The 72,089-nt window shown below is 39.4% G+C and overlaps 3 protein-coding genes and 1 pseudogene across 3 annotated transcripts in view; 2 read left to right on the plus strand and 2 right to left on the minus strand.

Annotated features, from left to right (window-relative positions):
• The window catches only part of LOC122751467 (phospholipid-transporting ATPase ABCA3-like), a 196,592-nt gene extending 194,420 nt beyond the window's left edge, over positions 1 to 2,172 (minus strand). Inside the window, exon 1 of the mRNA XM_043998534.1 lies at positions 2,140 to 2,172. Within this exon, the coding sequence (XP_043854469.1) occupies positions 2,140 to 2,172 (33 nt within the window). The remainder of the gene's footprint in view (positions 1 to 2,139) is intronic.
• Positions 2,173 to 2,374: 202 nt separating this feature from the next.
• Positions 2,375 to 2,770, plus strand: LOC122751475 (annotated as a pseudogene).
• Positions 2,771 to 30,942: 28,172 nt separating this feature from the next.
• On the plus strand, positions 30,943 to 42,863 carry CRYM (crystallin mu). The gene is made up of 8 exons (XM_043975798.1): positions 30,943 to 31,302; positions 31,961 to 32,114; positions 33,559 to 33,621; positions 35,636 to 35,737; positions 36,632 to 36,815; positions 39,041 to 39,162; positions 40,491 to 40,575; positions 42,537 to 42,863. The coding sequence occupies exons 1-8, from the start codon at positions 31,133 to 31,135 to the stop codon at positions 42,599 to 42,601; spliced, it is 945 nt and encodes a 314-aa protein (XP_043831733.1). The 5' UTR covers positions 30,943 to 31,132; the 3' UTR covers positions 42,602 to 42,863.
• Positions 42,864 to 67,430: 24,567 nt separating this feature from the next.
• Positions 67,431 to 72,089, minus strand: part of ANKS4B (ankyrin repeat and sterile alpha motif domain containing 4B) — a 14,661-nt gene continuing 10,002 nt past the window's right edge. Inside the window, exon 2 of the mRNA XM_043977697.1 lies at positions 67,431 to 68,899. Within this exon, the coding sequence (XP_043833632.1) occupies positions 67,813 to 68,899 (1,087 nt within the window). The 3' untranslated portion in view covers positions 67,431 to 67,812. The remainder of the gene's footprint in view (positions 68,900 to 72,089) is intronic.

Genomic DNA, 72,089 nt, shown 5'->3' on the forward strand with positions numbered 1-72,089 from the left:
GTTTGTCCTTCATTCTTGATGAGAACCATGACATCAGGAGTGATATCATAACTTGCAGTAAACTAGATTTTAGTGAGGGAGGGCTGTGCAGTCACTAGCCTCACTCTCTCCTCCATAGCCATATAGTCCAGTGGCAAGATTATAGATAGATAGATAGATAGAGTGATAGATAGAGATAGAAATGATAGAGATAGAGATATATATACATATACACACACATACAAACACACATATATATGTGTGTGTGTCTGTATATATATCATCAGTGGCAAGATATAGATATAGAGATATATATCAGGTGATGGCCCCAGATGTTTTAAGGCAATTGGAGTTAAGTGACTTGCCCAGGGTCACACAACCAGTAAGTATCTGAGGTCATATTTGAATTAAGGTCCTCCCAACTTCACGGCCAATGCTCTATCTACTGCACCACCTAGCTTCCCCAACTACATGTAACTAAACCACCCCAAAACCCATAATTATATTGAAAGACTAAAAAAAGTCTTTGACAAAAATTTAATAATCAAGATTTTAAATAAAACATTTAAAACAAAAATAGATATTTTTTTCTTAATGTGACAAACAATAACTGTATTAAGCTAAGAGCCAACATAATATGCTGTGGAGAAATAGAAGTATGACTCTTCTAAAAACATGTACAAAACAAGAGTACCTCACATTATTGGACATGCTATCAATTTCATTTAAAAAGAAAAAATATATTATTGAGATTAACATTAAAAATTAGGAGGTTAGGTCACCATGATCAGTAAGGTAGTGGATTAGCTACTCTCAGCAAACTTCTTCAATTTTCCAAAGATTTATGACCCAGAGATAGAGTAGTTTCAGCAAAATCCTCAGCGTAAGGAAATATATATATAAGCAGGGAAAGCATCTCTCAGGATATATGAATTAATCCTCAGAAAATTAATACTTAAAGGACTTTACTCAGTGTCCTCCCTCCCCACCCCTTCCTCAAATTCCATGTTTCCAAGACAACAAGCAGAAGCTAAGAAAAGGGCTTATGTCAGGGCCTGGTCCTAGTTGGGGAATCCTAATATTGTAGAGATTCTATCTAAACATCCCTGCCCTTCTCCTACTCCACAAGTAACAGCAGATGCTGCCTCTGCCCAGCAATGTGAAAGAATAGAAGAAAGCAGGAAGAGGAAGAAAAAACACTGAAAATGGGTTTACAAGGCATGATGCTCCAGGTATAAGGGAAGAAGGATTGGAAACCTAACTGAGACCAGCTTAAAACCCCAAAGATTATTCATGGCAGGGACTTGATATTGTTTGCCACATATTCCCCATCTAAAGAGGCTGAGACAGCCTTAGTGGTTTAGGGATACCAGTAGGGGAAGTACCAGAGATTGACAAATGGAAAAAATGCATTTAAAAGGGTATCAAGAAATAAGCATCAATCTAGGTCAACAGATATACCATGAAAGAAAATCCTAAAAATCAGAAGGAAAACATGAACAACCAAAAAGAGAAACCAAAATACTAAGCAAATTTCACATCCACATTACCTAATATTTGATAGAATCCTGTGGGTCCTTTCTACTACCCTGCCTCCAAGAGATCATGGAACAATACCAAGTACCCTGAAACTGGTTTAAAAGAAAAAATAAATAAATACGACATTAGTAATGAATTTAAGTCAACAGTTAGTGTACTCAATTATGAAAATAGAGTGCTCAACACAGAATTTTTTTAATTTTTATAAAATTTTGAGTTCCAAATTTTTCTCCTTCCTGCCCTTCCCTCCTCCCTCCCGAAGCCAACAAGCAATCTGATATAGGCAATATATGTACAATCACATTAAGCATATTTCCACATTAGTCATGTTGTAAAAGAAGAATCAGAACAAAAGGGAAAAACCTCAAAAAAAGAAAAAAACAACAACAAAAGTAAAAATAGTATGGTTCAATCTGCATTCAGATTCTACAATTCTTTTTCTGGATGTGGAGAGCATTTTCCATCATGAGTCCTTTGGAATTGTCTTGGATCACTGTATTGCTGAGAAGAGCTAAGTCTACCACAGCTGATCATCACACAATATTGCTGTTACTGTGTATAATGTTCTCCTGGTTCTGTTCACTTCACTCATCATTAGTTGGCCTGCTCATCATTGCTTACCACAACTACATATACCATAACTTGTTCAGCCATTCCCCAATTGATGGGCATCCCCTCAATTTCCAATTCTTTGACACCACAAAGGAAACCGCTAGAAATATTTTTATACATGTGGAAATGGGTGGGAGTGAAACCAAACGCCTGGAGAATCTATAAAAAGAAGGAGTGGCGGCTGCTGGCGGGTGAGGAGACAGGAAGTCCCAGGCTCAGGAGCGAGAAACATCAAACTTGGAACATGAGGAATATGTTTGCTAACCTCTTCAAGGGGCTGTTTGGCAAAAAAGAAATGCGGATTCTAATGGTTGGTCTGGATGCCACAGGAAAGACAACTATTTTGTAAAACCTGAAGCTGGGTGAAGTAGTAACTACTATTCTCACTATAGGTTTCAACGTAGAAACTGTAGAATACAAAAACATTAGCTTCATGGTCTGGGATGTAGGTGGCCAAGATAAGATCTGACCCCTATGGCGCCATTACTTCCAGAACACACAAGGACTGATTTTTGTGGTTGACAGTAATGACAGAGAACAAGTGAATGAGAACGGAGAAGAACTGATGAGAATGTTGGCAGAGGATGAGCTTAGAGAGACAAGGACCGGTCAGCCCCAAGCAATTCACCTGCCTGAGTAGGGGAACTGGGTGGGGAATCAGTCAGTTCTCAGTAAATTTGTAGGCATCAGCTGTAAAGATTATTTCCCAGCTTTCTGCTTTCTTTCTAATCTTGGTTGTAAAAGACCTATTTTAGAAAAAGAAATTGAATAGGCCATAAATGAGCTTCTTAAGGAAAAAACACCAGGACCAAATGGATTTACAAGTGAATTCTATCAAATAATTAAAGACCAACTAATTCCAATATTAAATGAATTATTTGGACTAATAGGCAAAAAAGGGGTCATACCAAACTCCTTTAATGAAACCAATATGATACTGATACCTAAAGCAGGAAGAGTAAAAATAGAGAAAGAAAAATTATAGGCTAATTTCATTAATTAATATGGATATGATAACTACAAATTTACTAAGAACTCACTGATCCCCAACTACTCTCCATTCCCAGGCCAATGAATTGCCTGGGGCTAACCAATCTTTGTCAATTCCAGACTCTTGATTGATATATGGATCTCCCCCAAGAAAACTATCCCCTTCCAATGATTTCCCACATTACTCCTTGGACTTTATGTTATTATGTAAAAGGGTTCACCTACATTAAGTAGTTTCTATTTAGAGTTAAGTAGCGTCTATACTTAACTCAGGAACAGTTCTATAGTGTCTTTTGTCAAAGATTCATTTACATTAAGGTTCTAGGGGCAGCTAGGTGGTGCAGTGGATTAAAGCACCGGCCCTGGAGTCAGGAGTACCTGAGTTCAAATCCGGCCTCAGACACAACACTTACTAGCTGTGTGACTCTGGGCAAGTCACTTAATCCCAATTGCCTCACTAAAAAAACAAAAAACATTAAGTAGTTCTACATGACTCTGGAACAGTCTTTTGGTTCCCTTTTGTTCTGTTACTCCATAAAAACCCTGTCCTGGTTCCCATCTTTGGGTATCCCTAGCTTCTTGCTTTGCAATACCACAAGCTATAGTTCCTCTGCTCCAATTAAAGACCTTATTTCTCCTATATTGATTGTTTGCTTAATTTACAGGTTAACAGATACAAAAATCCTAAATAAAATGCTAGCTAAAAGATTACAAAATATATCACAAAGATTATGATCAAGATGGATTTATACCATAAATGCAGAGATGGTTTAACATAAAAAAACTAACCTAATCAATAATAAAAGTAACAAAAATCATATCATTAAATCAAGAGATTCAGAAAAAGCTTTTGATAAAATACAAAACTCGTTTCTATTAAAAACACTTGAAATTATAGGCAGAAATGGATTTTCCTTAAATTGATTAAAATAAAACCATTTTCCTAAAACCATCAAGAAAGATTTATTTGTAATATGGGGATAAACTAGAAGCTTTCCCACTAAGATCAGGTTTGAAATAAGGATGCCCACTATCACCAATATTATTCAATATTACATTGAAAATCCTAGCAATAAGCTTTTGAGGCTCGGAAGGATTCACATTATCCCATGGTTCTGGATTGTTCCATCTGTCAACAATAACTTCAGGTTTGGAAAGGGAATACATGGACATGTAGGCTTCTCCACATCCAGCAATACCCACAAATGTGATCAAAGGAATAAGTTCTTTCTTTTTCTTCACTAGTTTTAAGACCTCCAAGATGATCATGATTTCAACTTTGGAGGTGGCAAGCAGTCTTTCGCCAGCAGAGAGGACTAGGAAATACTTGGGCGACTGAAGCTGAGAACTTGTTAAGCAAAAGTGGGAACCTGTTGAAGAGCTACAGGCTGTCAAAAACACGACCAAATGAAGAGTACTTCCAAAACACACTCAATCTAGTAGAAACATCTCTGCACAAACTAGGCTACTGAAACCAGTGTGCAGAAGTGCTTCTGCTACATTTTTAGGAGCTCCCTGCATTTTGGGGCAAGCTGAGAGATATCCATCCCCACATTCCAAAAATAAAAATTTCATATTTGATGACTTGTAAAGTTGAATTTTTTGTCATGTATTTGTAATTCATTATTCTTTAAGTTTTTTTGCATGCATTTGTACATGTGTATTTTGTGGGCAAAAGTATTAGGTAAGATTTTGAGTTCCAAATTTTTCTCCCTCCTCTGCAAGATGGCAGACAAATCATATAGGTTATACATTTGCAATCATGCTAAACATATTTCCATATTACTCATATATGGTTTGTTAAGATAAATTGTCTACTATAATAGTGATGCTGTTTTAATTTTTTCCCCCAAATGTTAGATACATATTTCTAATAGAGCTGTTATTTAATTTATTTTGGGGATCATTGATATCATTGTATATGGGCATACAGGTTCAATTCCAGACGACTATAATAAAGATATCTTTAAGTGAGTCATAACTTTTTTGGTTTTCCAGTGCATATAAAATGTTATACTATACTATTAAAAAACAATTAAAAAATAAAAATTAAAAAAAAGGCAGCTAGGTGCCGCAGTGGATAAAGCACCAACCTTAGATTTGGGAGTACCTGAGTTCAAATCTGGTCTCAGACACTTGACACTTACTAGCTGTGTGACCCTGGGCAAGTCACTTAACCCTCATTTCCCGGACCCCCCCCCCAAAGAAAATCCTAGCAATGGCAAAAAAGAAGAAAAAAACAAGGAATCAGAATGGACAATGAGTTAATAAAACTATCTCTTTTTGCAGATGATAAATGATATACTTGGAAGCTCAACCACAAAAAAAAATTAGTTAAAACAATTAGTAATTTTAGCAAAGTTAACAGGATAGAAAATAAACCCACATAAATCATCAGCATTCCTACATATCACTAACAAAACCCTGCAAGAAGAGTTAATAAGAGAAACCCCATTTAAAATAACTTTAGACAGTATAAAATACCTGGGAATATACCTGCCAAAAGGAACTATATAAACAAAAAAAAAATTTAACTTTTTATAGAAATAAAATCAGATTTAAATAATTGGAGAAATATTAATTGTTCGTAGATGGGCAGAACCAATATAATAAAAATGGCAATTTTACTTAAATTAATTCACATATTCAATGCCTTACTAATTAAATTACTAAAAAATATATTTTACTGAGTTAGAAAAAATAACAAAATTCATTTGGAAGAACAAAAGGATCAAATATCAAAGGAACTGATGAAAAAATATAAAGGAAGGAGGCTTAGTAGTAACAGATCTTAAACTATATTATAAGGCAGTAATTATCAGAACTATCTGATACTGGCTAAGAAACAGGTAGACCAGTGGAACTGAGTAGACATACAATTGACAGCAGCAAATGACTACAGTAACCTTGTATTTGACAAGTATAAACACTTTTATTTGGAGGATGTGAGGAACATGACTCCTCAGTGGCAATGACATGTCAAAGGTGGATTTATTGTCATTCTCTTGAGAATGGGCCACCCAGTGTACAGCTGGTGGGTGACCAAAAATGGAGCCTTGAAGGCCCCTTTTATCCCCTAATCCCTAATGAGAAATGGCCCCTCCCTTTTTCAAGGGTTACAATCTACAGGGTGAAAACTAGCTAGTCGACCAAGTATCCCCACCCCTCTGCTTGACTTTTCCCATGGGAAAAATTTTTCTATCTTGATTTAGCCCTCATCTGTGAATACACTCTCCCAGACTAGTCTAAATTAGCTTTTGAATTAATCCTTATTGAGAGGAGACAACCCCCCATTTCCTCACAGGGGATAAGAATTTATTATTTGGCAAAAATTGCTGGGAAAGCTGGAAAGCAGTCTGGCAGAAATTGGGCATAGACCAATATCTTACACCATTTACCAAGATACAGTCAAAATAGATACATGATGTAGATATAAAGAGAGATATTACAAAAATAACAAATAACAAATTAACAAATAACAAATTCTACATAAGTCAAAATAAATGCCCATGAAGATAGAATACACAGAAATATTTAATTATAGGTCTTCCAGAACATGACAAATCAAAAACCTGAATACCATAAAGAAGGAAATAATATAAATCCATTAGCCAAAACTTCTGAATATGAAAAAGCACTGAGTAAGAGAATCCACATCACCAGAAAACACAGCACATTTTGAAGTGATCAACAAGATGGAGGACTAGACCTTTTTTTTCTGATTCTCATGACCTCTCAAACCTCTCCAAAACAGAAATTGTAGCTGACTCCATGGTTGAAGACACCCACAATTCAATAAAATGTTAAAAAAAAATTTTTTTTAAAACATGAAATGATGTATACCCTGAACTAGCTCAGTACAACTCCTTCATCTTACACCACTAGGAGCACTGCTGCAATAGCCAATCCAAGGATCCTACATGTAGGCAAACAACAAAACCCTGAAAGAATATAATACTATACTTACAACAGAAGAGCATAACTTGAAAAAAATTAGACATGGTGAAAAATATAAGCCTAACTATACAATCTTAAATGTTAATTGATTAAACAATCCAATAAAATGAAAAAAGTGATGGACTGGATAAAGAAAACAAAACTCTATTATGATGCTTACAAGAAACTTCTGGGGTGCTCTGGGCCCATAACATAAGTTTGCCCAAATATATGTCAATAGAGGCAGCTAGGTGGTGTAGTGGATAAAGCATCAGCCCTGGATTCGGGAGGACCTGAGTTCAAATCCGGCCTCAGACACTTGACACTTACTAGCTGTGTGACCCTGGGCAAGTTACTTACCCCTCACTGCCCCGCCCCCCAAAATCCAACAACAACAACAACCAAATATATGTCAATAAAGTTGATAAATAAAATTAAATGGATGAATATTTGCAAATATATAAATTGCCCAGATTAAAAGGAGAGGAAATAGAATAATTAAATATCTCAGAAGAAGAAATCATGCTCCCACTTGAGGTGTGACTATCAAAAAAAAAAGTCCATGTCCCAAGACCCAAGTTATATCTACATAACTACACATCATGAGCCAACCAAAGATACTGGGGAAAACAAGCCCCTTAATAGGTTGAAATGTCATAAATAATGTCATAAAAATGAGGGTATAACAATTAAAATTATGGTAGACTAAGGCACAAGGTTCCAAGCATTCATTCATAAAGCCTGAGTTTACCAATAATTAGGATCTCAGCTCTCCCAACAAAGATAAGACGTTGAATGAAGGAGGCAACTCTTGGAACTCAAAATCTTACAAAAATTAATCTTGAAAACTGTCTTTACATGTAATTGGAAAAAGAAAATGGGGGAGAAAAAAGAAATGACAAGCAGGATGATTTCAGAAAAGCCTGGAAAGACTTACATGAACTGATGCATAGCGAAGTGAAAAGAACAAGGAGAATGTTGTACACAATAAGAGAAATATTGCTCTATCAAGAACTGTGAATGACTTAGCTATTCTCTGCAATACAATGATCCAAGACAATCCCAAAGGACTAATGATGAAGCATACTATCTACCTCCAGAGAAAGAACTGATACTGATTGAACACAGACTAAAGCATGCTATTTTTACTTTCTTTCATTTTTTTCTTTTGAGTCTTCCTATACAAAATGAATAACATGGAAATGTTTTACATAATTGCATGTGTATAATCTATATCTAATTGGTTACCAACTCAGGGAGGGGGGACTGGAGGGTAGAAGAGAGGAATAGAATTTGGAACTCAGAACTTTAAATAAAAATGTTTATTATTAAAAAGAAGAAGGGGGCAGCTAGGTGGCAGCAGTGGATAAAACATTGGCCCTGGAATCAGGAGGACCTGAGTTCAAATCCAGCCTCAGACACCTGACACTAACTGTGTCACCCCAGCCAAGTCACTTAACCCTCATTGCCCCACAAAATAAAATTTTAAAAATTTTAAAAGAAGAAATTCAAGTTATCAACATTGCATGAAAAATGCTCTAAATCATTAATAATTAGAAAAAATGTTTTAAAGTAACTCTTAATATTTCACCTTAAATCCATCAGATTGGCATGGCTGACACAAAAGGAAAATTTAAAATGTTGGTGGGACTGTAGGAAAATAGGCATACTGATCCTGTTAGTGAAGCTGTGAATTGGTAAAATTAATCTGGGAAAGAATCAAGAAGAAAAATGTCACTAAACTGCATACACCCTTTGATCCAGCTATACCACTGGTAGGCTCACACCCTGAATGGGATTTTTAAAAAATTCCACGAGGAAAAGGCTCCATATGTGCAAAAAAAAAAAAATTATAAGGGCTCCTTTTGTAATAGCAGAAAACTAAAGACTAAAGGGGAAGGAGGAATCTATTGGAGAATGACTAAATTATGGTATATGTGTACAATGGAATATTATTCTATCATACAAAAATGACAAAAGATGAAGTGGACCATTTCAAAGAAAACATGAAAGACCTATATGAACTGATGCCCAGTGAAGTGAGTAGAAGCAGAAAAGTAAATTATACAATAACCTTATAGAGTAAAACTTTGAAAGCCTTGAGGACTCCGATACAAGGGCAAACCATGGACTGAAGAAAATCCAAAATGAAGTATGCTACCTGCCTCCTGACAGGGAGTTGAGGGACCCATGCAGAATAACCCATATATTTTGATCTGGGCCAGTTGCATGAATTTGCTTACCTTGACTATACACATTCGTTAAAAGGGGATTTTTGGTGTTGTTGCTGAATCGAAGAGGGGGTGGGGAAGGAAGGACATTTAAAATACTTGTTAATTCCAAAATTTAAATTAAATTAAAATTTTAAAATATGGGAAAATGTGTGGGCCTGGGGCTGGAAAGAAGTGTGGGGCAAGTGGGGGGGGGGGAAGATGGTACGGGTAGGGTCGGCATCACCTGGCCACTCCCTGATGGCAGTGTGGTGAAGGCTGTAGTCTTCCCGTCCCAACCTTGGGCCTCTCAGCTCCCAGGGAAAACCCCCAGCTTCCCACAGCCTCCTCACCCTTGAAGCAAAATTAGGGGCAAGAAGTGAGCATGCGCAAGACGCCCAGACAAGCAACACCTCCCAACCGCTGCTCAGCGAGTCACGTGACCAAAAGTGGCGCGGTCGCGCTTGATGCACATGGGTGGTGCCCGCTAGTCTGTTTCCAATCTTCTCTCCTAGCCGATGAAACCCAATCCGTCCAGTACAAGTAGTTTTTGCATGTCTCACTACAGTATTGGGATCGGTGAGGAGCCCACTGGTGATCTGGGGATGCAAAATCAAAGGGAAAGCAGCCCCTGACCTCAATGAGTTTTGTATTCTACCTGGGGCTTGTTGGGAGTTCGGAAAAACAAGAACTTCAAATCACCCCTGGGTGAAAAAGAAGTCAATAATGGAGAATGAAGAGCTTCCTCTTGTTTCCTCCCTACCCCAAATTCTGCTAATAATAATAATAATAACTCTTCAGCTTTCCAGTCTGTGTCCTTCTCAAGCCTAGTTTCCTGTTCTCAAATTTCCAATTCAATTCAAATAGTTGTGAAGTGATTACAGGAGAAAAACACTGGGTTGGACATAGTTTATAGGAAGAGGAAAAAAATGAAGTTAGGTCACTGCCCTCAACACATATATGCTAAGGAAACCAATGAGGCTGTTCTTAATCATAGGATTTAGAGATGGAAGGGATCTTAAAGGTTCCATCTAGAAATCTAGATCTAGTGATCTCTAGATTGTGGAGAAAGCAAGGGTGTTCCAGAAAAATAAAAACATCTGCTTCATTGACTACACTAAAGCCTTTTTTTCCCCCCACAGGGCAATGAGGGTTAAGTGACTTGCCCAGGGTCACACAGCTAGTAAGTATCAAGTGTCTGAGGCTGGATTTGAACTCACATACTCCTGAATCGAGGGCCGGTGCTTTATCCACTTCGCCACCTAGCTGCCCCCACTAAAGCCTTTTGATTGTGAGAATCACAACACAATGTAGCAAGCCCTCAAAAAGATGGGAGGACCAGATCATCTTACTTGTCTCCTGAGGGACTTGTCTTCTAGTCAAGAGCAACAATTAGAACTGAACATGGAACACTGACTGATCTGATATTGGAAAAGGAGTATGACAAGGCTGTATATCATCACCTTATTAATTTTTTAAAGTAATAAACATTTTTATTTATAGTTTTGAGTTCCAATTTTTATCTCTCCTCCATCCCCTGCCCCCTCCTTGAGGTGGTAAGTAATCAAATATAGGTTATAGATGTGCAATTATGTATAACATTACTATATTAGTCATTTTGTATAAAAAGCTTGAATAAAAGAAAGAAATGAAAGAAATAGCCCTGAACCTGAAAAATAAAAATTAATAAAAGAAAATAAAAAATTCTCATAATACTATGCACCCTTCTGCACAGATAAGTATAATAAATGATAGGGAATGAATGAGGTAAAGGAAAACTCCAAGAATACTAGGAATATTTGAGAAACAGAGAACACTGACACCTGGGCAGGGAAGTTCGAGAGGTGGGTCATAAAAGGCTTCATGGAAGAGATGACATATGAGTTAAACCTTGAAGGAAGATAAGGATTCTGAGAGTTGGAGATGGAGAAGGAGTGAAGTCGTGTTATGGAGAAAGGCCTATGTAGATGTATGGAGGCAGGAGATGGGAGGTAGGGAAGGCCATTTTGGTTAGAAGGAATATAATAATAATAATAGCAATAACAATATTAGTTAGCATTTATATTGTGTTTACTATGTGCCAGGCACTGTGCTTTTTCAAATATGATGTCATTTGGCCCTTACAATAATTCTGTGAGGGAGATACTATTGTTATCCTCATTTTACAGGTAAGGAAACTCAGGCAAACAGTAGTGACTTGCCCAAGACCACACAGCTGGAAAGTATCTGAATGTCTATTAATCCTTTCCTTTAAAAAAGAAATATAATAACAATATGGTGTAATGCAAATAACTTTCAACTGGCTACCACAAGACCTGCATTCAAATTCTGGCTCTGATACTCATATTAATAATTTAATCTCTCTGAGTTCATTTTGCTCATCTATAAAATTACACTCTAATCTACCTCACAATTGTAAAGAAAAAAGTACTTTTTAAACCTTAAAATACTATCAAAATGTAAATTATATGCACTCTATACTCCAACCAAAGCTGGGCTATTCACTTGATTCATCTATTTTGTCTAGTGTTTTCTTGGTTCCCTACTTCTGCACCTTGGGCACCAATATAATTGCTATCTACTCTATGATTCATTCATTCCCCACTAAAAATTATCTTTCTTTCTCTTCTCCCTTGAATTTCTTAGGCCACACCTTTCGATCTCTCCTATGTATTTAATCATTTTCTAGGGCAGCTAGTTGGTGCAGTGGTTAAACACTAGCCTTGGATTCAGGAGGACCTGAGTTCAAATCCAGCCTCAGACACTTGACACTTACTAGCTGTGTTACCCTGGGCAAGTCACTTAACCCTCATTGCCCTGCCAAAAAGAAAAAGCAAAGAAACAAATTATTTTCTAATCTATTTTATATTAGCTCATTTATATTATCTCATACCCATACTAAGCTGTGAACTCCTTGAAAGGCTGTCATTTTTTTAAAATATTTGTATGCTCCAATAATAGGTAATTAATAAATGTGTATTGAATTAAATTACATCAAGAATCAAAGTAGTGACTAGATCATAGGATTTCAATCTAGCAGCAACCCTAGAGGCCATAAAGTCCAACCCTCTCGTTTTTATAGATGAGGAGCATCTGATACACAGAGAGGTTAAGCAACTTTACCCAGTGTGATAAGGTGATTCACATATTTTTGATTAAGAAAGTAAACTTCCCTTTGGCAACTGTGATATAGCCTCTGGAATACAGGTAGCTCTAGCGTTTTTTATTAACTAGTAGAGATCTTCATAATGATTACCACCAGGACCTTGGAGGGCATGAGGACCAAGAATAAAATTGTACATTTCATCCTCCAAATGCAAATTGGTGGCACTGGAAGTCTTCAATAGTGGGAAGATGTAAAGGAATAATCTATTCTTGCCTCATTCCTGTAAGTGGGTTTGAGATGATCCTCACTGTCTCCAGGATAACAGCTATCCCTGGCCAAATAAAGTTAAAGAAATCTTCCAAAAATTAAACAAAGCTGAGTCATTAATTAGTGTCCCTATAATTAGCAATAGGTAAACAACTACGTATAATTAAGATATATTTAGGGTAAATTAGAAATCATCTCAAAGGGAATTCACTAAGATTAAGGAAGACCAGAAAAATCTTCTTGTAGAAGGTGGGATTTGAACTGGGACTTGAAGGAAGCCAAGGGTATTCCAAAAGGCAGAGAAGAGGAGAGTGAGAGCATTCTAGACATGGGAGACTATCCGTGAGTAAAAAGACACAGAGTTGGGGGCGGCTAGGTGGCGCAGTGGATAAAGCACCGGCCCTGGATTCAGGAGTACCTGAGTTCAAATCCGGCCTCAGACACTTGACACTTACCAGCTGTGTGACCCTGGGCAAGTCACTTAACCCCCATTGCCCCGTGTAAAAAAAAAAAAAAAAAGACACAGAGTTGGGAGACAGAGTATCTTGTGCAAGTCACGAAAAGGAGACCAGTGTTACTGGATTGTAAAGAGGAGTAAAGTATAAGGATACTGGGAAGGTATTACGGTTGTGAACAGATTTAAAAGCTAAAAAGAGGATTTTATAATTGATCCTAAAAGTAGCAGGGATACACCGATGTTTACTTAGTGGATCTGTGCTTTAGGAAAATCACTTAGGCAGATAAGTGGAAGAAAGATTTGAGGCAGGGAGACTGCCCCAAAAGTTATGGTAATAGTACAGGTATGAGGTCATAAAAGCCTATAGCATGGTGATGGCAGTGTCAGAGGAAAGAAGGGAGGGTATACAAGAGATGTTTCAAAGGTAGAAATGACAGAACTTGTCAACAGATGGGACATGGATGGTGAAAAAGAGCGGGAAGTTAAGGATGAAACCTAGCTTGTAAGCTTGGGTAACTGGGAGGATGGTGTTATCCACAACTGTAATAGAAAAGTTAGGAAAAAGGGAGTTTTGGGGGTGGGGGGTAGGAAGATAATGAGTTCAGTTTTGGACAAAGATTAAATATATCTATGGGTGATCCAATTCTGAATGTCCATTAAGCAGTAGGAGATGTGAGTGGAGATCAGGAGAAAGAGATTACCACTGGATAAATAGATCTATGAATCATGTGCATAGAAATGATTGTTGAATCCACAGGAATTGATGAGATCACCAAGTGCATTGGACAGAGCGTTGGCATGAAGACCTAGAGAGGAACAAGTAACCAGCTGAAAAGGGTGATTGGCAATGTAAAAGGCTAGGCATTAAGAAGGATAGAGTGAAAGAAGATAGAAATTTAGAGTAAATAGCAAGGGGAGGGAATAGGATGGAGGGTAATACAGTTAGCAATAGTAATTGTGAAAGAAATGATGAGCAGGATGTTATCAGAAGGACTTATGAAAAATGCAAACCATTTACAGAGAAAGAACTGATAGTATCTGAATACAGATTGAAGTATGAAAAAAGGATGAGAATGAAGAAAAGGCTATTAGATTTGGCAATTGAGAAATGATTTGGTAGCTTTGAAGAGAGCAGTCTCAGTTTAATGACAAGATTCAAAGAATTAGGAAAAGAGTAAGAAGGAAAGGAATCAGAGGCACTGATTGTAGGTATCTTTCTGAAGGAGTTTATCCATGAAAGGAGAGATTATAGGATGATAACTAGCAGGGATGGATGGATCAAGTGATGATTTTTTAAGGATAGGGGAGAAATGGAGGTTCTTGTAGACAGCAAGGAAGGAGCCAGTAAACTGGGACAAACTGAAGATTATTGAGAGAGCGGGTATGATAGAGGGGGCAAGCAATCTATTAGAGAAGATAGGATAAAATGGCATCATGACTGCATGTAAAAGGAATGGCCTTGGAAAAGAGAAGACCATTTCTTCATATGAGACAAGGGTGAAAGGAGAAATAGTAGCATTATTGGCAAGATGAGGAGGCAAATGACTTAAGTGTAGAGTTCAACTGGTTCCCAAATGCATCTTTCTGATAGAGAAGTGAGGAAAGTATAACCATTGCAGTTTTGACAGCCTTAGAAAGAAATGAGAGGCAGAAGGATTGGAGGTCATGATAAGGACAAAGAACAGGGTTAGGGGTCTTAAGGCAGAGTGAAAGATGGAAGATTAGGATAAAGGAATTTCAGAGTTCATTCTATTTCCTAGAATAAAGGAAAGAATTAGAGTGAAGAGAAAGTCTGTGAGCCAGGTACTAAACTTGTTCATATCTAATAATATGGGAGGGAGGGCAGGAATAAGCATTTCCATAGAGCCTATTATGTGCCAGACACTGTGCTCAGCACTTCACAGCTATTATCTCATTTGATCTTCACAACAACCCTGGAAGGTAGATGCTGTTATTATCCTGATTTTAAAGTTGAGGACATTAAAGCAAACAGAGGGTTAAGTGACTTGCCTGGGATCACAAAGATAATAAGTGCCTGAGACCAGATTTGAATTCAGGTCTTTCTGACTCTAGAGCCAGCATTTTATCCAGCATAGCTACCTCTGAAGAAGAAGGAAATAGGGTGTCCTGGAGGGTGGCAAATAATAGCTACCATAATCTTAAATGAGTGATAAATATGAATTGAAAGAATCTCAAAGCGGGAGAAGTTACTGAATGTGGTGGTAAAGAGACTGGAAATGGCACTGAGGAGTAGGGGCATTCCAAGGTCCCACCAGTGAGTCAAGGGAGTATGAGTAAAGGTGCAACTAGTCCTGGAAAAGGTGGCCAAGGACCCTGTGTCATCAGGCAGGAGCATTGTTTGTAGATCTGTTTTTATAAGTCTAATGAATCTTTCTTTATTCTAAGACAACATGGCAAGTTTGAAGAAAAAATTCTTCCACTTTGAGGAAAAAATTCTCCAAGTAAGATAGAAAATATCCAGAAGTATTTCTATTTTTTGTGGTAATGCTCAATTTTTGTGTGTGTTCTCAGTTTTGTTAGCTTAGAACTGAGAATACAAAAGAAAAAGATAAGCTATGTAGTAGGTCCCAATAATTGGTTTCACTTCTGGTTTTATTGATAGTTTTGTTCATTTCATCTTGTTCATTTGCTATTTTCTTGAAATGAATTTATGCCCTCTTTTTAGTTAAGTTGCCTAAAGATTTATAAGTTTTTGTTAGTCTTTTAAAAAGTAACAGCTTTTATTTTTGTTTATCATATCTATAGTCTATTTAGTTTCCAATTGATCTAGTTCTTTAATTTTCAATATCTCTTTGTTGTTTTTTTTAGTGTTTGTTTATCTGTTGGGTTTCTAATTTTTGAACTTTATGTTCAGTTCATGAATTCCCTCCTTTTATATTGTGTTACTGTGTGTTTTTAGGGCTATAATGTTTTCTTTGAAGATGACTATAGCTATATCCCAGACATTTTGATACATTGTTTTTTCATTGTTCTTGTCTTTCACTTGATTCTATTATTTCATTTCTGCTCCTTGAACTTAATAGAGTATCAATGCACCCAGAGTACCCCAAGCCTAAGGTCACTTTTTACACTCTATCAAAATAATATAATCAAAGTTGCCCAGCTCTTTGTATATCCATAATGTTTAACTAAAACATATGTCCTGATGACCCAGTTCTGTGGACTGTTCATCCAGCTAAATACCATAGACTAGAAGTAGACATTCTTTATTTGATCGGTTTTTCTGCTGAGTATATTTTGGTCAAACTCTTTTGAATGATTATGAATCATGTTTTGGATAGTCTGTAGTGTTCTAGGTCATGATGCAACTAGAACAATGGCAGCCACATACAGGAGCACCTGGAACATCTGAAGCATTGTGAGACAGTGCTTTTAAAGAGTACTACATTTGGAGTCATAGGATCTGGGTTCAATTACCAACTCTGTTGTTTACTACCTATGTGCCCTGGGTCAGTCTCTCTACTTTGTGGTTCTTCTCTAGACGGTCTCTAAGGCCACTTACAATTTATGATCTTATGAAGCTTCACCACCTAGAGGGAATCCTTCTACCATTTAGATTCTGCACCGGATATTTTCCATGGCAGTGGCAGACACCATTAGGGAGCATACATCTTCCTTCCTGTTTTATTCCTCACTTGATATTAATAACCAGAGGACTGAAAAACAATTATCTCGGGGCAGCTAGGTGGCGCAGTGGATAGAGCACTGGCCCTGGTCAAGTCACTTAACCCCAATTGCCTCACCCCCAAAAAACAAAACAAAAAAACCAATTATCTCTATTATTGCTTCTTTCAAGGAATCTTGTACTATTTTGATATATATTTGGGAGACATCTGGCTGTAGGAAAACCTTTAAGGTACTTACTCTACCAACTGAAAGGCTATTGTTATGTTTATACATACATATACATACACACATACATGTATGTATAATCAACAAGCAATAAGCACAGTGGGATTTTTGTACTCTATATTTCTTTGATCATTCGTATGATTGTAAAGATGTTATTGCCTATAGAATATCATTTGCAAAAGTCAACCTATTCCCTTCTTGATCCTTCATCAAAGATCCCCTCAGTGTATATGCAAGTAATTTTTGCAGAAATGAGTAGGTAGTCTTACAGATTAGTAATTACTGATGTCTCCTTGATCTACCTTCTTTTGGTAATTATAAGATCCCTGATCTCTTGAATCCAGGGCCAGTGCTTTATCCACTATGCTGCCTAGCTGCCCTGGTTGATAGCTTTTTATAAGAGTTTGGCAGAGAAAGTGAAGAAAGAAAGCTTGAGGCTTGGTAGGGTCAAATGAGAGTCTTTTAAAGATAAGGAGAACTTGGGTATGGTTGAAGGCAATGAGCTACTAGTAAATCAGGAGGAATTATGGGAGAAGGAGAGAAAGAGAAAACGAGAGGGGAAATGATAATGAAGGTAGAGATAGTGATTGTGAATGTGGAGTTAATCTGTCAGAGGAGACAAAGGGGGTAAGATCAAAGGTACAAACAAGTAAAGGCATTAAACTTGGAAAGAGGATCTACTCTTCCATCAAAGCATTGGGTAATGGACAAGAGAATGGGAAATAATATCAAGGGATTTTGAGACATTTAGTAGGAGAAAAAAAGGAGCTCACAGCAAATAGCCTCTTTTTCTCAACAAAAAAGTCTGATTCTCAATGTTTTATCAGCAATAGTGCTCATAGTTTTCCACCATCTTCCTTCATAAGATTTAAAAAATACCTTTTATTGAGCTTTTTGTCTTTAAATCACAATCATTTCAAGGAAAAAAAAAAACGCAGAGTATGTCAGGGTGTTATATTCTGCCTCAGCAATCTGCTGCTAATCTGCCTTGAAGGAAGCATGTTCCCCTGTAATATTTTTTAAATGAATCTATATTTTAAATCAATGTTGCCCTTGGCTGCCATGTTTCTCCATTAGGTAAACAGACTAAGTGTTTTATGTAGTTCTTTTGGTCTCCTCTTTTTTTGTGATTAATACTAATGAAAGTATAAGATAGTTTATTTAAATTGCTAGAGTTGCCTCACTTGCACACTGTAACTTCTCATTTTTATTGTTAATTCTAACTTGGTTTTTATTTTAGCCTTTGCCTTAACATTAGTGGTTTGTCTGTATATAGATAGCTGCTTCAGAAATGATTCCTGTATAAAGAATCAGTCATTTACTGTCGAAATATAATTGTAAGGGTAGGATCAATCCAAATACTGGCCATAACCACTAAAAAGAAATGACAAAATGTTGAATACCAGGATTTTAACCAGATGGGAATACATGTTAATTGAACCCTAGGTTTGAACAGGTCTTGGATGCCCCTTGAATCAATCTATTAATTATGGGCATTAGACTAAGTGTGAGAAGTCCTTTATCAATTTAAATGTCTTTGAAAACCTCTTTGTTGAGTACTCATGTAAGTATAAATATGGTATAGCTTCTATGCTAGGCTTCAAGGTAAATCTTTGAATCTGCCTTTGCTTATCACATCCATGTAATCTTTGGCTCTTGATGAAGACCTTGCCTCCTGGCACTGCTGTCCTGGGGATGATGTTGGGATACTGATGAAAATCCAAATCCTCTGATCCTCCATAGTTCACAGGCAGAGGCAAAGGCACTCACTTGCCAATCCTCAACTTCCAATGAAAAGGCTTCAATCACTAAGCGAATATCCTTAAATCTTTAATTCTACTGAGGTGTATGGTTTTATCCCACAGGGCATAATCAAATCCTTCAACCAATCCAAATAGATTTCCTGTGCAACTTTATTACAGTTCATCCAAATAATTTGCAAACATTTATTATGAGCATCAAGATGACCCTAATGTCCCATGAAATGTTTCTTGTTGCCTTTGGATACAAGATAAAATCAACTTAAGCAACTCCTTTATTTACCTCTCTGAAAAAGAACTTGTGAGCCCTCCTTCCATAGCCTGAAAATATGTATAAAAAGAAACATAAGAATTGTTAAGATTCAGATCTACCAACAAAATGTCCACTGATTGGGTCACCAAACAAGAATCTTATGTTTAAAGTACCAACAACTAAGTTGATGTTGGTAGGTGGTCTAAAAACTGAGACTCCTGTTTCTCTTCTACATTGTCACTTTCGCTGCAGAAACAGGAGGGGGCAGCAGAAGACAGAGGACCATTTTCTATTTTTTCCCTGTTTTATGGGTTGCCATGGCCAGGTAGGATGATCTTCTGAAAACTGACATAGCCTATTTTCAGGAGCATATTTGAGAACTTTCTTACATGGTAGGAGCTTGCCCAGGTTTGCATTCAACTGACCAGTGTTGAAGAACCCAGGGTCACCTCCATTTCATTCCTTGGTGGCAAAAGCAAGACTTTGTGGAGGATATACTTTCTCATCTTTATTATATAAAGAGGCATCATCGAAGAATAGAGAGAGAGCACCAGCCTTGGGTGGAGTTAGGAAGACCTGAGTTCAACTCCAACTATTATCACATTCTGGATGTGTGACCCTAGGCAAGAACCAATCATCTCTCAGTGTCTCAGGCAATTCTTTTAAGACTGTTGCAGACTGTCTCTGATCTCCATTGGTAATGGGACTTTCTCAGCTTTAGGGGCTACTATACTAACAAATTCATAGGTCCAGTCCAAAAAAATTAGACTAATCTACATACAGCTTGGGGATATCCTTGATGAAAATGTGAGAAGAAAGGCAGGCTTTTGCAAAAAAAAAAAAAATCCCTATAGCAGGCACACAACTGGAAGACGCAGAGAATATAAGATCCTGTTGCTTGTTCATTACAAAATAACATTTGACTCTGGAGAGCAAGACTCATTTTTTTGTTTTGTTGGGGTTTTTTTTGGGGGGGGTGTAATGAGGGTTAAGTGACTTGCCCAGGATCACACAGCTAGTAAGTGTCAAGTGTCTAAAGCTGGACTTGACCTCAGATCCTCCTGAATCTAGGACTGGTGCTTTATCCACTGTGCCACCTAGCTGCCCAAGACTCAGCTTTTAAAGCTTTTTAAAAGAGATTTTCATGCAGAAAGCCAGCTCAAACTGATGATTGTTATTAGTGTGAGCCTTTATACCTCAGAAATGCTACAAATCAGGGCTTGATTAGTCATTTTGCTGATTGTCTAGACTTATGTTATTATTACTTAAGAAAATGGTGGAGAAGTAATAAAGTGTATTGTGCATACATTTTCCCTCCAAAGAGTCGGTTGTTAAATTACTCGAATGCATATGTTAATAATAATAATGATAATTAACACTCATATAGCAGTCACTATGTGCCATGCACTGTACTGATTTCTTTACAATGATTATTTCATTTGATCCTCACAACTCTTTTGAGGAAGGTGCTATTATTAGCCCCATTTTACAGCTGAGGAAACTGAGGCACACAGAGGTTAAGTGACTTGCCCAGAGTCACACAGCTGCTACATGTCTCAAGCCAAATTTGAATTCAAGTCTTTCAGACTCCAGGCCTGATCCACTGCAGAACCTAATTGCCCTGTCAAGATCATACAAGATCATTTTAAAAATTCAAATGTTTCAGAGAGGTCAAGATGGATAAGAACTAAGAGAAAGCCATCAGAGTTTGCAATTCATTAACTCTAGAGAGAGTAGTTTCAGGTGAATGATGAAGTCAGAAATTAGTTTTGTAAAGAAAGAGGCAATGAGTATAGACAGCTTTTTCTACAAATTAGGCTTTGAAAGGGAGGAAGATATAATAAGAAAGTCTGATGGATTCAAATGAAAGGTTTTGTTTTTGTTTTTAAGTAAGAGTCAAAGGAAAAGAAAGAGGCAATGAGTATAGACAGCTTTTTCTACAAGTTTGGCTTTGAAAGGAGGAAGATATAATAAGAAAGTCTGATGGATTCAAATGAAAGTTTTTTTTTTTTAAGTATGGGGACATCTGGGCATGTTTATGAAGAATCCAGAATAATAAGTCTTTTCTCAAGTCTAGAAGACCGAAGACCGAGATCTCAAGCCCTCCAACTCTGCTCTCACATAAGCAGGGACAATTGAATAATCAGTCTCCACCCATGAGGACAGTCTTGTGGTGCAAATGAACTTTAAGATGATGGTTACTTTATAAGTAATATTAATAAAGCCAATGGATAAGTTGGGAGTGGAGCAGTGGCAGGGGCAGCCAGACAGTATAGTGGATAGAGTGCCAGACTCAGATTCAGCAAGATTCATCTTCTCGAGTTCAAATCTGAGTTCAAGCCCTGTTTGCCTCAGTTTTCTCATCTGTAAAGTGAACTGGGGAAGGAAATGGAAAACCACTCCAGTAGCTTTGCCTAAAAAAAACAACCCAAATGGGATCACAAAGAGTTAGACATGACTGAAAAACAACTGAGCAACAACAATGGATAAGGAGTGGCTAAACATTAGGGAGAGGAGATGCTCCAAGTAGCAATTTTCAGGGACAATGAAACAGGTAATGTGTATTGTCATTTGTAAGGAGTAGTAGTACCTCTTCCTCTGAGATTAGTGCAAAAGAGGAGGAAATAGGAGATTATTGGTAGAGTGGTAGAGCTGGAGGAGTATGTAGAAAATGGGGCCTGAGTATAAAGCAAGACATGTCTAGCTATACAAGTAAGGAGTCTTTGAGGTACTCACACTCCAAACACAGACCAGGAAACCTCTGCCCCAGGACTCACTCCCATGTTAAATAGATGATCTCTACCAGGGCAGGTGAATCAAGATATGTTTTTCCTGTGCTAGTGACCATTGCTATTCCAGGGAAATTTCTGGTCCTTCCTGATGGTCAAGGTAGGGAATTGTAGATATATGGAACCTAGCTAAGGTCAGGAAAGGGTAGGGCAGATGGCAAAGAAAGAAAGGTAATAGGAACAAGATGAGAGGCTGAGCTTTCCTGAGTGAGGGCATAGAAAGCCAAGAATTAAATTGGATAAGTCCACATCAAACTGCTAGAAAGAATCTGGGTTATCACCTCATTGCTGAAGCCAAAAGGGAAAAAGCACAGCAACTGCCATAGAACCTGAGACCTAGAAATGGGGGTTAATACTCCAAAATCCTCCTAGTGTTTTAAGGATGAGCACTTGATTGATAACCCGTAGCCTAGCCGTTACTACTATAGGGAAAAGGAGCCTATTTCACTGGCCACTGTGTTCTTCCCCCACCCCACCCTACAACTTTACTACCAAACTTCTCAAATGAGTGGTGGTAGTGTTTTTCCAACCCCTGTGGGGTTTGTTTGTTTGTTTGTTTGTTTGGGGGCAATGGGAGTTAAGTGACTTGCCCAGGGTCACACAGCTAATAAATGTCAAGTGTCTGAGGCCAGATTTGAACTCAGGTCCTCCTGAATCCAAGGCCAGTGCTTTATCCACTGTGCCACCTAGCTGCCCCTCTAACCCCTGTGCTTTTGCACAGGCCAGCCCCTAATCCTAAATACTTCTCTACTTCAGTTCTTAGAGCTCCTGGTTCCTTTCAGAGCTTAGCTCAAATTCTATCTCTTTCAAGAGGCTTTTCTTTATTCTCCCAATTGTTAGTGTCCCACCACCACCATTACCATCATTTTGTATTTGTTTTGAATATATCCTGCATTTACTTATTTGTGAATTTGTATGTGTCCACAGAAAAAAGTAAGAATGTTGATATTTGCATCCCTAGCACCTAGCTCAGTACCTAGAATATAGCAAGAGTTTTAAAAATGCTATTGATTACCTTATTAGAAGTAATTATTAAATACCTCTTTTATGATCAGAATTCAAGCAGAAAGGGACATTAAAAAGACCATGGGCGGGGAGGGACAGCTAGGTGGCACAGTGAATAAAGCACTGGCCCTGGATTCAGAAGTACCTGAATTCAAATCCGGCCTAAGACACTTGACACTTACTAGCTGTGTGACCCTGAGCAAGTCATTTAACCCCCATTGCCCGGCAAAAAAAAAAACAAAACAAGACCATAGGGACCTTAGAAAGACCTTAGAAACCCAACCCCCTTATTTAAAAGATGATAAAATAGATACAGAACAGTTAAGTGAGTGTCCTAGAGTAACACAGCTAATAAGTATCTAAATCAGGATTTGAACTTAGGTCTTCCCGCCTACAAGAGCGGTACCTTGTTCACTATAGCATGCTGGCTGCCTTCAGACATGAGAACTTCATTGTTACTTGCTCTCTCCCTAACTTGCTTCTTTTTTTTTTTCTTTTGTGGGGCAATGAGGGTTAAGTGACTTGCTCAGGGTCACACAGCTAATAAGTGTCAAGTGTCTGAGGCTGGATTTGAACTCATTTACTCCTGAATCCAGGGCTGGTGCTTTATCCACTATGCCACCTAGCTGCCCCCTCCCCAACTTGCTTCTACTCCTACCACTTTACAAGCACAATGGGGATGTTTGAGGAACTCCTTGATCTGATTAACTAGGGCAGTTCCCATGGAGTTAGGCATGTGATGCCTTGCTGAAGTATATGTGCTTTGTTTAGGTGATGTAGCAACTTCAGATGGGTCCTCGGTGATGTGAGATTACATTGAAGATAATTGGTGACAAAGTCAGGAGAAACCTGCCATAGATGCTTATAAGAAGAACAAGGAAAAAAGGCTTTAGTCCTCTTGAACCTTGTTTCTTTTGGGAAACATCAGTGCTTTTTCTCCCTTAGATGTGGGGATGGAAAGGAAAGGATTCACCTCCCAGAGCCTCCCCCAATGACAATGGGAACATGTACTTACCCAGGCAAATTTGAAGCTGGATCTCAAGTCCCCAGCTATTTCTTTTGCCTTTTTGTTTCCTTCTCTGAACCTAGATCATGAAGCAATCCTGAGAAAAGGGTGTTTCCAGTCCTGGTGATAAATTTGAAAGCTAAATGGCTTCTTTTCCTTCCTTCCTTCTTTCCTTCCTTCCTTCCTTCCTTTCTTTTTTTCTTTCTCCCTTCCTTTCCTCACTCCATCCTTTTTTTCCTTTCTATCTTTCTTCTGTTCAAATGACATAGAAACTATTAGATTGAAAACCAGAATGTAGAAGGGGGTGGAGCCAAGATGGTGGAGGAAAAGCAATGACTTGCCTGAGCTCTCCCCAAAACTCCTCCAAATATCTTCAAATAATTCCATAAGACAATTCCTGGAGCAGCAGAACCTACAAAAGTACAGGGTGAAATCATTTTCCGACCAGACTGTGAAATAAGGACAAAGGCTGGAGAGACTGCTGCAATAGAGGGGCAACAGAGAGGGAACTGAAAATAAAGTATGCAGTTAGTCTGGAGGCTCAGCCTGGCCAATAAAGAAAATACAGAGGAGAGCTGCCTACAGAGGAAGGTCTGAAAGGTGGAACGAGAAGAGATGGTAAAAAAAAAAAAATTGTAGCCTACCTTTCTAAAGTACTTCATGCGTATAAAACTCTTTGTATACATTGTCATTTCCCCACAACAATTCTGTGAATTAAGTGTTATAGATATTATTGTCCTCATCTTATAGATGAAAGAAAGCCGGGAGAGATACAGTGACCTGGTAAATATCATAGTATTAATGAATGGCAGGTCTCCTGCCTCCAAGTCCTGCTTTCCAAAGTGCCATGAAGAAAGACCTTTAGCAGAGAGCTCTAGGCATTACAACTTGGATACCGAGAGGCTATACAGGGGCAAGGTTAGGAAATCTATGAGAAATTCCTGGGGCTTTTATTAGGTCCAAAGGGTACATATAAGGAACCCCAAAAAAAGCAAGGGAAAAAAGTTCATCCCTTTTTTCTTTACAGAGGTGGAGAATGCAGATGGGGCACTCTGCATATATTGTCAGACTCTGTTGATATGTTAATTTTGCTGAAATACTTCTCTTTCCCCTTTTTCTTATTCTTTATAACAGTTAGTGAATATCTGGGAAAGGGAAGGGGGAAAGATACATGGAAATGATGGTGAGGTAAAAATGGAAGATAGCAATAAAATGTTTTTTTTTTTTTTTAAGAATGTAAGGGGCAGCTAGGTGGCGCAGTGGATAAGACACCGGTCCTGGATTCAAGAGGACCTGATTTTTGTCGGGCCTCAGACACTTGACACTTACTAGCTGTGTGACCCTGGGCAAGTCACTTAACTCTCATTGCCCCACAAAAAAAAAATGTAAAGAAGGGAGGACTTATTCAGGGAGAGAAAGTTTTTTCTCTTCTCAGAATCCATTGAGAGGGGAAGAAGTGAGAGGGAAGAAGTAGGCCCCCTAGAACTTGTTGCAGTAATTATTTTCTTACAGCACTTAAAATCTACCCTGGTGCTTTGTTTGTAGAACATTGCAGAAAGGCAAATGTTTCCACAATTCTGGTAACCATCCAAGAACTGGTACCTTCATAGAACTTCCTCAGAAAATACTGCTTGAACACCACTAATATTGCAGAAACCCTCCATTACACACACACACACACACACACACACACACACACACACTCCATTATTGAATTTGTCACACTTGAAACATTGAATAGAGGTTCTCTGTTTTAGTGGGTGCTAACGTGAGAAGCTCCCAGAAAGAGAAGTGTATTCCTTCTTTGGGAGGATCCCAGCTCCAGAGCAGAGTGAAGAGCAGGGAGAGAACTGGAATCTTCACTTACGTCAGTAGTTTCTAGGTGGGTATTGTTGCTGTTGTTTATTCTTCATTCTAGAAGAGGACCATGACATCAGGAGATGATGCTGTGACTTGCAGTGAATTGGATTTAAGTGAGGTAGGGCTGTGCAAAGTCACCAGCCTCTCTGCTCCAGAGCCATGTGGGCAAGATATATATCAGAATGACTGGAGGTGGCCCTGAATGTTTGAAGTAATCAGGGTTAAGTGACTTGCCCAGGGTCACACAGCTAATAGTGCCACATGTCTGAGGTTGGATTTGAACTCGGGTCCTCCTGACTCCAGAGTCAATACTCTATCCACTGCACCACCTAGCTGTCCAGGTGGATGATGACTGCTCATTAGGAGATGGTGACATAAAAGCACTGATACTTAGAGGGAAAAGGAGGAGACAGGAGGATGCTGTACAGAAGATTGAAAAGAGGGGGTGCTAGGTGGTGCAGTAGATAAAGCACCAGCCCTGGATTCAGGAGAACTTGAGTTCAAATCCAGCCTCAGGCACTTGACACTTACTAGTTGTGTGACCCTGGGCAAGTCACTTAACCCTCATTGCCCCCCCCCCAAAAAAAAGATTGAAAAGAAGCTAAATCCTGACTGGCCAGCAAATTTGAACCTTATGAGTTGCTTAGACAGTACAAGACCCACTTCCAGCAATGCAGCCAATTGAAAAGATTTCTCCTAACCACACGGTTAACAGAAAAGAACCAGTTGCCAAATGTCTACGTATGCTCCACAGCCTCTCTCCAAGGCATGTTCTTAACTCACTTTCATGACTTTCCCCAAAGCAAGCTCCCCAGGCTCTTCTATGTAAGCAGATGCCATCAGAGTGTGAAAAAAATGGTTATGCTAACTACCTTGATTTTCTTGAGCTCCCCATTTATCCAGGTAACCAAAAAGAGCTGTATGAGGACTGGCTGTATTAGCTAAGATACAAGGCCACTTGACATACCAACAATCCCTTGCAATGACCTAGGGTAAACCCAGTTGGATGTGCAGAAAATCAGAAACTCTGAAACCAACTAAGCTCATACCAGCTTTGAAGCAGACCCCAAACCATTTGGTGCTTAATGGACCTTCAAGGGAAATCCTTATCTTCAAAGACTCCCCTAACTGTTAGTTATGGGGCTCCTCTGACACATTCTTTTTTATGGTTTTTGGAGACATCACCTTATCTTATTGTTTGTGCTTAAGCCTTGAATGGCCAAGACTGCTTATCACCAAGAATGCCTTCTGATTTTTGTCACAGCTGTATCACCTGGAATTCCTTCCTCATTCTCCCTGTTTCCTGGATTTCCCCCTCTTCTTGGGATTGCAGTTCCCTGCCTCATTCCTTTCTAGTACCAGGTCAATTCCTCCCTTTCTCCCCAATTCCCTGTCTCCTTTTGTTCCCCACTCTCCTTTGAACAGATGTGGACATTGTCTCACTGTTCCAGCTTGCAAGTTCTTTCTCAGGCAATAAATGAATTTATAATCTTAAACTGTGATTGGACTCTGGCTCCTTTCATGTTCCCCTTTTTGGATCTGGGGTTTCTTCTGTTTCAACAATTTACAGGGATTGTTTGTTTTAATTTAACAAGAGGCAGTCTGTGCAAGTTACTTGTTACTCCTTGTTACTTTTCAATTGCCAAAGTCAATATTCTCCTTTTCTTTCACTTAGGTAGAATTTTAGACTCTTTGTTCTTGAAATTCTAGCCATGTTGACTTTGAAGACATTTTCCTTTTAGTCTCCTTTATTGGCTTTTTGTTCATCTATTAAATTTGAGAATACCCCAAGCCTACTTCTCTGTCTATATTCTCTTCCTAAGATACTGACTCTCATATTTTCAACTATTCTTCTCTATGCACCGAACTCCCATGTCTCTATTTCCTACCTGACCTCTATTCTGAACTCCATTCCAATATGCCATCAGACAGTTACACGTTTACTTTGATGTCTGACTCTCATTTCATGTCCAAAATACTTCAAATTGAACTTATTTTTGTCCCAGATTAGTTTGTTTTTCCCAGAGTTTTCTATTAATACTATTACCACTTTCACTCACTCATGTTTGGTAACTTTTCATTGAACTCCTCACTCCCCACATCTAGTGAATGTCTATTGTTTCTGCCTTTGCAAGGACTCTATATTTTGTTCCTTTCTTCTTATTCTCAAGTTCTTTATTCCAAGTCTTATACTAGAAGCAGCTGGATAGAGAGTTAGTTGGCCTTGGAACCAGAAAGATGTGGTTTCAGGTCCTTCCTCTGACACATACTGGTTGTATGACCCTAGGCAAGTCACTTAATTGCTCAGTTCCCTACCACCTCTCTAAAATTATAAACTGCAGGGTGTTGGAAGTCCAAATTGACAGAGGGAGTTTCCTCAATCAGGGAGTTCCCCATACCAATGAGATCACAGGCACAGTCCCACCCCCATCATCTTAAATATAGTGGTCTCCCTACCTCTAATTTCCCCCCTCCAATCCAGTCTGCACAGTGACATCAGATTAATCTTTTTTTTTTACATATAAGGTATTTTATTTTTTTCCATTACATGTAAAGATAGTTCTCAACTTTTGTTTATACAAGCTTTACAATTTCAGATTTTTCTCCCTCCCTCCCCTCCCTCCCCCCTCCCCTAGACAGCAGGTAATCTGATATAGGTTATATCTATATATCTATATGTCCATATACATATAGATATATATACATACACACATATATATATACACATAAAAACATTAATCCTATTTCTGCATTAATCCTGTTACAAGAGAAAAAATCAGAGCAGTGATGCAAAACCTCAAAATAGAAAAAAAAACAACAGCACTCAAAACAAAAGAAATAGTATGGTTCAATCAGCATCTATACTCCACAGTTCTTTTTTTTTTTTCTTGGATTTGGAGATCCTCTTCTATCATAAGTTCCCTGGAACTCTTCTGTACCATTGCATTGGTGAGAAGAATATAGTCCATCACAGTAGGTCAACACTCAATGTTGATGTTACTGTGTACAATGTTCTTCTGGTTCTGCTCATCTCATGTAAGACCCTCCAGGTTTCTCTGAACTCCTCCTGCTCATCATTTCTTACAGCACAATAGTATTCCATTGTATTCATATACCACAACTTGTCCAGCCATTCCCCAATTGATGGGCACCCCCTCAACTTCCAATTCCTTGCTACCACATAAAGAGCAGCTATAAATATTTTTGTACATGTGGGTCCCTTTCTCCCTTCCATGATTTCTTTGGGAAAAAGACCTAAAAGTGGAATTGCTGGGTCAAAGGGTATGCACAGCTTTATCGCCCTTTGGGCATAATTCCAAATTGCTCTCCAGAATGGTTGGATCAGTTCACAGCTCCACCAACAATGGATTAGTGTTCCAATTTTCCCACAGCTTCTCCAACATTTATTATCTTCCTTTTTTGTCATTTTAGCCAATCTGATAGGTGTCAGGTGGTACCTCAGAGTTGTTTTAATTTGCATCTCTCTAATCATTAGAGATTTAGAGCATTTTTTCATATGGGAATAGATAGCTTTGGTTTCTTCATCAGAAAACTGCCTGTTCATATCCTTTGACCATTTCTCAATTGGGGAATGACTTGGATTCTTATAAATTTGATTTAATTCCCTATATATTTTAGAGATGAGGCCTTTATCAGAAGTACTGGCCTCAAAAATTGTTTCCCAGCTTTCTGCCTCCCTTCTAATTTTGGATACATTGCTTCTATTTGTACAGAAATTTTTAAATTTAATATAATCAAAATCATCCATTTTGCATTTTATAATATACTCTATCTCTTGTTTGGTCAAAAACTGTTTTCCTTTCCAAAGATCTGGACATCAGATTAATCTTTTTAAAATATCAAGGACCATATGATTCTCCTACTCAAGGACTTCAATATTTCACCAACTACAAGAAAAAGACCAAACTCCTCTTTGGACTAATTTGACTTTTCTAATCTTATCTCCCTCCCATTTCCTTGCACAAATCCTCTTCTTAGCTATATGGTGTCTTTGCTGTTCCTTGAACATATCTTGTGTTTTCCCACTTCTATGCTTAAGTCTGGAAGGCCCTTTCATTTTTTTTTTATGCTTATCAAAATCTTGCCCATCTCTTTAAACCCAACTCATTTCTTGCCTTTCTGACCACTCCAGCTCACAAAAGTTTTGTCCTCCTAGGAACTTCAGAGTGTTTTATAGTCTGCGTATTTGCAATTTAGCATTTACTATCCTACATCTCTCTAATAGATATCATATGTCCTCAACTAGCTTGTGAGCTCCTCGAAGGCAGGGGCATTTCTTATATTTTTGTATTCTCTTTACTCCCCTCCCTTGGCATCTGGCCCACCCTCAATTAACATTTGCTGATGGATTGACTGTAATTTTCCTTACCTAACGCTGCTTTAGTTTAAAGTGGATGCCTATCTGGTTTTATAGTTAACAATTATGGGAACAAGCTTGGAACTTCCTTAATCAATATCATCCATTTATAGACATCAATTGTGTACTTTTTTTTTCTTTTGTTCCTAAACAGAAAACCAATTTCTTCTCATTCGCTGCTAGAAAATAAGATGAAAGAAGTATATTGAGAGGGACTTCCAGACTGTAAGAATTCCAAAAAGGGGGTCATTAAAGACACCAAGGAGATATTTATCAATATGGATATTCTAAGCGAGGTGTTGAAATATGTCTTTATCCCAGAGAGTAGATTCTTGGTGTGCTCAGACCCCTTCAATCAGTGCCCAGATGCCGTGTACAATAAAGGGGAGTATTTTGTTGTTAAAGGTGGTGGACACCCTGGGAGAAATTTTGAAACCCAAAGTAATTCCCAGCTCTGAGATCTGGGCAGACCTGGATGGGAGGTCCTGGGAGCCCCAGGGGACTGAAGAGAAAACAAAATGTTTTTAAATGATACTCTGTCTCCTTTCATCTAGGGTTCTCCTAGCGGTGGGTAATAATTAAGACCTGGAAGAGTCTCGCCACCAATCGCCGACATCTGTCAGTCTCCTCTACCCCTGTCCCAGTTCCCTTCCACACCCGCCAGTTTTCCCAGACTGGACTGGAGATAAGAGATGGGAAGAAATGATTGCAGAAACGCTTTCCAAATCCGTGTTTCAAAGAATATGGCTGATGGTAATTATAGTAGTTATGATTTGGACCCAAGGACCTCATTTCCGAAGCTGTCAAAAGCCCAGTCTGGACCAGTTAGTAGTCGATCTCTCCCAGCACTTCCCACCCAGAGTGCGCATTGGTGAGATGGTGGAGGGGCGGGGGTTGGATGGGTTCCGAGGGCCCCCAGGGCAGGGCTGTAGCCAGTAGGCGGCTCTCCTGGGCTGCCAGCCTCTCTATATAGAGACTGCTGAGGTAGCAGCTTCTCCTTCTCGGAGTAGCTGAACAGCAGAGGAGGGTCCTGGAGAAGTCCCGGGATCAGGCAGCTGACAGCGGGAGGCAGACAGCGGATTGCAGACCGGGGACTAGGGGCAGCGGGCAGCATGAGCGGGAGTCCGGCTTTCCTGAGCGCTGCGGAGGTAGAGCGGTTCCTGAGCCCCTCCAGCCTCCTGTTACCACCACTGGAGAAGGCCCTGGCCAACTTCTCTAGCGGCCCAGAAGGAGGAGTCATGCAGCCAGTTCGCACCGTGGTACCTGTGGCCAAACACCGAGGGTGAGGGAGAGAGGGGGAGAGGAGGAGGAAAAAGGGGAGAGGGGGAGGGACTAAGAAAAGGGAAACGGGAAAAGATGAAGAAAGGACCAGAGTGGGACGTGAAGGGGACGGGGGAGGCCAAGAGAAAATGAGTAAAGGGAAAGGCAGGAAAGAAAAGGACATAAGATCACAGATCTAAAGCAAAAGACTTCAAGCGGCCACCTAGTCAGTCCATTGTGCAGATGAGTACAGTGAGGTCCAGGTAGGTTAAATGATTTGTCCAAGGTCACACTGGTAGTTAAGCTTCAGATACCAACAAGAAATGGGCAGAAAGTGATGCTGAGGCAGAAACCCAAAAGAGAGGAATGTAAAGGAAAATGGGTTGGAATAGACACCTGGAGAGCAGAATCGTCAGCTTAAAGTGATGGGGGGTGGGGGTGGGGCGGCAGCTAGGTGGCGCAGTGGATAAAGCACCGGCCCTGGATGCAGGAGGACCTGAGTTCAAATTCGGCCTCAGACACTTGACATTCACTAGCTTTGTAACCCTGGGCAAGTAACCCCTCAAAAAACAACAACAAAAAAAGTGATGGGTGGAGAGAGATTCCCTCTTGGGGAAGTGGAAAAGGACTGGAAATGTCTCTGCAGATCTAAACTGCTCTCTGGTCTTATCTCCTTGTAGTTTCCTTGGTGTCATGCCTGCCTACAGTGCTAGTGAAGATGCACTTGCCACCAAGCTAGTAACCTTCTATGAGGACTTGAGCCCCACCTCTACAGTTCCCTCACATCAGGCCACAGTGCTGCTCTTTGAGCCCACCAATGGCTCTTTACTCGTGGTATGTATGTGCTGCTCCTCAAGAGAAAGGCAAAGGGAGGTCTTTATGAAGCTGCTCCTTTGAGTGGCCTAGGATCCAGGATTAGAGGGAATGAATGAAAACCAGGTCTGAGTGTGTGATGATGCAGTTGTGACTGTGTAAGCTGCCCATGCCTGAGCATAAGTGACAGTAACTGTTTAATACAAGCCTAATTGTGCATCTGTTTTTCTAAGGATGTATGTCAAAAACAGTAAATCTGGGGATGTAACTGAAGGACAGTTACATCAACTAGACAAACTGTATTCCTGAGACTGTGTGACTAATAGCTTCCCTGAGATGATCTCTTAAGATGAGTGACTCCTGCTAGTTTGGGAGCCCAGAATTTACTGTTCTGGGAAAATACCCTCTCCTTTCAAATGGGGGCAAGTAGGTTGTCTTATAGGAAAGAGGAGGTATCAGAAGAGGATCCCTCAAGCTTCAGCTCTTACAGTTTCCTAACATGACTTCATGAGTCATGTTTGAGATTTCATTAAATGTATTCTCCCTAATACCAATTTATATGCTTATGTCCTCTTTGATCCCTTAAAATTGTGGTTATCTGAATTATCTTAGGCCCCTATTATTTGGAGGAAGTTAGGGTTGGGAGGTCCAGTTTTGAGGAAGATTTAGAAGTGTCTTGAATTCTACTTCCACAATGTCTCATATCTTATTTGTTCTCAAAGAGCCTACTAGTCCAAGCCCATACCATCTCACTTGGTTTTCCTAACTGGTATACCTGCATCCGGTTTCTCCTTCCTCAGATTCATTCTATACACAGCCACCAAATTAATATTCTTAAAATATCTAAAAATGTTATTAGGAATATCTAAAACTGTTATTAGAAATCTTCAGTTATTTCCCCATTTCTTCTGGAATAAAATAGACATTTTTCAGCCTCACTTCTAAAGCTGTCCACAATTTGAACCCAAATACCAATTGATCCCTTTACCTAGTTGTTAGTGGGGGTGGAGGCAGGGGGTCCTTTCAAATTATCTTATATTTGCTTCTCTGTGTTCATATTGTATACACCTAGTAGGTTTCAAACTTCTTGAGGCCAGGGGCTGTGCCTTTTTTGGTTTTGCATCCCCAGTGTCTTGTACATACATCATAGGTACTTATTGTTTATCTAATTGAATGGAAACAGAGAGATTTATTTTGCATTATGGGAGTGTCTAGCTCTTGCTATTTACCCTGGAAGAGTAGAAATATAGTCCAGCTAATGTCTCAGGCCCTTATCAAGGGACTGTTTTGGAGCCTTAAAGACCTGCCCAGTTCAATGACTCAAGAACTACATGAAAAAGGCTAAGTCCTAAGGAACAGAAGTCTCTTGACTAGGGTATAGGCAAACAAAGGATTGTTCTTTGATACCCATAGTATTGCTAAACTTTGGGTGCTACTCATTCCACTCATCAACCTTTTCCCAAAGGTCATGGATGGAAGTGTAATTACTGCAAAGAGGACAGCCGCTGTGTCTGCCATTGCCACCAAGGTAAGACTTGCTTCTGATGATGTTTTTTTTTTGTTTTTTTTAGTGAGGCAGTTGGGGTTAAGTGACTTGCCCAAGGTCACACAGCTAGTAAGTGTTAAGTGTCTGAGGCTGGATTTGAACTCAGGTACTCCTGACTCCAGGGCTGGTGCTCTATCCACTGCGCCACTTAGCTTCCCCTGATGATGTTTTATAGTCAAGCTATGTGTGGTGGGAGAAGGGTTTCTATCAGTGAGTTATTTGGTATGTAGGACCTAAAAAGAATTAGCTTGGTAAGATAATTAAGACTAAGCAGGGGCAGCTAGGTGGCGCAGTGGATAGAGCACTGGCCCTGGAGTCAGGAATACCTGAGTTCAAATCCGGCCTCAGACACTTAACACTTACTAGCTGTGTGACCCTGGGCAAGTCACTTAACCCCAATTGCCTCACTAAAAAAAAAAAAAAAAAGACTAAGCAAGACATCTAGGGAAGAAAAGGCAAAGAAAAAGGTAGAATGTTAGGCTAGTCAGATCCAGGATGTACAATAGTGTTTCCCAAACTGGAGATAAAGGTCAACTGTGTAAGAGAGAAAGGGAACCAGAAAAGGTGTCACTTTAAGGTAGAGAAGGAGAAACTGGGAAATCTTTGGTTACCTGCTGGAGGAGTTGAAAACTAGATCCTTTCGAGTTCAATTGAGATATATAAGAATAATAATACACTGAGAGGTCGGTGTGGGGGCAGGGGGAGAGGGATAAATAAAAGGTTTAAACCTCTGAGAAACTTGAGAAACCAGTGGGAGGAGTAAAAGGAACAGATGTAGATTTTGTGAATGTATTAAAATTGCACTTGGCTCAGGGCCTTTGTGGAAGGGAATTGAGGGATTACTTTGTCGTGGAACACAGTAATTGTATATGAAATGAGATAACCATGGCATCTACCTTGGTGAACTGGTTATTAATTACAGACAAAATCACTTTGGTTTTAAATAAAATGGGTACTGTTCTGAGACTTTTGTAAGGTTAGGATGGGAGACAACTTAAAATATTTATACTAGTTACTTGACCAACCTTGTTGCAAGAAAAATATTTTGCATTATCTTGCAATTTTCAGTGCAGATTTCAATCTGAAAGAAACTTTTCCTTTACTTCTTGAAGTGTTTTTGCCCATCTTTCTTTTTCATTTGATAATTTTGCTTTGGGAGAGGAATTGTGGGAAACTCAGAATCTATCTGACTCTGTGACACCTTTTTGGTTTATAACAACTTGAGATAGGTGACCTCAAATGTTCTCTGCCTAAGGCAATAGCATATTTCAGTACTTTCTTGATTTTGTACATTGACACTCCTCCCACACACATACTCACACCCTGATGCCTAGAAGTGTTCCTAATCCTCCCTATTTCACTGGATCAAAGAAAGTCACCTAATCCAGCCCTAATAGGATCATAGATCTTAGGTGGTTTCCCAATTTCTTCTGGGACAAAATAGAAAATTTTCAGCCTCCCTTCTAAAGCTGCCCACAATCTGAATCTCCTCCATATCCAGACTTATTTTATATTACTCTCCTCACATACTCTCCCATACAATCAAACTGGACTATTAACTGCTTCTCCAAGTAGACACTCAATCTCCCTTACACAGGCAGAATTGGAACATATTCCCTCCCCTCCCCACAACTGTTAAAATTCCTAGCTTTCTTCAGAGGCCATAATGACTGGCATTCTAATAAGCCCAACAGAGGACAGAGGAAAGAATTGAGATCCCCTGGTAACAGGAACAGTATGGTTTTTAGAAGTTGCCATGGCCTTTATTAAATTATATGTTTTGAGCATGGAGATGATGTTAGCATGCTCACTGTTCAGATAGGAAAAGTGAGGCACGGAGTGACATTCCAGATTCCTTGAGTACATGAGCCAAGTAAGGATAGGCATCACATCACTGAAATTGCAGCCTGAATGACTCGTCTCTCTGATATGCTACAGGGATGTTGTCTTTGTGAAATTGACTCTCTATTGGCCATTCTTCCCTTTTCCCTAACAGTTCTTGAAACCCCCTTCAAGTGAAGTTTTGTGCATACTTGGTGCTGGTGTCCAGGCCTATAGTCATTATGAAATCTTCACAGAGCAATTTTCTTTTAAGGAGGTAAGGTGGAAAAACATGAAGCAAAAAATTATCACTCACAATTACATGATGCTGGGTACAGCTAGGTGGTGCAGTGGATAAAACACTGGCCCTGAATTCAGGAAGACCTCGGTTCAAATCCAACCTCAGACACTTGATACTTACTAGCTGTGTGACCCTGGGCAAGTCACTTAACCCTCACTGCCCTGAAAGAAAAAACACAAAACAAAACAATTACATGATGCTTTAAGATTTTCAAAGCCTTACTCCCATGCCCCCTGAGAGGTTGGAAGTATAAATATCATGCTCCTGTTTTACACATGTTAAGTGACTTGTCCTTGGTTACACAGCTAGTAAATCTCTGATACAGGATACAAATCCAGGCTTTCCATTATACCATATTGCCTCCCTAATACCCCCTAAACATGACTAAATCAGTGAATTAAATGGAAACATCTAGAATCAGTAGATTACACAAGGTGTTTCAAAACTCAGACCCACAGTGCTTAAGTGCATTTCAATGATCTTATTTGATCCTCGCAGCAACCTTGGGAGGTAGGTTCTTTGTGTCTCCCATTTTACAGTTGAGGAAGTGACTTGCCTGAGTGTCTGAGATCTGATTTGAACTTAGGTCTGCGCTACCTAGTGTTGATTTGTGTGTTGCCCCCTCTCCCTTATGATGTAAGCTTCTTAAAGAGAGGGCTATTTTTGTCCTTTTTTTTGTTTTTTGCATCCCCATTGATTAGCACATAGTAAACACTTCATAGATGTTTCTTCGTTCCTTGAATAATTTAAATAACCATGTCCCCTGCCTCCTCTGCAGGAAGCACTGTTCTCTAGCCACCCTTGGAATTCATATAATTGCCAGAAAGTATGACTGTTTATAATTACCCCTTGCCACCCCTGTTAAATTAGGTAAGGATATGGAATCGCACCAAGAAGAATGCTGAGAAGTTTGCTCAGACAGTGAAGGGAGATGTACGAGTCTGCTCATCTGTCCAGGAGGCAGTGACAGGGGCAGATGTGATCATTACCGTCACCATGGCAACAAAACCCATTTTATTTGGAGAATGGGTGAAGCCAGGAGCCCATATCAATGGTAAGCAACCTAGCTGAGATCCTTAGCTTTTTAAACAGGATATAAGTGGTGTCCAGAATTCCTTCTGAACTAGGTGAAGAATGAATGGGGTTGGGGTTGACAAGTTTATTGAGTCACTAAGGTTTGAATAACAAGGCACCAAAAACTTAACCCATTGCATATAGGGGAAAACTCATAACCCTCAATGTTATCAGCAAGATTAAGACACTGCAAGACAAGCTAGTCTGGAAAAGGCTAGAAACAAAAGTCCAAGCAAACCTTTAAGATGAGGTGAAGGCAAAGGGTCTAGACACAGGATCATTTCTTCTAGCTTGAGGCACATAAAGAGATGGCATTTTTTAAGCTAGGTTCTAAGCCAGGAAATTAATTTAGACCATGGATTTTTAACCTTTTTTGTTAAACCGTGTCTTGTTAACCATGACACACAAGACCCTTTGGGGAATCTGAACCCCTTCTCAAAATAATGTTTGTTGCCTGCACTCATATTTGAAGGAAAGTCTAAATATCAGATATAGGTTAATGAAAATAAAGATATATTTTTCCCATCCAAGTTCATGTCCCTCCCTAAATTTCCTCCAAATCTCTCCATGGAGTCCAGTTTAGGAACACCTGATTTAGAAGGCAAAAGGATAGGTATGCTAAAGTTCTGCCCCAACTTTTAAGATTTGGATTGTTCATCTGTATAGGGTAGGGCTGGTAGATAGCAGATATTTGGGTAGTCATTTTTAGAGGAGTCTGGCAGCCTAGGGACCTAGTCACAGGGAGACAGAAGGTCAGAGGCAAACCAAGTTGTTTGGAGGGCTAAGGGTCCAGAGCAGAAACCCAAACACTGGGAGGACTACGGTCACATTGCAAAAACCTAGACATTAGGAGATGTTTGGGTTTAGAGCAGAAACCCTGACTTAGCATTAGGGGAGACCAGCTACTGAGAGGACTGGTGGAGTGGGACAGAACAAAAACTCAGATCTCGAAACGATTGAGGGGCACAGAGCATAAACTCAGCCAATGGTAAGCAAAAAAGAAATATAGTCTGCTACCACTAAATTGGTTCTGAAAATATTCCTCTTTCAAAGAATTACTTTTATACATGCTCCAATCACAATTTAAGTAAAAGTTTTTATTATCTGGCACACAAATATATGACCAAGAGAAGTCTAAACTTCAACTCCCCAAACAAAGAAGAAGATGACAATTTTACAGAGGAGAGAAGGGGATGGGGGGAGAGAGACTTAAAACTGAAAAGTTACGGCAGTTTGGAAAGTGAAGATGCTAGCTATTTGGATACATGGATGATAAAAATTCCACATTTCTAACTTGAGATTATTGTTACTACCTGGTCCTAATCACATAGCAGACATGACTGGCTCCCAACTAAGCTCATGCTGTAAATTCAAAGCTTTCTGGGTGGCTGTTTTGTTATTTGCTTGACTAACTATAATATGGTTAATTAACTATTTTGCTTTTCCAAGGAAAGAGTAATCTCTAACTAACCCCAGCAAGTTGATCAACCATATTTCTCCATGGTCAGAGTGTCACCCTCAGGGCCAGATCATCCCTAACTGAACCCAGGCCTACAAGGCTGCTACTACAAAGTCATTAGAAAGATTTAGTGGTAGAATAGTGCCCCAGTCACTAAGGCATCAAAGTGAGAGGAAAAAACAAAAAACAAGAAACAAACAAAAAAACCCTGCCTAACTACTGAGCTGCCAAGAACTTCTTGACCCAAAGCTCCTATTATTTCCCTTTCCTAGAGATGAGATAAGTACCAAGGGGTGAAATTTTTTTTTGTTGTTTTTGGGGGTTTTTTGTGGGGCAATGGGGGTTAAGTGACTTGCCCAGGGTCACACAGCTAGTAAGTGTCAAGTGTCTGAGGCCAGATTTGAACTCAGGTACTCCTGAATCCAGGGCTGGTGCTTTATCCACTGCACCACCTAGCTGCCCAAAATAATTCTTTTGCTGGAATTCAAAGGATGCAGCCAGAAAGAGAATGATTTTGTTGATAAGGAATTTTTTCTCTAGCCAAAACATCCCTTTTTTTGTTCATGTTCCTGAGCCAGAGAGCAAGAGAGAAATTCATTGCTTTCTCACATCCTCTGTACTTTTAGGGATGTTGAATTCCATTTAATGTGTTTCTGGGGTTGGGGTCTCACCAAGGATTCTGCTTTGCTGAGTTTTGTTGTTGTGGTTGTGGTTGTTGTTATTGTTGTTGTGGTTGTTGTTTCTAGCTATTGGAGCCAGTAGACCTGACTGGAGAGAACTAGATGATGAAGTTATGAAGAATTGTGTGCTGTATGTAGATTCCCGTGAGGCAGCCCTCAAGGAGTCTGGAGATGTCATATTGTCTGGGGTAAAGTTCTTTCTTTTGTTGTTGAGTTTTAGAGTGTCCATGACCTCCAAAGTATATGGGGCTATTCAGGAGGACTAGCACCTCTGGTGTGAGGGCTTGACAAGCCTCTTTCAGGGCTGCTCATCTACCTTTAGTTTGGAGAGACAACTCTCACCTCTGGTTCCAAAAAACTGTAGCTAACTCATCAGCCATACCATCTTGGCCAACCTCTTTATCATACAGCTTGAAATCTGTACCACTAGGCCACCTTCCTTCAAATTTATTTCTTTGATTCCCTTTATATTATTGATCTTTTGTTCTTTTAGATGAATTTTGTCATCCTTTTTTCTAGCTTTACAAAATAATGTTTTAGTAGTTTGATATGGTGCTGAATAAGACTTCCTCCCTCCCTCCCTCCCTCCCTCCCTTCCTTCCTTCCTTTCTCTATTCATTCATTTGTTCATTGGTTTTGACTAGGCAAAGGAGGATATTCTTTACCTCATTTCTTACCTGGTCTTAATCACTGAATGACCTGCAAAAAAGCCCAAGTTGCATGGGGCCATCTCTAGTCATCCTGGTTTATATCTTGCCAGTGGACCCAGATGGCTCTGGAGTAGAGATTATGGACTCTGAATTCTGGCAAAAGTCCTCTTCCCCCTCTCCTTACCTATCCTGTCTGGCCTCCTGGTTTCCTATACCTCACCTAGCACCACTCCTTCCTCCAACAGGGGACCAGACTCCCCTCCCCCAACACATACACACACACACACACACACACACACACACACACACACACACACACACACAATTTGCCTGTGTCTTTAGTGACAGAAGGGACAGGAGTGGGGAAGGACTCTACTCCCCTCTTCAGGCATCCAGGAGGGCCCCTAGCACCCATGGGCCCCACCCTTCTTTGAGGTCTTCTCCCTGACACATTTGTTAAAAATCAAACCTGAATAAAACTATAAGTTTAAAAAATTCTCCCTAATGTCATGGTCCTCATTGAGAATGAAGGGAAAATAATAGCAACAACAATCTGGGCAGACAAGCTAAATCAGGTTAAAGGTAACCAGCAGTCCTCAAACCTGTTAGTGAGTTCAGGGGAATATCTATCCCCAAGCATGTGAAGACTTCTCTTGGCAGAATAGTCCGATAAGAACAATTTATTCCAACAGCTATGAAAGTGACTGAAACAGGTGCTGCAGAGGACTTAGAGCTTAGTGTCAGGCATTGAAGATGCTTTCTTTTCTATCTCCTCAATGGACATGGGTCAGCCAAATGCTGGTTTACAATGCCACCCCCACCAATGCAGACAGACCTGACTTAATCAATGTGTGTTTATGTCATAGGCTGAGATCTTTGCAGAGGTGGGGGAAGTGGTGAAGGGAGTGAAGCCAGCCCATCGTGAGAAAACTACAGTGTTCAAATCCTTAGGTAAGAGTCATCACCCCCTGAATACAAATCTAACCAGAAAATATGGTGGTTTGCCCAGTGGTGAATATGGAAATGACTCCTCTGGTAACTGGAGCTATTTATAATAAATGTATATTATATTGATTAATAAAAATATTAACACAGTTGCATGATTTATATACTGGAGGGGTCCAGAAAGGCATAGGCTTTTAATTTTAAATGTGGGAAGAAGGATTTAAGGTAAGTGGCAAATTTCCAGGCCAAACATGCATTCATGCATCTTTCATCAAGCCTCAGACACTTACTAGCTATGTGATCCTGGGGAAGTCACTTAACCTTGGTTAAGTACCTCAATTTTCTCATCTGTAAAACAGGGATAATAATAGCAAGGGTTGTTATGAGGATCAAATGAAATAATAATTATAAAGGGCTTGGCACAGTTCCTGGCACACAATAAGTGCTACATAAATATCAGCTATTATTATTATCAAGAACCCCCAGGAGCTCAAATGAAGGACAAATAGTGAAAATTAGTCTCTCCTCTTGCTTTTTGACTATTCTTCTTTTTTTCTTTCCTTACTTCCTCTCCTCCCACCCTGATAGTAGTTCTATCCTGGAGGTTCCTATGAAGGAGGTCACATTGCCCTCTGAGTAATGGAGGGAACAGATCCAAGTAAACAATGAGGTTTTAGGGCCTGATCTACTGTCATTTAGTGGGAAGAACCCTGGTTTTGGACTGGGTACAGATCTTGGCTGCACCACTATTTTTTCTAGATGACCTTGGCTAATGAATAATATTCTAATCCAAACATGGTATTCCAATGAACAAAGCAACTTGTTGGAGTAGGGCTTGGCAAGACCCATGAAAGAGGCAAAATGGTCAAGCCAATTGAGAAATCTGTTGTCCTCTTCTGAACTCTAGTTCTTTTCCCTGACGGAGACACTTTTCTCTTAGGGTTGGCTGGCTCCTTCCTTAAAAAAACAAACAAACAAACATTTACTGATTACCTATTCTGTGCAAGGCACAAAGAGATAAAGGAGCTTGGTCCCTGCCCTCATAGACTTTTTCTTCCAGTTTGGGAAATAAGACATGTATTAAAAAAACAAACAGGGGCGGCTAGGTGGCGCAGTGGATAAAGCACTGGCCTTAGATTCAGGAGGACCCGAGTTCAAATCCAGCCTCAGACACTTGACACTTACTAGCTGTGTGACCTTGGGCAAGTCACTTAACTCTCACTGCCCTACCAAAAAACAAACAAACAAACAAAAAACCTATGAGGCAGCTTATAAAATGCTCCATGTGAATAACATAGACATAAATACTCTGCGTTCAGAGGAAGGAAAGATCACATGGTTGATGCAGACAGGAAGCCTTTGACATGGGAGCCAAGCCTGTAAGAATGGGTTGGAGTTCAAGTGACTAACACTTCCCACGTGGGCATATTGTAGAATAAATTCTCTAACTCATACTATATAATAAATCCAATGGCCAATAAAAGGTGACTTCCAGGATAATCAGGTGAAATATTCATCTGCTTGTTGCAGGTGTCTGCCAGACATTCCTGAGCCTCCCAATCTTGACCCTATTCCAAGCTCTTAGTCCCAGTCAATTCTTGATCCCTTGGGTGTATGGAGTAGAGGGCAATATGGGGTTTTCTTCATATTGTCATTTCTTCTTTTCCCCCCCTTTTTTTTTGCGGGGCAATGCAGGTTAAGTGACTTGCCCAGGGTCACACAGGTAGTGAGTGTCAAGTGTCTGAGGCCGGATTTGAACTCAGGTCCTCCTGAATCCAGGGCCGGTGCTTTATCCACTATGCCACCTAGCTGCCCCATATATTGTCATTTCTCTTTCTAGTAAACTAGAATGTCAGACAATGGCCAAAATCACTTGGCCTTCAGAAATTAGGGCCTGGTTGAGCCTGGGTTATTTCAAGGAAACAAAAGTAGTCAAAGGTGACTTGGATAAATTTTATCCATTCCAGGAATGGCGGTGGAAGATACAGTTGCAGCAAAACTGGTCTATGATTCTTGGTCATCTGGTAAATGAAGCAGAGAACCTAGCATTGAGATGGTGCAACATTAAGACCTATTATTGCTGGTTGTCTCCCATAGTTTCTCATGGGGAAATATACTTCTGCACTTAATATCACCTGCCTTAAAAAGTAAACTAGTAATTTTTGTTTGTGGTTAAAAAAATTAGTATTGTATATTTCCTTTCCTCTGTCTTGCTGTATCTTACTTTAGCATTCTTTGTCCATAGATATTACTACCTTTGTATTTCCCTTAAATAAAGAGTTTGCCAATCCTCACCTGCTTGCTATATTTCTTGTCTATGGAAGTCTTGGGGGCCAAATATTTGCTCTTCCCTTTGGAAGGAGGCAGGGGGCAAAGGTCAAAGACAAGATTGTAGTCAAAGATTTTCCAAATGAAAAACCACAGATATTAAAGCCTTAAGGAATAATCTTTCCACATTTATCATATTAGATGATAGAACTTTTAAAGCCTCACACGAAGGAAAAAACCATGGGGTGGGGGGAGCATTTGATTTTTCTTTCTTTATTTTTTAAAGGAACCTTATAATGGTATGCATAATCCCATCCAGGGAGGCAACATGATGAAGAGGAAGGAATGCTAGATTTGGAGACAGAGGATTTGGGTTCAAAATTTGACTCTGACACTACCCATATGACTGTGCAACTTGCTTAACCTCTCTGGGCATTAGTTTACTCATCTGTAAAATGAGTGAGTTGGATAAAATGCCCTTTGAAGTCCTTTTCAACTCTAAATCTAAGAATCTATTACCAGTTTTGCTTAGGACGAGTAATTTTCTTTTTTAAGGATTCAGAGTTTAAAATCAGTATAAGTAAGTTCTGAAAATGCTTTAAATCCGGAATTTTTTTTCATCCTTCTCACAGTTGTCCATTCCATATTTATTTTACTATGAGACTCGGGGTAGTAACTTTCACTTCTTACTGGCTAATATAGCAAGTCACTTAACTTGTGTTAAATATGTTAGACTCAGTGTTTACATCTGTGTTTAAAATGGAGCTAATAATACTTATACTACCTATTTCACAAGGTTATTGTGAGAGAAGTGCTTTACAATGAATCAGAGAGTTAATCTGTCTTTTGATCAATCAATCAACAAGCATTTATTAAGTGCCCACTGCCTGCCAGGCCCTATGCTAACCCCTGCGGATGCAAAGTCAAAAAGGAAATCAGTTCCTGCCCTAAAAGAGCTTACAATAGAGGAGATAACATGCACAGATATAGACATATACTAAAATAGATATAATGTTGCAACCACTAAATTAGTTCTGAAAATATTCCTCTTTCAAAGAATTACTTTTACACATGATCCAATCAAAATTTAAGTAAAAGTTTTTATTATTTGGCACACAGATGTATGGCCAGGAGAAGAAGTCTAAACTTCAACTCCCCAAACAAAGGAGAAGATGACAATTTTATAGAGGAGAGAAGGGGATGGGGGGAGAGACTTAAGACTAAAAAGTTACAGCAGTTTGGAAAGTGAAGATGCTAGCTATTTGGATACATGAATAATAAAAATTCCACATTTCTAACTTGAGATTATTGTTACTACCTGGTCCTAATCACATAACAAACATGACTGGCTCCCAACTAAGTTCATGCTGTAAATTTCAAGGCACCCAGCTTTCTGGGTGTCCATGACATGTCTGCTTTATTATCTGTTTGACTAACCACTATCTGGTTAATTGACTACTTTACTGTTCCAAGGAAAGAGTAATCTCTAACTAACCCCAGCAAGTTGATCAACCATATTACTCCATGGTGAGAGTGTCCCCCTCAGGGTCAGAACATTCCTAACTGGGTCAAGACATACTAGGCTGCTACTATAAGGTTAACTATAAGATGTGGGGGTAGGAAGGCATTACTTGCTAAAGGCTCAGAAAAAGCCTCATGTAGAAGGCAGAATATGAATTGAGTCTTGAAAGAAAGTAGGGATTCCAAGAGGCAGGAGTGGAAGGGGAGTGCTTTCTAGACATGGGAAGCAACCAGTGCAAAACCACAGAGACCAGAGATGGAATGCCATGCATGAGGAGCAGCAAAGAGGCCATTTGGCTGGACAATGGAGTGTCAAAGTCATTCCTGATCACACATGTAAGTGGCAGAGCCAAGACTGAGTGTTCCTGATCAATGTTCTTTCCAAGGCACCAGGCTGCCTCTCTTACACTGCATTAAGAGGCTGTCTCAGATTTAAGGAAATTATCTACTGTTACATTCAGCAAGGCAGATATGTAATGTAACTCAGAGCTCAAGCCTAGACATTTGCATAAGACTTTCTTCATTAGTACAGAGGAATATTACTCCATGCTCTGGGTATGTGGAATTCAAAAGATTTTCTTCTAACTCCTATCTTTGTGAAAGGACAAATGCAGTTCCAAGTTCTTTTTGTTTGTTTGTTTTTGTTTTGCAGGGCAATGGGGGTAAAGTGACTTGCCCAGGGTCACACAGCTAGTAAATGTCAAGTGTCTGAGGCCGGATCTGAACTCAGATCTTCCTGAATCCAGGACCAGTGCTTTATCCACTGTGCCACCTAGCTGCCCCCTTCCCCAAGTCCTTTTTATAAAGGTTCCTGGGGGAAGAGAAAGGCTCTGAAAAGAGACCAAGGCCCCAACTCCAGGCTCCTCTATATTAGGCATGGAGAGTTGAATAATCATTCCATTAAGGAGGAAAGTCTTCTTTAAATGTCTAGGCTTGAAGTCCAGGTTACAGTAATATTGTCCAAAAATAATTTAAGGGATTCAGATTTACCTTCTCTAAAATATTAGTTAACAAAGAAAAAAATCACTTCTCAAGAGAATGAAATGTGAGGCAATGTTTAATATCAAACATTAAGGTTTGTGTATGTAGCCATTGAGGTTGGAAGTGGCTATTACATGGGCAAACCTGCTGCTCCTTAACTTTCTCCCACTTTTGAAATGTTGGTGGAGTTACACCTAGCTTACAAACCTTAAGATGCTAAAACAAATGTTTAAAAATTGTTTTACCACTGTCAAATGCAATTGAATCTGTCCTTGTCCCCATTCCCAGATCTGAGAATTGCCTGAGACTGACTAGACATTATCAGTCCCAGCCTCTGACTAATTTTGTAACTGTCCCAAACTCTCCCCTCCAGAGATTCCTTAGCTTTCCCTATAAACTTTTGCTTGTTAGGCAATATAACTTACTTGGTGAAAGAACCCTATGAGAACCCTAACTCCTCCTACCTCCAGCCTGGCCATTCCTGCAGCTTGTCCAATCCACCTGCCTTAGTCGCTTAACCCCAATTGCCTTAAAACTTCTAGGGCCATCCCCGGTAACCCTGATGAATATCTCGGCACTGAAAATAGATGGCTTTGGAGGAGAGAGTGAGGCTGGTGACTTTGCACAGCCCTCCCTCACTTAAATCCAATTCACACAAGTCATAATACCACCCCGATGTCACAGTCTTCTTTGAGAACAAAGGACACACAACAACAAATCTACATAAATGCTGTTCCTAGCAGCATTTGATTTGTAGTACCTCGAGCTGCAATTTTGCCCTTATTTTTCTATATTGACTGTTTGCTCTTGAATTCAGGTTGACAGCATGTAATTGAGGGGAAAAATAAAATATACCCCCACCAAAGAATGCTCATATAAATGTTAACTATAATTATTAAAAAGGGATTAACAAAAGGGATGAATTCAGATGACCCTGAAAAGACTTTTATGAATTGATTCAGAATGGAGAACAATCTATCCAATGATTACAACATTGTAAAGAAAAACAACTTTGAACATCTGAATGAATGAAAAAGTAAGTTCTTACGAGGTGAAAAGCACTGTGCTAAGTGCTGGGGATAGAAATAGAAGACAGTACCCCTGATGTCATGCAGCTCACATTCTAATAGGGGTAACCAACAGCTTTTAAAAACTTAGGAATGGGGCAGCTAAGTGGCACAGTAGATGAAGCACCAGCCCAGGATTCAGAAGGACCTGAGTTCAAATCTGTCCTCAGACACTTGACAGTTACTAGCTGTGTAACCCTGGGCAAGTCACTCATTGCCCAGCTAAAAAAAAAGGCGGGGGGCGGGAACAAACAAAACAAAAACCAAACAAACAAAAAACCTTAGGAACTCTGCTCCATGCAATGACAGAAAATACTATAACGTCTGCAAAGGTAAATTGGAGCCAGGATGAGTGGTTCTTCCTTGAATGTGGGTCTCTATATTTTATTGGATAGGCAATGGGCAGCTGCTGAATGTTTTTGAAGTCATTTGGACATTTCAACTTGGATATTATATATTTCAAACTGAGACATCCTAAACTCAACATAACCCACAGAAAACTTACAATCTTCTCCTCACCCCTCTTTCAAACATGACTATTTCTGTTCAAGGTGTACACCACCGTTCTTCCAGTCTCCCAGGTTTGTAACTAAGGCAGCATTCTTTATCCCTTACTCTCCTTCATTCCACATATTTGATCAATTATAAATTCTAGTGATTTTTACTTCCAAAATATCTCTTTCATCATATCTCTTCTCTTTATTCATGTGGTTGCCATGATGAATTCAAGCCCTCATCACCTCTCACTCAAATTATTGAAATGGACTCCTAATTGATCTCCCTGCCTTCAGTTTCTTCCAGCTGCATTCTGTCCACCCCAAAGTGATGTGACCATGATACTACCTCGCTCAATAAATTCCAGTGATTCTCCATTGCCTCTAGGATTAAAAAAAATAAACCTCGCTTTTTAGCTTTTAAAACCCTTCACAGGGGCAGCTTGGTGACGCAGTAGATAGAGCTCTGACCCTGGAGTGAAGAGGACCTGAGTTCAATCTGGCCTCAGACACTTAGTAGTTAAGTTGCTTAACCCCAATTCCCTAAAAACCAAGAACCAAACCAAAACAAAAACACTTCATGAACTGGTTTCAATTGATTTTTTTTCCAGCTTTGTTGAATATCATTCTCCTTGCCATGCTCTCCAATTCATCCAGACTATCCTCTCTGTTCTTTACCCACAGTGCTCCATCTCGTTTCTCCATTTCTTTGCACTGCCTCCCCCATCACGTAATCTTTAGACTCCCTCTCCAAGACACAACTTAAACACCCCCCAGGCCTTACATGAACCTTTTTCTGATTCTAACTGCTAGTGCCCTTTCTCACTAATTACCTGGTGTGTTTGGGTTTATTCTCTTCATATTAACTCCATATACACTTGCACATTCTTTGTCTTTGTATCCCTAGCAGCTAACATAAAGCCCAGCAGGTGCATAATTAGTGCTTTTTAACTGATTGATTGAGGAGGGAATGTAATTATGCTGTGCATTTGGAAGATGAATTTGGCAGCTCTTTAAAGAATGAATTGGAAAAAGAAAGGCCTAGAAGCAGGGAAACTAATTATTAAGTTATTAAAGTAGCCCAGAGGAGAAACGGTGAGGACTTGAACTAGGATTCCTTGTCACTAGTACAGTAATACTTTTATTAGATTAAGACTTTCCTTTAAAATAAACACTTTTATTCAAAGTGTGCAATGTTGGTTCTTTTTAATCTGCATAAATCTTGTAAATTATATCTATCTCTTTTTCAACTGCATAATTAAAATACCTTAGTTGTTGTTCAGTTGTATCTGACTCTTCATGACCCCATATGGGGTTTACTTGGCAAAGATACTAGAGTGGTTTGCCATTTCTTTCTCCAGCTCATTTTACAAATGAAGAAACTGAGCCATATAAAGTTAAGTGACTTGTCCAAGGTCACACAGCTAGTCATCTCTGAGGTCAGATTTGAACTCCAGAATATGAGGCTTCCTCACCTCAGGCCCAACACTATACACTGTACCACCTAGCTGCCCAATATCTATTTGTCCCAGTTGAAAGTGAAATTGTGAGGTCTTAGTTTATCTCCTCTTCCTATCTTCCACTTTCTCTGTCCTTTCCCAGTCTTTGTGGGAAAGTTTTCTTTAGAAATAACCCTGGATCTGGTGTTAGGAGTTACCAGTTCATATTCCAGTTCTCCTACTTTTACCACCTTTATACAAATCAACCTCTCCAGGTTTCATTTTCCTCCTCTGTTAAAGTGAAGGCTTAGCCTAGGTAATCTCTAAGGTTCCCTAAAATTACACAGCCTACCATCTTCAACAAAACAAGGGAGGAACTGATTAACAGTCATTTCTACTTTCTTTGAATTATTATAACATGCAAAAGCTAGATTAATAAGAATTTGAATTTCAGGCTTTTGTCACTAATTTCTTAATGAAAGGCCTTTTCAGGCATCAGCAAGGAGGTGGGAAAATAATCTTTCAGTAGAGTAACCCCTAAAATCACACTAGAATTATCTGGCAAACTATGAAGCCTGTATTTCTTTTAGAAATATTTCGAAGGAATGAGGAAAAGGAGCCAGAAGGTATAATCTATAACTCCCAGGTTCCCTTTTAGAAAACTGAGCCAGAGCAAACTTCATCAAAATTTCTGGAGCTGCTGAAGATGAGAATTCCTGGTTTCTCTTTCAGAATCTGAAGCCTGCTTTGCTTAGTATAGTTCTGTAGGTTGTCAGGTCCCTCTCTTCCAGTTCTTCCTGTGTTTACTTCCTTACCTGGGCACAGGTTGCTTCTTTTTCTCAAATATCTCTTTCTTTTTCACTAAGATTCTCAGATACATTTTTTATGTGTACGACTTCACGGTCATATGCAGGTTCCTAAAACCTGTTCTGGTTTACCATCTGTTGAATCAAACATTGCTCACAAGCTCCCATTTTAAAAAATAAAAGTATTTTATTATTTTCCAATTACATGTAAGGATAGTTTTCAATATCTGTTTTCATAGGATTTTTAGTTTCAAATTTTTATCCCACCCTCCCTCCTCCCCAAGATGGAAAGTAATCTGATTATAGGTTATATATGTACAATAACATTAAACATATTTCTGCATTAGTCATATTGTGAAAGAAGAATCAGAACACAAGGGGAAAACCTCAAAAAAGAAGGAAAAAAAACAACAGCCCCAAAGTAGAAACAGTATGGTTCAATCTGCATTCATATTCCACAGTTCTTTTTTCTGGATGTTGAGAACATTTTCTATTATGAGTTCTTTGAAATTGTTCTGGATCACTGCATTGCTGAGAAGAGCCAAGTCTATCACAGTTGTTCATCACACAATGTTGCTATTACTGTGTGTGATGTTCTCCTGGTGGTTCTCCTCACAGTCAGCATCAGTTCATGTAAGTCCTTCCAGGTTTCTCTGAAAGCCTCCTGAAATCCATTTCATTCATATACCACAACTTGTTTAGCCATTTCCCAATTGATGGGTATTCCTTCGATTTCCAGTTCTTTGCCACCACAAAGAGAGCTGCTATAAATAGTTTTGTACATGTGTGTCCTTTTCCCTTTTCTATGGTCTCTTTGGGATACAGACTTAGCAGTGGTACCACTGGGTGAAAGGGTATGAACAGTCCTATAACCCTTTAAAGCCCCCATTTTTTTCTCAGAATTTCCCCAACCAGAAAGAATTAATCATGAAACACTATGGGAATAAAAGGATACTTATTGTAATGAGGAAGGGGGAGGGTTTCAGGAAAGCCTATGAATTGATACAAAGTAAAGTGAACAGAAACAGAACATTGTATGTAGTAACAGCAATATTGTAGGATGATCAAATGTGAAAGACTTAGCTACTCTGATGAATACAATAATCCACAACAATTACAAAGGACTCATGATAATTTTTTTTTAAATGCTATGAGTTTCCAGAAAGAGAACTCATGAACTCTGAGTGGAGTGAAGCCTTTTCTTTTTTTTCACTTTCTTTATTTTTCAGCAACACGTTTAATATGGAAATATATTTTTGCATGACTTTAAAAAAGGATACATACTTAAAATAGAATTTGAGAGAACATAACAACACACACACACACACACACACACACACACACACACACTCATGAACACACCAGGCAATAAATACTTATTTCTTACTTCTCAAGGAATAACTGCAAAATGTGCAAAAATTACAGGGAATGAAGGTTGTGAGTCCTCTTGGCTCTACTTCTCACATTAACTTTTTAGCCTGGCCTTGGAATGTGAGATCCTTGAACATAGGGATGATGTTTTTACCTTTGTTAAAGGCAAAAATTCTAGCTAGTCTGTCTAAAATATCTAATGAGTGGTAGCCAATAAATTATAAGCTTTAGCAAGAGTTAGACTTTTAAGCATTTATTAAGGAGAATAAGAATTTGGTAAAGAGAGAGAAAGGCCTACATTCATCTATCTATTAAAGGGAGAGAGCATTCCTATCTCCGCTCTCTGCCAGAGTCCACAGGAAAGAGACCCAGTCAGAGCGCCCGGCTCCCCCTTCTTCCTCCCACCAGCAAACGTCACTTCCTGACGCCAAAGAAAAGACTCATGGTCTTGCCCTCAGAGACATTCACCTCATGGCAGAGCTTTTCTACAGTAAGTCTCCAGCAGGTAGCGTCATTCCAATCATTGCACCTTTTTGTTTGTTTGTTTGTTTATCCCCAGTTCTAGGTACATAGTAAGCACTTAATAAATGCTAGTTAATTGATTTAGTGACCAAGTGGCACCATAACCTACTTGAATAGGAAAAACAGAACTATGAGTTCACTTTTTCAGCAGTCTGTAAACACTATGTTAGTATGCTCCTGTTAACTAGGGGAAAATAAACTTAACAACTTGTTCAGGGCAGCTATGTGGTACAGTGGATAGAGCACCATGTTAGGAGTCAGGAACACCTGAGTTCAAATCCAGCCTCAGAAAAATCACTTAACCCTCTTTGCCTCAGTTTCCTCATCTGTAAAATGATCTGGAGAAGGAAATGGCAAACCATTCCAATAGCTTTGCCAAGGAAACCAACCCAAAATGGGGTTGCAAAGAGTTAGAAGTGACTGAAACCACTGAACAACTACAAAAAAGGCAACTTACTCACTGATTGAACCTTAGAGCTAATGTGTGGTGGAATTTGGGGTCAAATTGATCATGAGTCATCCCAAAAGAATTACAAGACTCAGTGACTCAGTTTCCCAAGTTTTATTGCAATACTGTGGGTGACCACAGGGAAAGAACCAGAATAGTGGAAAGGTATCTCTCGAATAGTGAAAGAAAAGACAGTTATATTTATAGTATGGATAAATTGATTATTAGTTTCATTATAATAACTCGCACCTTAGGGAGGTATTAGGGGAGGGCTTATCCTAATTTGGAGTTCCCAAGGAGGGTACCTTTTTCAGTGGAGGTGTATTTTGGGGGGTTTACACATCATAAGGTGAATCTGGGGACAAATTTGGCCTTTTCTGTGCATGTCTCCTTCTGATTCCCATAGCTAGTTTCAAAATATCTTCATTTATCATTTATTTCTAGTCTAAATTTCTATAGCCTTCTATAGTCATTTTATTTAAGGTCTTCATGGCCTAGCTCCCACTGTTCCCATTATGGGTACTGATTTCTGTGGGTAAGAGAACTTAGCATCCTGACTTGTTAGTTATCCATTAACTAGGGTCTGAAATCCCTTTTAGAGCTAATATCTGAATTAGAGCTTGGGTCTTAGGTTTTGCTATTAACCGCCCCCCCCCTTTTTTTTTGCCTCCTACATCAGAGCCTTAGGGTCAAAAAAGCATGACAAATCAGCACCAGCTCTACAAAGCACTAAAGTTTCTCAACCATGGTTTCTCATGATGTGAACCAAGGCTGGGAGCATGTCTTCTGGCACAAGAGAAGGAAAGCCTGATAGTTTCCTATTAATAGCGGTAGGAGCCAGACATAGCTTTGGGACAGTTTCTTGGCATTTTCTCCTCTTCTATGACTTTGTATCAATTTATTTTGTTGGGAAATTTCATCCACTCATATTTAGCAATATAATTGTTAAGTTTGTGTTTTCTTCCATTAAATACTTACATGATCGTGCATGCACACACGTGCACACATGCACACGTGTGTGTGCGCGCACACACATACCCCTATGCTTCCTTCTATTTACTTATATAGCACTTATACAAAATGCTATCTATTTAAATGTCTAATGCAGTGGCTTACTAGACACCACCAGATTGAGACCATGGAGACTAGGAACCTGTGCTGATTGATTCCTGTCTTTTATTTGCCGTAGAGGTTTGCCCTGGGTTCATTGCTCTAGGGTTGCCAGTCTTCTAAATAGAGGAGAGCTTCCCAGTGCTTCAATTCCACCCCCACCTCAGATTCCAGGGAAACAATTCTAATTTTGGCTTTAGTCAAAAGTTCTTCTCCTAACAAGGGGGTGATGTAAAAAGGTACTCAGGAAAAGAAACCCCATGAAATAGGTATGGAACAGGTAGTTTTAGCCACACACAAAAGAGGAGATTCCAAGCAATAAAGAACCATTGAATAATTAGAACAGAATCCAATAAGTTATCACTACTAATATAATCAGTTCAGGAGGTTTGCATTTTCTTTGTAAGGGCTGATAATTATGTTAATTATGATAATTATACATTTTATCTCCACTAAATATAACCTAAGTGACACCAAATAGCGTGCTTGCTCTTTTTGATATTTTCTTAGTGGGTGATATGCATCTACTATTCTTGCCACTGTAACTGTTCCAGACACCACTACCCTGATGTTCAGGCTCCCAGGAAGGGGACACACCAACTGCCTTTTGAGATACCACAAAACCTTGTACTAAAGGAAAGATGATAGAAACTCGAAGCGGCCCCAATCCAATCACAAGACTTGCCTAGGACGCCATGGGCTCATGGCTTGTGTCTGAGTATATGGGGGCACTCCTGGCTTGACAAACTCTATTGGGGTAAAAGAATTCACAAAGCTGTCTCAAAATAATCTGTTTAATATGAGTAAAATGGGTTTATACTGTGACAAACACAATTGACAGAACTGACTGAACTCCATCTAGTTTCATTCCCAGGCCAATGAATTGCCTGTGGCTAACCCACCATTATCATTCTAGCTTCTTGTTGTTGTTTCTCCTTCATTCCAGAAGAGGACCATGACATTGGGAGGTGATGTCATGACTTGCACTGAATTGGATTTAAGTGAAGGAAGGCTATGCAAGGTCACTAACCTCACTCTCTCCTCCAGAGCCATCTGGGTCCAGTGGCATGTGACAATTGAAGTGACACCACCTGCTGGAGAGTTACTGTAGGAAAGCTCTGCCATGAGGAGAAGGCATCTGAGGGCAAGCCATGTGGCTTGGAAGGTCAGTTCCTTGGCGTTTGCTTGATCAAAGCTACCAGCCAAATTAGCTTGGAGCTGTGCATGTTGGGACGGCCCTGTGTCCGGTTTCACAGGAGGCTTCTGGGACAAAGGAGGGGCAAGGCTCTCTCTTTCTTGAGGACCTCAGGGGGGAGCGGAGCAGGAGACACTGGCTCCCTGAGATAGATAGCTGAATATAAACCTCTTTCTCTCTCTCTTCACCAAATTCTTATGCTCCTTAATAAATGCTTTAAAAGTCTAAACTCTTGCTAAAGCTTCTAATTTATTGGCGATCATTCGTTAGATTTTTTAGACAGTATAGCTAGAATCCTAGCTACACAGGCAAGATATACATCAGGAGGTCTGGAGTTGGCCCCGGATGTTTTAAGGTAATTGGTGTTAAGTGACTTGGCCAGGGTCATACAACTAGTAAGTGACTGAGGTGAGATTTGAACTCAGGTCCTCTTGACTTCAGGGTCAGTGCTCTATCAGAAAAACCTGGCTAGGTGGCACAGTAGATAGATCATTGATTATTTTGTAAAGCCCCAAACACTTCGCCTCCCTGAGATTTCCAAAGTTTCTTCCTGGACTTTAGATTGTTATGCAAATAAACTTGTCTGGTAGAACTATGAGATACTTCACCCTTCCATATTCAGTCTCCTCACTGTCTTAGCACCCCATATAAACCCTGTTCCCTACCCACTCTCTAGGTACTCCTAGCATTTGCTATGTGGTACCATGAGTTGCAATTCTTCTATCCCAATTAAAGACTTTAATTTTGTTATATTGATTGTTTTCATTAATTTTCAGGTTGACAACTGCTCTTGGGCAGGCAACCTAGAGAATCACATATGTAGTGGCTGGCCAATAATTCAGCAGTTGGATCTTGTTCAACATTTTGTTCTGGTTCCTCCCCTGCCATGCTAAAGCAGGAGCACTATGGGTACTGATATTGCTGGAACCTTTCTCTACCACCCTTTACTAATGATGTAGGAGGTGAAAAAAGGGTTAATAGAAAAACCTAAGACCCAAGCTTTAATTCAGATATTGGCTCCAAAAGGAAGTCAGACCTCAGTTAATGGATAACTTATCAGTCAGGATGCTAGGTTCTCTTACCCACAGAAATCAGTGCCCATAACGGGAACAGAGGGAGAGAAGCCATGATGACCTTAAATAAATTGACAGACTGTAGAAACTTAGACCAGAAATAAATGAAAAATGAATATGTTTTGAAACTAGCAATGGGAAACAGAAAGAGACATGTGCAGAAAAGGCCAAATTTGTTCCCAGATTCACCTTATGACATGTAAACCCCCAAAACATACCTCCACAGTAAAAGGTACCCACCTTGGGGGTTGGCTTAGGACCCCAGGAACTCCAAATTAGGATAAGCCTCCCCCTGTACCTCCCCAAGGTGGAGAATATTATAATAAGTAGGACAGGCCCTCCCCTATACCTCCCCAAAGGTAGAGATTATTATAATGAGACTGATAATCAATTTATCCATACTATAAATATAACTGTCTTTCCTTTCCTTATTCGAGAGATACCTTTCCACTATTCTGGTTCTCTCCCTGTGGTCACCCACAGTATTGCAGCAAAGCTTGGGAAACTGAGTCACTGAGTCTCATAATTCTTTTGGGACAACTCATGATCAATTTGACCCCAAATTGGTGATCATTGCCTTTCTATGCCTGGGCCTTATCCCCCCTGTTCAAAGGCAAAACATTTCTACTGATTTGTATTTCCATGCCTGGAGCCTTACTTTACCCTATTAAGATAGGGCGGATGATAGCCCTGTGCCCAGGCCCTTTGCTAGGCAGAAATCCAAAGCCATTCAAAACAAAACAAAAGACACAGACTCCTCTAGGCTAGTATATGCGCTCTATCTCCCTTGTAAAACTAATAGCCATTTCTGACAATGTTGGTTAGAGTATGTGGGGTCTGAACTCTGTAGAAGTCCAGAAAGACAGACAGGGAGAGAGACAGAGAGGCAGAGAGACAGAGACAGACTGAAACAGAGAGTGAATACTCCTTGTCCTCAGCAAATCAAAAATTGGCACATTTGTCCACATCCCCAATTCTATAAAGGTCTCTGGGAGCCAGAGAGAATTAAACAATTTCTTTTCAAATAGCTCTCAACAAAGTCCACATGGCAGAGTTTGGAACGCATTTTTAAAGAAAATGTCAAACATTATTTTTACATGTAATTGGAAAACAATATTAAATAGAAAATTTTAAAAGGGGGTGGGGGGAGAAGTCCACATGGCACAGTTCTCAATGACCTCCTGAATGTCATTAAAAAGTCCCAATCAGTTTCTTTAGCAGTTTTTTTTCAGATTATATATGTGTATATATATATATATATATATATATATATATATATATATATATATATATAAATTATAGCCTTCAGATGGAAGAGGTAGGCCCTGACCTAGACAGGCCTACCAGTTGGTAGCCCAAAAGACCACTGTCACACCCCACCCTGCCATGAAATTTTATAAATTCAACCATTGGCAGTTCACTGCAGTTTCTTTCAGGGTACAGTTATTAATGCCACAGGTTATATGTACAATGTTCTCTCCTTTTTGAATGGCTATAGACAGTTTACTGTGTAATCTCCCAGGACTCGGAGAGGGGGATGAACCATGTGGTATATACTACTATCTCTTTGAGGCTTCACTAAAAGTTCCACCAAAAATATGGAGGCCAATGTGAGCGCACTTTCCTCTGCCCTGCTCATCCCTCACTTTGACAAGATCATTTCATCCCACTTCTACATGACTGTATCAATTATTTGGGGCTAGTCCCAGTACCATGGCCGTTTAAATTCACTGTTGGGTGCAATGGATAAAGCACCAGCCCTGGATTCAGGAGGACCTGAGTTCAAATGTGGCCTCAGACACTTTACATTTACTAGCTGTGTGACCCTGGGCAAGTCACTTAACCTTCATTGCCCCACAAAAAACAAACAAACAAATTAAAAAACCCTAAATTCACTATTGAAATATCAGGCACTAATAGGTTAACAAAAGGAGATTTGCTTAGCCATAGCAAGGGGAAGATATTCAACAAGGTTGAGAAGTTAACTGACCTAAGTGAAGCTTACCTACCTCTCAACTATCCATCCTGGGCAACCAGCCAGCCCTCAGTTTGAGCCTGCAGATGTTCGTGGTTCTTTTGTACACAAACCAGGAAGTGATATCAATAGTCCAGGCCTTTAGTCTCTCAAAACAATCAAATCTCAAGAACAGTTTCTTTTTTGTGGGGCAATGAGGGTTAAGTGAGTTGCCCAGGGTCACACAGCTAGTAAGTGTCAAGTGTTTGAGGCCGGATTTGAACTCGGGTCCTCCTGAATCCAGGGCTGGTGCTTTATCCACTGTACCACCTAGCTGCCCCAGTTTCAATACTTTGTGTGTGTGTGTGTGTGTGTGTGTGTGTGTGTGTTTTGGGGGGCGGGGCAATGAGGGTTAAGTGACTTGCTCAGGGTCACACAGTTAGTAAGTGTCCGGATTTGAACTCAGGTCCTCCTGAATCCAGGGCTGGTGCTTTATCCACTGTGCCACCTAGCTGCCCCCCAGTTTCAATACCTTTAAGGAAAAACAATCGTAAGTGACATGGAGAGTTAGGGTATTTCTCCCATGGGTTACCCCATAGTTTAGCCCTTGAGTGCTATACAACATAAAAGGCAAATCTGGAAATTCTACTTGCCAAGTTCAAACATTTCTGAATCCAGGGAAGCCCCCCCTTTGAGACTGCTTTTCCATAAAAATTCTTCCATGAAGACTGCTTTGTTTTCATATTTTTGCTGATAAAGAGTATTTGCTTCTGCACTATGAACATGTAAGTCATCATTCATCCTTAGTTTTCAAAGGACCAATGACATCACAGAGTGATGTCTTGACTTGCTCAAGAATTGGATTTAAGTGAGGCAGAGTTGCCCAGAGTCATCAGCCTCACTCTCTTCCAGAGTCATCAAAGTCCAGTGGAAAGATAAAAATCAGGATGACTGGTGATGGTCCAGGATACAGTAGATAATCTTAGCATCTTCTATGCTTACCAAGCTCTAAGTGATCCACAGCACCTGCTTCAGCCAGCTTCATGGCCATTGGAACAAATAATTCTTATCTGGCCATTCTGATGGGAGAAGTCTTCACATGCTTAAGGTAGACATCCTTCTAACTCACTGCCAGGTTTGAGACCTGCCAGTTACCCCCAACTTGGTTTAGCCCATCTGCTGAGAAGGTTTTACTGGGATGTAGCTACTGTACATGCTATAGCTTCTTGGAACCACAGGTGAGAGTTGGGGGACAGGTGGATACCAATGGTGGATGAATATCCCTGAAAAGGGCTCCTAGAACAACCCCATACACCTCAGACATGTAAATACTATCATAATGTATGCGTGTCATATTCCCTGCATATAATTTAGACATTTAACCATTGAAACAGATTATGAAACGATGTTTTACATTGTGTTGTGGTAAAAATTTCAAGAGCCTGGATTCTGAGCAAAGAATCAACTTACTAGTAATGCTAGCAATTACCAATAAATGGGTCAATGGCCTCTCAAGAACCAAAGACAAATTGGGTTTTACAGAGAGAATTTTTATAGTCAATAAAGAGGGACTACATTTCATGAGATTAATACACATTCATGACATTAATGATTATTCATAGGATTTGTAGGAATAGGGAAACAAGAACAGAGAAGTAGGTCAATTTGCAAGATTGAGCTGCTGACATGTTGGGGAGGCTTGTAATTTTGGGGTGATGGTGCCCTGGTCATTTGAAAGTATCTGAGGGGCAGCTAGGTGGCACAGTGGATAAAACACCGGCCCTGGATTCAGGAGGACCTGAGTTCAAATCCGACCTCAGACACTTGACACTTACTAGCTGTGTGATCCTGGGCAAGTCACTTAACCCCAATTGCCTCACCAAAAAAAAAAAAAAAAAAGAAAGAAAGTATCTGAAGCTGCTGTGGCTGCTGCTAGCTTTACTTGGTATGGAAGATCCCTGATGCATGTATACTACAGCACTCCTGTCTTGTGAGTGCCACCCATTCCGTATAACTCCCAGCTAGGGACTTACAAAAGTAATCAGTGATGTCTTTATGGTCTTCTCTCTCTTCAGAGATGACTGCGGCCACAAAATTAAAAGACACTTGCTCCTTGGAAGGCGAGCTATGGCAAATCTGGACTGCATACTAAAAAGCAGGGACATCACCTTTCCAACAAAGGTCTGTATAGTCAAAGCTATGGTTTTTCTAGTAACAATGTGTGGCTGTGAGAATTGAACTACAAGGACAGTTGAGTGCTGTAGAATCAACACTTTCAAACTGTGGTGCTGGAGAAGACTTTTGAGAGCCCCCTGGATAGCAAGGAGTCCAAATCAGTCAATACTTAAGGAAATTAATTCAGGCTATTTCCTAGTAGGCCAAATACTGAAACTGGAGCCACATAATAAGAAGACTGAAATCATTGGAAAAGACCCTGATATCGGGAAATATTGAAGGCAAAAGAAAAAGGGACAGCAGAGGATGAGATGAATAGATAGTATCATGGAAACAATGAACATGAACTTGTACAGACTTTGAGAAATAGTAGAGGATAAAAGGGCCTGGAGTGCTGTGGGTCATGGGGTCACAAAGAATCAGACATGCCCTAAATGACTGAACAACAATGCAACAAAATTCTGTACTCTTCCACAGCAAACTCCTTTCTTTTTCCTTTGGTCTCAGGTCTAGTATGATTCATGGACCTCACCTTGCCCTGGTAGTGGAGTTTTCCTCTGGTTAACTACAAAAAGTGGTTAACTACAAAAGCCTGGGGACCTAAAATTGCTGAATCCACAGAGGTCACAGAGGTGCTCCAGGCCAGCACACATAATGTGGGAGGATATAGAGGGAGGGGAAGGAATAAGGGTGGAAATCTTTGGGGAAGTAGCAGGAATAATGGGCTGGTAAGTTGATCTTCAAATATCTTTTCTATAAAAATTAACTTGTTGCAGGTTCTTTCACTTCTTGTTATTGCTGGGTTTCTGTATCTGGAACTCTTTATTCATATTATTAGGTATGGTAAAGGGGGAAACTATCTCTAGGAGACTTCTCACTTCATCTTCTTCCCAGAATTTGTCCCTCTCTTTATTTTATTTGACTATTAGTATTTGCTGCAAGGGAGGATGTATTCTTATTGGAGGGAGGTGGGGTTCAAGGGAATTGAGAAGAGACAGATGATAGTAACAGTGATACCAAAAAAAGAAAAACAATAATATGACCAAACCACATTTTAAAAAGGCAAAGAAGAGAATAGAAGAAAGTTCAGAGAAAGAGAGACAAGTAGGACAACTTTGAAACTAATGTGTTAAATTTCTGGTATTTTTTTTTAAATGAGGACATAACAGATTTGCAGGTTCATACATAGCCTCCTTTTTCTGTTTTTCTTTGTGTGGCGGAACCTTCGTATTTCTTTGTTTTTGTCAGGTTCAGAATAAAAACAACAAGAACAAATTGCCCTAAAGCAGTTTAACAGAAAGGAGGTATGCTTTCTTTAACTTTAATGCTATGTTAACACTGACTCTTGCAGTTGAACAGAGACTCTTTTTTTGTCTCGGTGTTGAATTGTATCATTTTTCATCTTTGTATCTTCAATTTATATTATAGAAGCTGTGTCAGTTTTATGTGGGCACAGAGTGGGATGCTATCTCTGGAAGGAGTAGCTAGGCTTCTAAGACTACAAATCACTGAGAGCATGGCTGTGTTTGTATCTCCAACTGGCCTAGATAGAGCCTTCTTGCTCCTTTCAATTTTGCCCTTTCCCTTCACTCTTCCTTCCCCCTTTTTTATGGGTAGTTCCAACATAATTTAATATATATGTGTATATAAATATGTATGTATATAGACACATACATACATGCATGTATGTGTTTCTATATGTCTCTGTATAGGTATGAGTATATATATACATGTCACTCCAGTGGCAGGTAAACTAGATTGGTCTTTTAAGGGGGAGAGGCCAATTGCCTATTTTGTTTCTTCAAATATAAGAAAGGGGGAAATAGCATCAGAGTAATATACTTGTACTACTACAACCTGATGAGGTTGAGTGGGGATATATTTTCCTGAGTTTCTCACATGAAATGGAGACAGAAGAAAATAGCATGTTGTATCTTATTAACTTTTGGGGGGGGGCGCAATTAGAGTTAAGTGACTTGCCCAGGGTCACACAGCTAGTAAGTGTCAAGTGTCTGAGGCTGGATTTGAACTCAGGTCCTCTTGAATCCAGGGCTGTTGCTTTATCTACTGAGCCACCTAGCTGCCCCATATCTTATTAACTTTGATGTTAATTCCTTTAATTTCCTAATTAGTAAAATGATTTTATTGCATTTTATTTGCCCATGAGCTTCTCATTGCATTTTAACCCTCAAGCTTAAAAAGCTAGTCATTAGGGGGCAGCTAGGTAGTGCAGTGGATAAAGCACTAACCCTGGATTCAGGAGGACCTGAGTTCAAATCCGGCCTCAGACACTTGACACTTACTAGCTGTGTGACCCTGGGCAAGTCACTTAACCCTCATTGCCCCACCAAAACCCCAAAAAAACAAAAAACAAAACAAAAAAAAGCTAGTTATTGGACCAGCCTGGCTTAGGCCTGGTCCAAAACAACATACTAGGGACTTAAAATGTATTCTTGAAATTGAAGAGAATTTAATGATCATCTAGTCCAAATCCTATCTATTTTTCAAATATGAAAAATGAGGCCCAGAGAGTTGAACTTATTGCCCAAGGTAAATAAGCATTGAGACTGTTTAGTACTTTTCCTATCATACAACTTAATTTGTCAAATAGCTGCTTCCTCAGGCTGTCTGCCAGTTGGGGCTGGTGGAATGATGCTGGCCCACTTCACTTTCCAATATGTATTCCCTAATAAACACTTGTGCACTGGCAAAACTTTATTTGCCAGGTTGCTATGGCAAAGGATTTTTCACTGCAATTAAACACATATAAGGTATGCTTCTACCAACTATAGTTGTATGTGTATTTTTCCTGAAACCTTGAGAATTTTACAAAGAAGACAAGAGGAGATTGAAAAAATTGGAATAGAACATATGCAAAATTAAAATGCATGGGCCATGCGCCCAGAATTATCTCCCCAGCAAAACTCAATATGCTCCATGAAGTCAGGAAATTGATATTTGAGAAGAAAACAGACATGGAGACACAACCATTGTAAGGAAGATTTCAAAATAATAAACAAGCCTCTAAGAATAAAAATAAGTGCTTAAAGCAGGCAAAGCACACAAATAAGGCAAACCAGCTGCTAATAAAATTTGAGAAATTTCAGAATATCATATAAGCTAAATAATTAAAGATTCCAAAAGGTTCTTTCAGAAACACTAGGGGAAAAATAGGCAGAAAGACTGAAGGTTAGTTAATTCATGTTATTTTCCTACCATTAACAGAAAGGAAGTCTAAGAAGCTTACAGAGTTATTGAAATGTCAGAAGAAACTTTGTTTAGAATGACTTTTAGGACTAATGATAAAGTGTACTATCCACCTCCAAAGAAAGAGCTGATATTGATTGAACTCAAACTGAAGCATGCTATTTTTTTACTTTCTTTCATTTATTTCTTTTATTAAGGTTTTCTTATATAAAATGACTAATATGATAATGTTTTATATAACCACACATGTATAACCTATATCTGATTGCTTTCTGCTTCAGGGAGGACTTAGGGGAGGGAGAGAAGGAAGGAACTTAAAACTTTAAATTAAAAATGTTTATCATTATTTTTTATAAAAAGAATGGCTTTTAAAAACTATTTAGTTTAATAATTGAAATAAAATTGTATGTACTTCCCTCTGAAAGAATAGCTAAAGACAAACCTAACAATTTAAACATGAAATGAAAATGGACTAGATTCTCCAATAAAAATAATCACAGAAGATATTAAAAAATAAAACCCAGCAATATTCTTATATGAAATACATTTAATCCAGGAAAGTTCAAATAAACTCAAAATGAGAATATTGTCTAAAATTTACCTTGTTATTGCCAAATCATGAAAAGCAGGAGTAGCACTAATGGCAGTTGAATTCATATAAGAAAGTGCTAAAAGGCATCAGTAAGGATATTGTATTACAAGGATCTACATGAAAATGAGAGTATTTTTATTTTAAATATATACATGCATTAACTAACTTTATTTCAAAAGTTGTTGTTTCAAGGCAACAAGCATTTGTTAAGTATCTACTATGTTCTAAGAACTGTACTAAATACTGGGAATACAGAGAAGGTAAATAATAATCCCTGCTTTCAAAGAACTCTCAACCTAATGGGAGAAATAACATGCAAACAATTATATAAAAGAAAACCTATATAAGATAATTTTGGAGATAATCAACTGAGGGAAGACTCTAGCATTGCAGAGTATCATATGAGAATTTCTGAAGAAAGTTGGATTTTAGCTGGAAGTTGAAGGAAACTAGAGAAATCAGGAATTGGAGATGAGAAGGAATAGCATTCCAGCCACGAGAGTGACAGTTTTATATGCAGGGAGATAGGAGGTATAGTATCTATATACAACAAGGAGTCCAAGTTCATTAGATCATAGAGTGTATGTCCTGGAAAGGTAAAAGGGTGTCAAGTTATGAAGGACTTTGAATACTGAACAGAGGATATTTTATTTGATTCTTGAGGTAATAGGGAGATGCTGAAGTTTTATTACATGTGTATATATGTATGTGTGTGTGTGTGTGTGACATAGTCACATCTGAGCTGTAAGATCAGTTTGACAGGTGGGTGGATTAGAGAGAGACTTGTGGCAGGGAGACCAACCAGCAGGCTACTGAAATAGTTCAGGTATGACTGATAAAGGTCTACAGCAGGGTGGTGTCAGAAGAGAGTGTTAGAAAAGTGTCAGAAGAGAGAAGGTGGCATATATAAGAAGTTATCATGAGGGGGCAGCTAGGTGGCACAGTGGATAAAGCACTGGCCTTGGATTCAGGAGGACCTGAGTTCAAATCCAGCCTCAGACACTTGACACTTACTAGCTGTGTGACCTTGGGCAAGTCACTTAACCCTCATTGCCCTACCAAAAAAAAAAAAACATTAAAAAAAAAGTTATCATGAAGGTAAAATTGATAGGACTTGGAAACAAATTGAATATGGGAGAAAAGAGTCAAAAGTTGATAATGATACCTAGGTTTCAAACCTAGCTGATAAAGAGAATGGTAGTGTCCTTGATGGTAATAAGAAAGATAAGAAAAGGGAAGGGTTTGGGGATAAAAAGAATCAAGTCACCTCACCATTTGTAAGCTATTAAAATTAAGCTTTAAATTAATCTATTGAAACTTTAATAGCTTAACATTGCACTAAGTCTTTTGGGACATCATGTATATTTAGTACTGGCAGGGCTATCCACAGAAAAAGGAGAAAGAAGAGTTAAGGGGGAGTGGCAAAAGGGAAAGAATGGGGAAGGACCTGCTTCAAGGCTAGTAGAGGGGTCAGATTAGCCAGTGCCAGTGCCAGTGCCAATGCCTGCTCAAATAAAAGCAGTATAGGGAAAAAGATCACACTACAGAAATTGTTGTGAACTGCCTTTTGGATATCACAAAGGAAAATTCCATAAATGTCTTAAATTCACCATGTCCAAAACAGAACTTATTATCTTTACTTTTTGACCCAGCAATACCACTACTAGGTCTATATCCCAAGGAGATCAAAGGAAAAGGACTCATATATGTACACAAAAGTATTTGTAATGATTCTTTTTGTGGTGACAAAGAGTTGGAAATTGTGGGAATTCCCATCAATTAGGGAATGGCTGAACAAGTTATGGTATATGAATATGATGGAATGGTATTGTGTTGTAAGAAATGATGATAGAGATGGTTTTAGAAAAAGATGGGAAGACATATGAATTGATGCCAAGTGAAGTGAGCAGAAGTACTAAAACAATTTACATAGTAACAGTAATAATATAATGATAACCAACTGTGAAAGACTCAGTAATTCTATCAATTTAATGATCTACTACATCTCCAGTTATAATTAAAAATGCCATCCAGGGGCGGCTAGGTGGCGCAGTGGATAAAGCACCAGTCCTGGATTCAGGAGTACCTGAGTTCAAATCTGGCCTCAGATACTTGACACTTACTAGCTGTGTGACCCTGGGCAAGTCACTTAACCCCTATTGCCTGGCAAAAAAAAAAAAGCCATCCACCCATAGATAAAGAACTAGACTGAGTGCAGATTGAAGCATATTTTTTCTTTTCTTTATTTTTCTTGCCCCCTCCCAACATGGCTATCACAGAAATGTTTTTGCATGACTGCATATGTATACATATATACATATATATATACACATATTCATACATACATACATATGACACTTTGAGTGCACTGAATTTAGCTGTCATTGTGGAGAGCAACTGAGTGAGTTGAGCCATTATATTTTATTTCTGATGAAAAATGAACTGAGATAACTTGTATTCTGTCAGGAAGACATTTTGAGGAGCATTCCTGAGGGGGAATTAAGAGAGGAACTGCCACCCTGAGGGAATTGAATTGTTGGATTGTAGTTCCAGTGTTTTGGGACAGGCATTATTTGCAGCTGTTGAACACCCTATGGCCTTTCTCACAGCCTGTTACGTTGCTTAAATATTTATTCTATTTATTATCTATTACTGTTAATAAATTGCATAGTTAGTAATGTTAATGTTTGTTTAAGACTGAGTTTGGGGTTTGCACCTGAGAGAGAAGAGATAGCTTATGGGAAAGGAGGTTCCCTCAGTTTTAACCAGGGTGAGGACTCAAAACTAACTAATTAAAAAGAGATTTTTTTCATTGTTAAGTAATTTTGGAGGTAATTTCTGATCATCCTTACTAGATTGAACACAGTGAAAGAAAAGTCATTTATGAGGTAAGAAATTATATAGAAATACTGTGGAATGAGGATTCAGGATGTTTGTCCTCCAGAGTACCTGGGAGGCATTTCTCTCATATTGCATCATCTATACATTTTATAATTATCTGTCTATGGGATGCATTCTATGAACATAATAGAATCTTATGAATATTATTATTCCATAAAAATCAATATGCTCTTGTCTCCTTATTCTATTACCACTATTCCCTTTCCAAAACTCCAACCCAGGATTTCTCCCATCAACCTTCTCTCTTATTTGCTGCTGAAGCAGATGGAGTCAGTTATACACTGTGATGATTAGGTCCCCTCTATATGTGTGCTATTTATAATGTGATCATGGCTATCATGACAGGTGAGCCTGCCCCTGATCTTCACTAGGGCACTTCCAGGGGCACAGGTGTTAGACAATTTAATTCATATCCAGGATCTTGCCAAAAAGGGCATAAATTAAATACAGATTCAATGTACAACATAGATTAGGTATAGGGCAGCAATTTATTTGGCTAAAAGTGTCGAGAGTAATTAGAGCAAACAGGTGAGCCTCATCTTTGGGACCATGGGCCACTTCTAGTGGACCATGTATATTCTGCTCACACCGAAGTGCTTGGTGCTTTGAGATGATGTAGCAAACTTTCTGTCATCTGTCAAGTGTCTGTCTGTGTCTCTCTGTCTCTGTGTCTTTCTCTGTGTGTCTTTTTCTGTGGTCTGTCTTTTCCCTCTTTCTTGGACTTGCTAATAGGGGATGGATGGATTTATATCTGTTAGTTTCAGTCTATTCAGTAAAGGAAGAGCCAAGATATTCTGCTAAGAGGGGTCCTTGGGAAATGGGGAGCTTGAGGAGAGAGGTGTAGAGCTGTTGTTGTGGGGATCTTGATACCCTTTCCCATCTAGAGAGTAATACAGCACTGCCTCTTCACTCTTTCCCTCAACTTACACTCAAATTGAAGGTTGGTCCTGAAAGAAATCAAAGTCTTAAGTGGATGAATAAAGCACCTTTAATTGAGACAACAGGGTAGCAAACCTTCTCTCTGGCCTTCTATTGTTCATGTTTCTTTCAAGGTGCATCTGAGGTAAAAAAATCATTCTCTGTTGGGATAAGGCAAGGAATATATTGCCCCCAAAAGCCATTGCAGTGAGAATTCCCCATTTTTATAAAGAACATGCTAAGGAACTTAAAGAGTCTTAAAATGATTCATCCTTTATATTTATTCACCATTTGTTGGGTTTGGCAAGAAACACCTGATGAATACATTTGATTTGGGAGCATGGAGTACTAATAAAGAAGACAGTGTCAGAGAATGTGACTTTGAACACCATCTAGGTTTTTGCTCTGAGAGTCAGAATCATCTAGTTGCTAGAAAGTGATTTTGGTGTTGTGGGTGGTTAGTAGACACAGAGTGCGTGTTGGTCACTCTGTGATATCAATGCCAAGTGATCATCCAAAGTTGAGGTGAGGGACCCCTCTGTATAGTCAGAAGAAGAATTTGAATATAAAAAGTTGGTCATAATATGTTGAGGAATGCTATTTCAGCTTCAAAGTTGAAACCAGAAAGAAGGAGCTTTTTTTTCTTCATTGTCATTCACTAGACCTTTACCGAGGATGAATCAAAAAAGACACTTGAAAAGTATCTTGTGGGGGCAGCTAGGTGATACAGTAGATAAAGCACTGGCCCTAGATTCAGGAGAACCTGAGTTCAAATCCAGCCTCAGATACTTGATACTTATTAGCTGAGTGATGCTGGACAAGTCACTTAACCCTCATTGCCCCACAAAAACAAAATAAAACAAAACAAAAACAAAAACAAACAAACAAACAAATCCAAAATGTAGCTTATGAAATGAGACAACCATTTCCATGTTCCCTTGGTCTCTTCATGATGCTCAGTGGTGGTTTATTTGGAAAGAGTATTCCCAGAGTTCAGGACGTGAAGAACTAAAGGAAGATTATTCCAGAAGGCAATGGGGGGATTTTCCAGGTTCCCATTTGGATTTGGGGTCTTATTTGTTTATTTTTTAGGTATAGAAAGAAAAGAGAGAGAAGCAGTGGCCTGCCATCAAGATATTTTCCAGACCTACATTATAAAAGCCACATAATCTTGACTTCTACTCCTGGACATACTTATTTATCAGAGGCTTGTGTCAGTCATCTGGCCCGGATGCTGTAGTAACTGCTTCCTCCTGCCTATGGCACTGAGGATTTTCTTCCTTGGGCCCAACTGCATTTGAATGCTCTGGAGATCCTCATCTGAGCAAAGTAAGAGGGCATCTAGATCTATTTTTTCTCTCATGAGGATGGGGATAAACTCACTCAGGTTCTGAGACATCAAGAACAATTCAAGGGGGGTAATATCTGCTTCATCTTCCTCCCATTCCATTTCATTCTCATTCCAAGGCACATCATCTTCATCCCCTTCTTCTATCTCTGACTCTGGGTTAGTCTCATCAGTGCTTCCTGGTCCTCCTTTCTGGAGTAATCCAGAAACTATATTAAAACCTATCTCTCTCTTGCTGTTTGGGATATCTTCAATGACTGAATTTCTTTTAAACACAATATTGCCCAGACCAGGACGGTTGAAAATGGACTCTTGCTGCACATCACTGTTCTCATCTTCAGTGAGCTGTATCTTGCCTTTGAAACCATTTGTGAATGACTCTTCCTCATCTTCCTGGAATACTTCCATCACATTTCGCTGCCCTCTCCTGCTCTCTTTCTCTGTTCCTTTTCCCATCTGGTCTTCTTCTGTGCTCCTATTCTTCTTAGCCCTTATCTTGAAGGTATCCATCAGACCCTTGGAGAATGTCCCAAATGCAGAAGAGTTTGAAGAAGATAATCTGGGAAAAGTGCCCTTAGAAGAAGTTAGAGTCCCAGCCTTCTCCTTGCTGAATGTGCGATTCATTCTATTCTGATGTTTATCCTGAAGCTTTTCCCAATCTTTAATTTGCTTCCTGACGTTTCTTTGGGCCTGTTCCTTCTGTCTGGCCACCTTTTTTGGGTTCAGGATGCTCTGGTCCCTGGCAGCTTTGTCTAGCAAGTTAACACATTCATTCTGCTCTCTGCTGGCAGCAGCATCCAGTGGAGATTGTAGGTCATTGTCTAGGGCAAATATATTGGCACCAAAGTTGATTAAAAATGAGACACAGTGGATATGTCCATTGGAGGCTGCACAATGGAGGGGAGTTTTCCCCCAGATGTCACATTTATCAGGATCCCCCCTAGAAGAGAAAGTGTAGGAAACATGTTAGTGCCCTGTCATTCATTCACTCATCACCTATTATGTATCAAGAACTGTCCTAGGTACTAAGCATGCAAAACAAAACTAAAACAGCCCCTGATCTCAAGAAGCTTATGTTCTATTGGTAATAAACAGCATGAACACAGAACAGTGGACATAGAATAGATACAAAGTACTTTCCCAAAGGGGGAGGACCCTAACTAGTGGGGAGGTTTCTTCTGAAGGTGGCACTTGAGTTGAACTTTGAAATAAACCAGAGAATCTGTGAGGGGGGCAGCTAGGTGGCTCAGCAGATAAAGAACCAGCCCGGGATTCAGGAGGACCTGAGTTCAAATTTGACCTCAGACACTTGACACTTCATAGCTGTGTGACCCTGGGCAAGTCACTTAACCCTCATTGCCCCACGAAAGAAAGAAAGAAAGAAAGAAAGGAAGGAAGGAAGAAAGAAAGAAAGAAAGAAAGAAAGAAAGAAAGAAAGAAAGAAAGAAAGAAAGAAAGAAAGAAAGAAGAAAAAAAGAGAGTCCGTGAGGTGGAGAGATGACGCATATACGTTTCAGACTGGGGGGAAAATCTTTGTGCAAAGATCTGAAGTGAGAGACAGGAAGTCATATGCTGGGAAAAACAAAATTAAACAAAAAAAGTTTGGCTGGAATTTAAGAGTTTGTAAATGAGAGTATTGTGATAAACCTAGAGAGGAAGACTGAAGGCAGATTATCTTTTAAAGCCCTTAAGAGAGAAATTTTATTTTATTCTAGAGTCAAAAAGGAACCACTGGAATTTCTGAACAGGGGAGCAATGTAATCAGAACTGTGCTTTAGGAATATCAATTTGGTGTCCATGTGTAAGATTGATTGGAAAGAAGGAAGGCTAGAGGTTAAAAGACCATTTAGGAGGTTATCAAAATAAGCTAGGCAAGAGGTGGTAAGGACCAAAAGTAGGTTGATGGTCCCAGGTGTGGTGAGAAAGAGATGTACAAGAGAGAATTAATGGAGATAGCATTGATAAGAATTAGTAATTGATTAAGTATGAGAGTTAAGGAAGAGGGAAGAGTTCAGGATGGATGATTCTAGGATTGTCAACCTGGATGGTTAGATGGATAGTGTTATCTTCAACAGAAATAGGTACATTAGGAAGGGGTAAGGGTTAGGGAAAAAGGATAATGAGTTATATTTTAGATGTATGGAAGTTGAGGGTGCCTATGGGAAATCCAGTTCAAAATATGCAATAGGCAGCTGGTGAAGTGAGATCCAAGGATCCAAGAGTGATACTGGGGCTGGATATAATTGATCTGGGAGTTGTTTGCATAGAGGTTGTGACTGCATATGGGGAAACCAATGATATTCTTGAGAGAAACTGTAGAGAAAGAAGAGAAGAGGGCTCTGGAGTTCAGCCATGCATAGGAGTTGGGACATTAATGATAACCCAACAAAGAAGACTAAGCGGTATCCATGTAAGGAGGGAAAAAATAGGAAAAAGCAGTCACAAAAACCTAAGGAGGAGAGAGTGGTCAATATTATTAAAAACTGAGAGGTCAAAAAGGATGAGGACTGAGAAAAGGTCATTAAATATGACAATTAATAAATCATTGCTAACCTTGGAGAAAATAGTTTACCTTGAGTAATGGAATCAGAAATGAGATATTTATTGTACTGTGGTTGAGAAGTGAGTAAATGGAGGTAATATATGGAGATAGTTTTTTCTAATAGTTTAAGCTATGATGGGAGGAAACATAGGATGGTAGTTTGAATGTTCAGTAGAGTAAAATGATGGCTTTTTTTTAAGATTGAAGGATATCTGGACATGTTTGTAAGCAGTAAGAAAGGAGCCACCATATGAGGGAGAGATTGAAAACTAGAGAGAGTGTGGCTAATGAAGGAATATGCTCCTAGAAGTGACTAAAGGGAATGGCATCAGGAGTATGAGTTGAGGAAGTAGCATTGCCAGGAGAAGGGCCAGCCAGCTCTTCTCAGACTAGAGCAAAGGAAGAAAGAGTGGAGAATAATAGGAAGGTGATTTGAAGTGTAGACCTGGGGAGAAGAGGGAGCTCAATTATGGTGGATGGTTCTGATTTTTTCAGTGTTGTTCAGGAAGATAGACAATCATGAAATTAGGCTGATAAGGGTCATCACTGATGGGACTGGAAGGCCCTGACATTCCTAAAATTATCCCTAAATGCCATCTTTCTAATACAAAGGCCAACACAGAACAGGAAGTAGATCCAGGAGAATTTGGTGGGGAAAGAATAACCATCAGGGTGCTTGAAAAAAGGACAAAAATAAGTGGGAAGGGCACAGTTTGTCATGGACTTATAAATGAATGGAAAAGGGGCAGCTAGGTGGTACAGTGGATAGAGCACCAGCCCTGGAGTCAGGAGGACCTGAGTTCAAATCCAGCTTCAGACACTTGACACTTACTAGCTGTGTGACCTTGGGCAAGTCACTTAACCCTCATTGCCGAACCAAAAAACAAAACAAAACAAAATCAAAAATAAATGAATGGAAAAAACATTTCTTAATACTTATTATGTGCCAGGCAAAAAAGTGGCAAGAGTCCTAAAGCTTAGTCCTAAAGCTGAATTTCCTGAAGAAAGCTCAAGTCAACTAAAAGAGGTAGAGTTTTGAAAAGAAAAAAAACTATATTATTGAGAAAAAAAGAGGATGATAGAAGGGACAGGACTTTTGCTTGAAATGAAGATGGATGGGAAAAGAGAAAGTAGAGCTGCTCATTTCTCATTGTGCTGGCTTTCTTTGCAAAGGAGAATGGCCTTTGAACTGTCAATGACAGAACAAAAATGGCCAAAGGGGAGGTGATACTCAAGATAAGTAAGGAATGAGGAAAAGGGCACTTTACTGCCCTTGATCAATTCATGTTGCCTCGCCCAATTCAACTGGGCGTCCTGAAATACTCAAAGAACTGGCAGATGTGATGGCTGGTTCACTGTCTGGGATATTTGAAATAGAGTGGAAAAAAAGGAGAGGCACTGTGGGGCTGGAGAAAGGCAAGTGTTATTTCAGTTTCCAGAAGAAGGAAATAAAGTCTTCATTGAGCAAAGATTCCTGGGAAAATTCTAGTTGAATCCTTTAAAGAAATAGTTAAGCCAAAGACACAATGATTTTAAAGAGCCAGCACAGCTTTGTCACAGATAGGTCATACCAAACTAATCTCATTTC

The sequence above is a fragment of the Dromiciops gliroides genome, chromosome 1 (assembly GCF_019393635.1).
Source record: "Dromiciops gliroides isolate mDroGli1 chromosome 1, mDroGli1.pri, whole genome shotgun sequence".
Taxonomy (NCBI): Eukaryota; Metazoa; Chordata; class Mammalia; order Microbiotheria; family Microbiotheriidae; genus Dromiciops; species Dromiciops gliroides.

What these genes read in the sequence shown, in the direction of transcription:
- CRYM (XM_043975798.1), top strand. Translation starts at nt 31,133, where the DNA reads ATGAGCGGGAGTCCGGCTTTCCTGAGCGCTGCGGAGGTAGAGCGGTTC. An exon ending in CCTGTGGCCAAACACCGAGG is followed by an intron (nt 31,303 to 31,960) that starts GTGAGGGAGAGA and finishes ATCTCCTTGTAG; the next exon opens with TTTCCTTGGTGTCATGCCTG. An exon ending in GAGATGTCATATTGTCTGGG is followed by an intron (nt 39,163 to 40,490) that starts GTAAAGTTCTTT and finishes TTTATGTCATAG; the next exon opens with GCTGAGATCTTTGCAGAGGT.